General features: G+C 38.8%; 1 protein-coding gene across 1 annotated transcript; it reads right to left on the bottom strand.

Moving 5' to 3' along the window:
• Window positions 1-11,917: 11,917 nt before the first annotated feature.
• Window positions 11,918-39,426, bottom strand: TMEM41B (transmembrane protein 41B). The gene is made up of 7 exons (XM_061147882.1): window positions 39,103-39,426; window positions 26,355-26,472; window positions 24,095-24,223; window positions 17,850-17,943; window positions 17,121-17,225; window positions 15,855-15,993; window positions 11,918-14,277 (listed from the first exon to the last, which is right to left on the bottom strand). Exons 1-7 carry the CDS (start codon window positions 39,221-39,223, stop codon window positions 14,108-14,110), a joined length of 876 nt encoding a protein of 291 aa, XP_061003865.1. The 5' UTR covers window positions 39,224-39,426; the 3' UTR covers window positions 11,918-14,107.
• Window positions 39,427-67,238: the final 27,812 nt, after the last annotated feature.

Raw genomic sequence — 67,238 nt, 5'->3', positions numbered from 1 at the left:
ATTTTGAGCATTACTTTGCTAGCATGTGAGATGAGTGCAACTGTGCAGTAGTTTGAACATTCTCTAGCACTGCACTTCTTTGGGATTGGAACGAAAACTGACCTTTTCCAGTCCTGTGGCCACTGCTGAGTTTTCCAAATTTGCTGGCATATTGAGTGCAGCACTTTCACAGGATCATCTTTCAGGATTTGAAATAACTCAACTGGAATTCCATCACCTCCACTAGCTTTGTTCATAGTAATACTTCCTAAGGCCCACTTGACTTCACATTCCAGGATGTCTGGCTCTAGGTGAGTGATCATACCATCATGTGACTGTGTAGATCACAAACCATCGTTTGACTATGTAGATTACAACAAACTGGAAAATTCCTCAAGAGAGGGAAATACCAGACCACCTTACCTGCCTGCTGAGAAATCTGTGTTTGGGTCAAGAAGCAATAGTTAGAACTGGACACGGAACAACAGATTGGTTCCAAATCGGGAAAGGAGTACATCGAGGTTGTGTATTGTCAGCCTGCTTATTTAACTTATATGCACCATGCAAAATGCCAGGCTGGATGAAGCACAAGCTGGACTCAAGACTGACGGAGGAAATATCAATCAGCTCAGATATGCAGCTGACATCACCCTTATGGCAGAAAGTGAAGAGGAACTGAAGAGACTCTTGATGAAAGTGATAGACCAGAGTAAAAAAGCTGGTTTAAAACTTAACATTCAAAAACTTAGATCATGGCAACCTGTCCCATCACTTCATGGCAAATAGATGGGGAGACAACAGAAACAGCGAGAGACTATTTTTTGGGGCTCTAAAATCACTGCAGATGATGACTGCAGCCATGAAATTAAAAGGCACTTGCTCCCTGGAAGAAAAGTTATGACCAACCTAGACAGCATATTAAAAAGCAGAGACATTACTTTGCCAGCAAAGGTCCATCTAGCCAAAGCTATGGTTTTTCCAGTAGTCATGTACAGATATGAGAGTTGGACCATAAAGAAAGCTTGGTGCTGAAGAATTGATGCTTTTGAACTGTGGTGTTGGAGAAGACTCTTGAGAGTCCCTTGGACTGCAAGGAGATCCACCCAGTCAATTCTGAAGGAAATCAGTCCTGAATATTCATTGGAAGGACTTGATGCTGAAGCTGAAGCTCTAATACTTTGGCCACCTGATGTGAAAAACTGACTCATTGGAAAAGACCCTGATGCTGGGAAAGGTTGAAGGCAGGAGGGGAAGGGGATGACAGATGATTGGATGGCATCACCAACTCGATGGACATGAGTATGAGCAAGCTCCGGGAGTTGGTGATGGACAGGGAAGCCTGGCATTCTGCAGTCCATGGGGTCGCAAACAGTTGGACATGACTGAGCTATTGAACCGAACTGATGATAGTTCCATATTTAAGAAACTCCAAAACTGTTTTCCAGATTAGTATACTATTTAACAGTTCCACCAGCAACGTATAAACAAACAATCTAGCTTCTCCACATCCTTGTCAATATTTAGTATCACCACTATTTTTTATTTAGTCACTCAGATAGTTGCGTAAGAATACCTCATTGTGGCTCAATTTGTAGTCTTCTAATGATTAATTATGTTGAATATCTTTTCATGTGCTTATTTGTCATCTGTATATTATTTCTGACCAAATATTAGTTCAGATCTTTCACCCATTTTCTAATTGCATTGCTGGGTTTGTTTTTTTTTTCACTGTTGAATTTTGAGATTTCTTCATACATTCTAGATATTAAGGCTATTTTGGATATGTGGCATGCAAATTTTTCTCCAATTCTGTAGCTCGTCTTGTCATGCTCATAGAAAGATCTTTTGTAAACATTTTAAACATTGAAGTACAATCTATCAGTTCTTTTTATGTATCATGTTTCTGCTGTCAAGTCTAAGAACCTTGCCTAGTTTTGGGTAACAAAGACTTTCTCTTACATTTTTTTCTAAGTTTTAATTTTACATTTTACATTCGAGTTATTTAATTATAGTTAATTTCCATTTTGGCATTTTTTTTTTGTTTGTTTTTTGTTTTTTGCCCATGAATGTCCAAATTGCTCCAGCATCATTTGTTTAAAAGGCTATCTTTCTTCCCTTGAGTTGATTTTTCACCTTTGTCAAAAATCAGTTGGGCATGTTTGTCTGGTTCTCCTCCTGTGTTCTCTATTCTGTTCCATTGATCTATGTATCTGTCCCTCTGCCAATATCACACTGTCTTGATTATTGTAGCTATATAATAAGTCTTGAAATGGGATAGCGTGATTCCTCCTACTTTATTCTACTTTTTTGAGATTGTGTTAGCTACTCTAGTTCCTTTGCCTTTCCATTTAAGTTGTAAAGTAATCTTATCTATACCTACAAAGTATCTTGCTGAGACATTAAGGACATCTTTATAATGTTGAGTCTCCCAGTCCATGGTGATGGTATGTCTCTTCTCCTTTCTCAACAGCATTGTGTTGTTTTCAGTGTACAAGTCCTGTATATATTTCGTCAGATTTAAACTTATTTAATTTTGAGTGATTATAAAGGGTATTATATTTTTAATTTCAATTTCCATGTGTTCAGTGCTAGTATATAGAAATGCAACCTTAAAAACAAAAAAAATTAAGAAGTGCAACCTTGCTGAACTCACTTAGTAATTCTATGCTTTTTTTGGAGGGGAGGGGCATCAATTCCCTTGTATTTTCTTTGAAAATTATCTTGTCATATACAAATAGGGACAGTTTTGTTTCTTCCTTTCTAATCTGTATGCTCTTTATCCTCTTTTCTACTTCATTTTACTAGCTAAAACTTCTAACACTGTTACATAAAGTGGTGAGAGTGAGCATCCTTGTCTTGTTCCTGATCTAGGGGAAAACGTTCAGTCTTTCACCAGAAAGTGTAATAGTAACTGTATTTTTTTAGTTTGCTGTTGTTTTCTGTAACTTAAAGTTCCTCTCTATTTTTATCTTTCTGACAGTTTTTGTCATGACATGCTGCTGAATTTTGCCAAATGCTTTTTCTGCATCAATTGAAATAATAAATGAATTTTCTTCTTCAGACTGTTAATAGAGTAGATTATGTTGATTTTTCAAATTTAATGTTGTTTTCTGATGTAATATTTAAGTGTGTTTAATCAATCTTACTTTGAATACTATGCTTGTTGTGTTCCACAAGTTTTAACATATTTGTTGTCATTCAAATGTTTCATAATATCCTTTATGGTTTCCTTTACTACACAAATTGGATTTTTAAGTTGTCTTTTTGTTATTAATTTCTATATTCACTGCAGTATAAAGACTGTCTGATACCAATCTTTTGACTTATTGAAACTTCCTCTGTGGCCTGTTTTTGAAAGATTTTGCTTGTGTTCAGAAAGAATATGTATTCTTTTTTGGGTGCGCAGTTCTACATATGTATCATACATATGCGCATGCATGCGTGCTGTCACTTCAGTCGTGTCTGATTCTTTGCAACCCCATGGACTGTAGCCTGCCAGGCTCCTCTGTCCATGGGATTCTCCAGGCAAGAATACTGGAGACGGTTGCCTAGCCCTCCTCCAGGGGATCTTCCCAACCCAGGGATCAAACAGGTTCTTTACCACCTAGCACCACCTGGGAGGTCCATCATACATATATATGCTTTAATTTATTAATTTCCTTTTCATATATTAAACGCTTGTTTATCAGTTTCTGAGAGGGATGTGTTAAAATCTCCAATCACAATTAATCTATCCATTTCCCCCACAGTTCTATAGGTGGTTGCTTTTTATGTTTTGAAACTATGATTGGTTTTTTTTTTGAACTTACGTTTTTAACGCATCTATGCTTAAAGATCAGTCCTGGGTGTTCATCGGAAGGACTGATGCTGAAGCTGAAACTCCAATACTTTGGCTACCTCATGCAAAGAGTTGACTCATGGGGAAAGACCCTGATGCTGGGAGGGATTGGGGGCAGGAGGAGAAGGGGATGACAGAGGAAGAGATGGCTGGATGGCATCACTGACTCGATTGACATGAGTTTGAGTAAACTCCGGGAGTTGTTGATGGACAGGGAGGCCTGGCATGCTGTGATTCATGGGGTCGCAAAGAGTCGGACATGACTGAGCGACTGAACTGAACTGAACTGAACCGATGCTTAAAATCGTTGTATCTTCCAATCTGTTCTTTTTTCCTAGTATATAATATGCTTATCAGCTATGGTATTTTTGCCTTTAAGTCTATTTCCTCAAATACTCCAGCTTTCTTTTTTTTTAAGTTATTTATTTTTAAATTGAAGGATAATAGCTTTATGGAATTGTATTGGTTTCTCCAAACATCAACATGAATCAGCCATAGGCATTCCAATTTTCTTTTGATTTAGAATTACATGGTATATCTTTCAATTCTTTCACTTAAAACTATTTTTAAGTATTCATCTATTATATTTTTATTTCAATTATTATATATCTATTTAATATTTTACCTAGTTCTTTATGATTTCTTGTTCCTACATCATATTAATAATACATTTACTATTTTGAATACATTGTTTAAAGTTTATCTGATCCAATAATTGTTTTAAGCTTTATATATTGTTCAATTTTTTGTCTTTCTTTCATAGTGATTTTTTTTCTTAGGTGATTTCTTAGTTATTTTTTTCTATCTTGGTTAATGATTCCATGTTCTCCTGGTATTAGTTACTTTTTCTGTTAATATCTACTGTGTAGGGACTGAAGGCCAAGTCTCAGGATCTCTTAGCGAATTTAAAGAGAGAGGATGGAATAATTTCCAGGGTAGAAAGGCTTAGATACCAGGTTCCTTTTACTGCCACTTTATTAGGCCACTTCTCAGGTCAGGGATTTACTGATAAACTGTTGAAAAGAAACTCCAGTGTAGCAGGTAGTCTCCTTGGTTTATGATTCCTCAGTCCTGGACTGGGGGTGGTGGGGGTGCATGGGTGGAGAGAAGTGAATGTTGAGAACTGTTAGGCCCTGTACTCTTCAATTCTTCACGCGGCAGCACTTATACACTATCCTCTTGTTGTCTCAGTGGTCCAGGGAATCTAGGCTATTATTTAATGCAAGAAAAGGAAAAATTTAACTTCAAAACTTTTAACCCAGGACTTCCCTGGCTGTCCAGTGGTTAAGACTGTTTCCACTTCACGGGGCATGGGTTCGGTTCCTGGTAGAAGAAATCTCACATGCCTTGTGTCATAGTCGAAAAAATAAATAGTTCTTTCTTTGGGGGTGGGGAGGAGGCTGTACTGGGTCTCCACTGTAGCACTTGGGCTTTCAGTTGTGGCGCATGGGCTCTATATTTGCAGCGTAAGGGCTCGCTAGCCCTGGGGCATGTGGGTTATTAGTTCCCTGGCCAGAGATCAAACCCGGGTTCCCTGCGTTGCAATGTGGATTCTTAACCACTGAAGCACCAGAGAAGTTCCTAAAATGGTTAGTTCTCTTTAAAAAAAAGTTTTAACCCATCATCTCATTGCTCTCCGGTCCTCCCCCATGGCTCTAGCTATTAATTAGTACTAGTGAGCACAAGTGTCCAGGCACATATACTGAGAGATTAATGCTTTCATTCACCCCAGAGATTACTCATGATGTTTGTGCCTCTTTCTTGCTTCTCTTATTTTTCCACGGGCTGATTTTGGACAGAATGCCAGCAGGCTATGCTATTCACAATCTCGATAGGTAACTTGAGTTTTTAAGAAGTCATGCTGGCTGCTGCATAGAAAATGGAGGTAGAGGAGTAGGCCTGGCAAAAGGCAGACAAATGAGAAGTTTATTGAAGTTCAGTATAATGATGAACTTGGACTAACTGCAATGCTAGCAATAAAGACAGAAGAAGTAGTTGGATTCAAGAGTTCTGGAGGTACAAGTGAAAAGTTGGGCTGATGGACTGAATTCGGGATGAAGAATAAAGAATAGCTACTAAATGACACAGAAAACTGAATGTATGAATGGAGCCGTTTTTAAGAGAAAGACTGACAGAAGAGCAAAATTGGGAGCTCTCAAACTTAGACATTTAGCAGTCTTTCTGGATAAAACAGCAAAACATCCAAATTGGGCGAGTTCCTAGGCAGGGTCTTCTGCCACTCTCTGCACCCTCAGAATCAGGTCCCATTTGTCTCTGTCCCACATCCTGATAGTGCATGTCATCAGATGGTCTTCCTGACTGCTTCAGTATCTCATTTCAGAGTTCCTATCACTGTTACGGGAGAGGATGTGTATATATCACCTTCAATCTTCCTGATCACAGGTATCAAGCAATCTAGCTCCTCTCCTTTCCAATTTTCCCTTTGTGGCTTTTTCCTTAAGTTAAATTGATTTCCCCTTCCTATCAGCATCCCAGTTTCCTTTAGTCTGGTGGCTAAGTGGTGAGTATGTGATCTCTAGAATGTAAATGCTGAGCAAATGCCTACAAGATACAGACAATTGTACTTTATTTGTTTCATTGACAGTAGCTCTACCTCTATCCTGTTTTGAGGCTATTCCAATGCTTTTGGGTCCTAGCCTCAAGAAGTATCAGTGAATACCCTTTTGCTCAAGCCAGAGTTGGATTTTGTGGCTTGCCATCGATGAACTCTAGTAACTAACAGGACATGAGTGCAGTTTACCCCCAACAGAGGGGCTTCCACAACAGTAACAAACGGGTTAGTGTTTCTGCTCCACCCACTCTCCTCCTCCATTCCCCTAATTAAGCAGCCCTTTGTTTTCTCAGAGCCTTCCACAAATATTCTACAACCTGCTAGGCCTGTTTAATTTGCAATCAAGCCTTCCCACACACACACAACTGAGCCAAATTGATGTCTAGGGCTTCCTTCAGTTCAGTTCAGTTGCTTGCTGGTGTCAGACTCTCTGCGATCCCATGGATCACAGCACGCTAGGCCTCCTTTTTCATCACCAACTCCTGGAGTCTACTCAAACTCATGTCCATTGAGTCGGTGATGCCATCCAACCATCTCATCCTCTGTTGTCCCCTTCTCCTCCAGCCTTCAATCTCTCCCACCATCAGGGTCTTTTCAATGAGTCAGCTCTTCACATCAGGTAGCCAAAGTATTGGAGTTTCAGTTTCAAATCAGTCCTTCCAATGAACACTCAGGACTGATCTCCTTTAGGATGGACTGATTGGATTTCCTCGCAGTCCAAGGGACCCTGAAGAATCTTTTCCAACACCACAATTCAAAAGCATCAATTCATCGGCGCTCAGCTTTCCTCATAGTCCAACTCTCACATCCATACATGACCACTGGAAAAGCCATGGCCTTGACAAGACGGACCATTGTTGGTAAAGGAATGTCTCTGCTTTTTAATATGCTGTCTAGGTTGGTCATAACTTTCCTTCCAAGGAGTAAGCGTCTTTTAATTTCATGGCTGCAGTCATCATCTGCAGTGATTTTGGAGGCCCCCAAAATAAAGTCAGCCACTGTTCCTACTGTTTCCCCATCTATTTGCCATCAAGTGATGGGAACGGATGCCATGATCTTAGTTTTCTGAATGTTGAACTTTAAGCCAAATTTTTCATGCTCCTCTTTCACTTTCATCAAGAGGCTCTTTAGTTCTTCTCCACATTCTGCCATAATGGGGGTGTCATCTCCACATCTGCGGTTATTGATATTTCTCCCAGCAATCTTGAGTCCAGCTTGTACTTCATCCAGCCCAGCATTTCTCATGATGTACTCTGCATCTAAGTTAAATAATATACAGCCTTGATGTACTCATTTTCCTATTTGGAACCAGTCTGTTGTTCTATGTCCAGTTCTAACTGTTGCTTCCTGACCTGCATACAGATTTCTCAAGAGGCAGGTCAGGTGGTCTGGTATTCCCATCTCTTTCAGAATTTTCCACAGTTTATTGTGATCCACACAGTCATGATCCAGATAACCACGATGGTGTGATCACTCACCTAGAGCCAGACATCCTGGAATGTGAAGTCAAGTGGGCCTTAGGAAGCATCACTATGAACAAAGCTAGCGGAGGTGATGGAATGCAGCTGAGCTATTTCAAATCCTAAAAGATGATGTAGTGAAAGTGCAAAACTCAACATGCCAGCAAATTTGGAACACTCAGCAGTGGCCACAGGACTGGAAAAGGTCAGTTTCTATTCCAGACCCAAAGAAAGGCAATGCCAAAGAATGTTCAAACTGCCACACAAAATTATACTCATCTCACGTGCTAGCAAAGTAATGCTCAAAATTCTCCAAGCTAGGCTTCAACAGTACATGAACTGAGAACTTTCAGATGTTCAAACTAGATTTAGAAAAGGTAGAGGAACCAGAGATCAAATTGCCAACATCCATTGAATCATAGAAAAAGCAACAGAATTCCAGAAAAAAACATCTACTTCTTGACTGTGCTAAAGCCTTTGACTGTGTGGATCACAACAAACTTGTGGAAAATTCTTCAAGAGATGGGAATATCAGACCACCTTACCTGCCTCCTGAGAAATCTGTATGTAGGTCAAGAAGCAATAGTTAGAACTGGACATGGAACAACAGACTGGTTCCAAATCGGGAAAGGAGTATGTCAAGGCTATATATTGTCACCCTACTTATTTAACTTACATGCAGAGTACATCATGGGAAATGCCAGGCTGGATGAAGCACAAGCTGGAATCAAGATCACTGGAAGAAATATCAATAACCTCAGATATGCAGATGATACCACCCTTATGACAGAAAGTGAAGAAGAACTAAAGAGCCTCTTGATGAAAGTGAAAGAGGACAATGAAAACTTTGGCTTAAAACTCAACATTCAGAAACCGAAGATCATAGCATCCGGTCCCATCACTTCATGGTGAATAGATGGGGAAACAATGGAAACAGTGACAGACTTTATTTTCTTGGGCTCCCAAATCACTGCAGATGGTGACTGCAGCCATGAAATTAAAAGATGCTGCTCCTTGGAAGAAAAGCTATGACCAACATAGACAGCATGTTAAAAAGCAGAGACATTACTTTGCCAGCAAAGGTCCATCTAGTCAAAGCTATGATTTTTCCAGTAGTCATGTATGGATGTGAGAGTTGGACCATGAAGAAAGCTGAGTGCCGAAGCACTGATGCTTTTGAACTGTGGTGTTGGAAAAGACTCTTCAGAGTCCCTTGGTTGCAAGGAGATCAAACCAGTCAATCCTAAAGGAAATTAGTCCTAAATATTCATTGGAAAGATTGATGCTGAAACTCCAATACTTTGGCCACCTGATGTGAAGGAGTGACTCTTTGGAAAAGACCCAGATTCTGGGAAAGATTGAAGGCAGGAGGAGAAGGGGATGACAGAGGATGAGATGGTTGGATGGCATCACCAACTCAATGGACATGAGTTTGAGCAAGCTCTGGGAGTTGGTGATAGGGAAGCCTGGAGTGCTGCAGTCCATTTGGTCACAGAGTCAGACAGGACTGAGCAACTGAACTGAACTGAACGTGACTAACAGATAAGGAATGTATTTATTTCCATTGCCCAGAACTTTACTCATCGGATCTGTAAACTCAATTCCAGCTCAAATTTGAACTGATCCCTCTTTTCCCAACAAAGCTGGCTAGAATTGTTATCTAAAGATAACAAGTGTGACATCCTGCTTCTCCACCCAAATTTGAGACCTAAGAAAGATAATTCAAGTGTCTCCCAAGCCTCAGGTTGAATGTTAAGTTTCCACATTTAAATGTCACTAAAAATGGATCCTATAATGTTTGACTCCAGCTAGGCCTGATGTCCCAAAATGCATTTGATAGCACCTTTATCACATGACTCAAGGCAAAAGTCTCCCAAGTCTTACTTATAGGTAGAGATTTTTCCTATTTTTGTGTAGTAGCCACAAACTATAGACATAAAATCTGACAATTACCCACATTACCAAATATCTTACTTAAGGACACATGCTTACCACAACCTTGACATAGACATGTGCACCTTTGAGACCACATATAATTTCTTGATGACCATGTATAATTCTAATTGTTTTTCCATCAATCACTATTGTTTCATCATTTCCAAATTCTATCAGGAATTCCAATTTTTCTCTGCAATACCTGTCACTATTTCTTTTCAAAATGTCTCCAGTTAACAGTAGGCATGTAGCCTCATAGCTCAGTTGGTAAAGAATCCGCCTGCAATGCAGGAGACCCCAGTTCAATTTCTGGGTTGGGAAGATCCACTGGAGGAGACAGGCTACCCACTCCAGTATTCTTGGACTTCCCTCGTGCTTCAGCTAGTAAAGAATCTGCCTCAAATGCAGGAGACCTGGGTTAGATCCCTGGGTTGGAAAGATCCCCTGGAGAAGGGAAAGGCTACTGACTCCAGTATTCTGGCCTGGGGAATTCCATGGACTGTATAGTCCACGGGGTCGCGGTCATACACGACTGAGCGACTTTCACTTTTTTAACAGTAGCCTATAACCTTGAATTAGGACTCTCCAAAGTAACAGAACCAAAACAAAACAAAAAAAAACCCAAAGTAACAGAACCAGTAAGAGACATGTATAAAGTATTGGCTCCTGTGATTATGGAGACTGAGAAATCTATGATCTGTTGTTTGCAAGTTGTAGACCCAGGAAAGTCGGTGGTATAGTTTGAAGGCCTGAGAACCAGGAGGACCCAGGGCAGACAAGTTGGCACATACAATTACACACAAACTTTGACTGCTGTTCTAACATGAATTCCAATGCAGGCCCCAGAGTGCTCATCTAGTCACCAGGAAACCCTGTCTCAAAGGTGAAAGTAAGGTAGGGGTCTTGACTCAGCACACTCATGTCTGCCTTGGACCTGTTAGCTTTCCAGGAAAGAGGTTTCTAGGAAAGAATCCATTGTCTTCAGGTGATGCTGGGCAAGAGACCATCTTCCATACTATAATTTTGTGATGAAGATTTTCACAGATTCACTCTAGAGAGACAATGCTATAATGTGAGCTGTTTTCCATTCAAAATATAGTGTATTTCCCTCTCTCAGCTTCCAGTTTTATAATATTGATCTCAAGAGTAGTTTTCAAAAATCCCATTAGACTTTCAGGTGGTATTCCAGAGCTATCAGAGGCTAACACTGGATCAATTTCTACTCCCCAGCACTCTTTATCTAACAGTTCAGTCATGATGATGAGTGCCCACTTGGCAGATCTCCAAATGCTAGATGATACTGAACTTTACATTAAAGCCTCCCAAATGTAATATAGGAGTTCAGTGAGTTCCCCCACATTTTATTCTCAAAGTACCATCCCTGCTAACTTGAAGTGGTCATCAAACTTGAGATTATCGTTTCTCTTTTTAATACCAAGTCTTTGCTAGGATGAAGACTCTTCAGAAGAGTCCTTTTAGTTCCTGTAACAATGACTATTTTACCCTGCTCTATACTACTAGTAAAGCAACCAAATGGGAATAGCTTTTGCTTTGTTTTCTCAAGTATTTCATTACAAATGGTTAATTTATCTAAATGTGATGATGTGAAAGCACACGTCAGCTATAAAACAAGCTAGACAAGGGATTGCTTAATTTAGTATTTTTAGTTAGAAGGGCCTATTAACATATCTCGTTAATTTCAGAAAATCCTATCATGTCTGACCTGTAAAGAACCTGGAGTTCACTTAGTCCAGATGAGAAAAATGAGGCCTAGAGCTTAAACAATATCCCTTAAGTCACCCAGCTTAGCAAGTTTTTCCCAGGAAAGGAAGAAAAAAGGGAAAAGGCAAAAATCAGAATAGAGCATTGAAACTGCAATAAGACCCACCTTCAAACACCTGAACTACAATCAATGAACGATTATTTAAATACCAGGAAGTTTCAGCCCTTTTGACTTGTTCTACTCATTTTCAAAAAGCCAAAGAGAACTTTAAGATTCTCCAAAGCCAAATATAAAAATTAAAGGTTTAATATTTTTTTTCTTTGTTCTTATAGGTGAAAATGTGCATCAGAATTTCAAAAGAATATTTTTGTTCAATACAAACTTCCATGAAAGAAATCCCAAGTGCTATATTTGAGGTTTTTTCAGTACAATTTATTCTTCTTACATTTTAATTTACATTTGTTAAATACCTTAGAAATATTACACTCAAAGTAACAGACTTCCAGACAGAGACCATTAACTAAGAAGGAGCAGTCTCACTAAGTCAGCTTCCCTAGTTAGTTTGCTGGCCTCCTCACTATTCACATACTCTCTGGTGCTTATTACTATGTAACTGTCTTCAAGATATGGCTGAAGCTTGAATCTACACCTGGCATCAGACCAAGTCTGTGAATCCATGAATACAGGCCATCAACTGCATTTAGGGTACAGCCTGCAGAAGGCTCTTTCTTGACAGTCAATGATGATGAATGTGGAAAGACTGGATATTCTCTTGGGAGAAGAAAGCATACCCCACCTTAAGTGACAGCTACAGTTTTCTAACAGAAAAAACAATTAGGAAAGGGAAAAGATCAATGATACGAATAGGGAAAATACTCTGAGAATAGAGTAAGTACAATATATACATAATGGAGTAAACAGGCTGCTCCTGAGTCCATACTCTTACTTTTATTTTTAAAAGTCTGATAAAAATTTACTCAATTACATTTTATACAGTAATATTTAGTGAGCTTTGTCCAAAAAGGCTATGTTTTAAGTTTGCTTGTAAAAATAATGAAAGCTTTATCAGTCTCTGGTCGATAAGAAAGGAAGAAAACCTTGCTAGAAATAACAATAAATAATTTCACACAAAAGGCCAGGTGACATAAGAATAGTATATTAATGAATATATTTTCTTTGTATTTACAATAAATCCATTTGTTAATACTGTGATAGAAAAAATAATCAGTCCACATTATACAGTAGAAACAGGCTTTGAGGCTGATCATACCTCTCACAATAAAAACATACAAGGATTTCTTCCACAGCTAAAGTACTTTTCAACATGACAGTCTTGGGTGAAGGTAAAACTGACAGAGCACTTCATGTCCTAGAATCAAGGAATCGAGGGTATTACCATTAAGGAAGTGGCAAAAAGCTGTTTGGTTTTTTCAGGACTACTTAAATATAGTAGTTACCATATGAGAATTTAATTTTACTTTGAGATATAAAAAGTAAAAACCCTCAATAGGGAAACTGCATTAATCAAAAGCAGCCCCAAACAATAAAGCCATCAATAGAGAAATGAATAAGGCATTCTTATGTATCATGCATAAAAAGGATAATTACATAATACATACTTTAATGACCAGACTAATAAATAAATGTGATAAATTTTACAGTCATTGGAACAAATAAACTATGTTCAACCACTTAAGTGTTATACTGCCACTGCTTTTGTTTCAAAATATTAAGTAATATAATTAATCTAACATCTAAAAACTGCATACTTTGAATGTTTGCTTTTTTGATCCCCTTTTGAGATAGTAAAGGGGAACCATGTAATAAAATATTATCTGAATATAAATTATCAACACCAATATGATACAATTGGAATTGTGTATATGCACAGTGTAAATATTTTGAAAACTAGAAAAAAGATGAAAAGAGACTGGTCAGAATTTTAAATTTCAGACTAATCCATGATAATCTAGAACAGAAGATAAAAATAAAGTTCACCAAATAGATATAACTTGATATCTTTTCCAAATTCAGTAGTCCACTGAAGATGCAACTTTTAAACAAGTTTATTATCTCAAAGATAAAAAGAGGAAGAAAATGTAAATCTCTTTTGAGCTTTAGTTTTCAAGTTTATGCTCTCAGAAAAGGCTTGACATTAGTCAGAACAGCAATACTATATCTTTGCTTTTGAACTTTGTATTTGCTTTTCCTATTTTAGCTATAGTACTAAACAGAGAGAAAAACATTAAATTATCAAATCAAGGGTAACTATTTACGGCAAGCTCATGAAATATATTAAATTGAATTAATCAGCTGGGTCAAGAATTTCCTACTATCCTGCTATGCTTAATACCTATAGTCTTGGAATAGTAATTTAGGAGATGTCTATCACAACTACTGACAGCACTTTTCATAGTATACCAATTTCCACTTTTACTTTCTTCTCTCCTTTGCCACTTAAACCCATTATTTTAACCATCTGATAAGAAATTTTATTTTACAAACTCCTGTTACAATTACTGAAGAGGTGATTGTAACACATAAACCTGCCAATCCTGAGATGATGATGATGATGGGAAAACTAAAACCCAGAGGATTATTCACTCAAATTTCTGCTTTAGTTTTTTCTGGAAGATGGCTGGCAGAATAGAAAGAAGAGCCAAAATCATTAGAACAAATACTGAGTTCCAGGAAACAGCTTCCCCTGCTGTTGTAAGCTGGTATAGTGTTGTTCCTGCCTTAATTGCTACAAAAGAGGGAGGTGCAACACCTAAAATAAAAAGTAAAAACATACATTAAAAAAACAATCAATTCTTGTTAAAAATTAAAATTCTGCATGTATAAAATTTCTTTAAGAATACAGTGACTTACAGTTTTTAAACTTTTAATTTAATTTAAAGCTCCTCAAGTTTATTTCCATATAAAGAATTCAATTTTTCATAATCACCTCTTAAGGATATTGAATTAAAAAACCCAAGGAGAGTTTCCAGGAAATAATTTTACAAAATTTATCAACAGCCTTAAAAAAAGAACGTGCTATGATCCGCCAATTTCAACTTTAGGAGATACTAATGTATATAAGCAAAGATCTGGTCTCAAGGATGTTCATCTAAGAATTATAATTCAAAAATCTGGGGAAAAACCTCCATCTTTGAAAATAAGATTGAGTAAATTTTCATTCACTCTTGACATTTAAAATAAATGTCAAGTATATTTAAAATAAAAATGAATGGTAGGAGATACTCAGAAATAGAAAGATACTCAAAATATATGAGTAAAAAGGGCACTTTATACAAAAGAATGGTGAAACCACCATTTTTATTGAAAATCAGAACTGGAAAAATTACTTTAGCCAAAGCTGAAGTTAATTTTATCTCTAGGTATTTCATCTGTAAAATAAAGAGACAGTACAAAAATTCTCTCTTCTGATCCCATAAATGTAATATTATTTTACAAAATCCAAAAGTAACCCCACTAAGATATTTTTTCCACTTTTATGGAGAATCTGCTAAGACTTTCAGCTTTGTCTATGAATTCTTCTAAAAGTAGCAATAAGTATTAACTTAAAGGTTTAATGTAATACACACTCAACACTTGAGGAACATGCTCATTTTGTTGATATCTAAACAATTCAACTTAAATTTAAAAGAAACGCAGAATATTCTTAGTAAAAGAACTACCAGAATTCACAAAATATACAAATGAATCTTTAAGTCCACTGATTAATTTCAAAATTAAGTGTTAGCTCCTCGAAAGCAAGAATCTTTTTGTTGATCCTTATTTCCCCTATACTTTTGGTAATGCCCATAATGAGTACTATGTCAAAAAAAAAAAAGAAAGATAGGATCAATTATTTATTGAAAATTAAAGTTCATTATTTAAGTACCTCATTAGAAGACAAAGGAGAAAGTACTCAAAAGAGGCACTTTCATTTTTTTTTTCTCTCCACTGAGGGAGAGAACGGAGTTAAGAAGTCCTGCATTAAAAAAAAAAAAAAAAAAAGAAGTCCTGCATAATTCTGTATGACCAAAAGAATATCCAGAAGACAGTGCTCTTATTTTATAAAAGTAACAAAAAAATATTTAAATCAACACGATCCAACAAACATTTCTGAACATCAATTTACATAGACCAGGCTCTGTGACCACCAGTTATATAAACCTACCCCAGTTGGACACGGCCAGACATGTAAACAATGAGTTCTGTAACATGCATGAATTCATAAACAAAGATAAAAGTCTTGGCAGATTCTCCATAAAAGTGGGAAAAAAATCTTAGTGGGGTACTTTTGGATTTTGTAAAATAATATTACATTTATGGGATCAGAACGAGAGGCCTTGGCCTTACCTAGAAAAGTGCCAATAAAGAAAACTTTCAAGGGCACATTTATCACAGGAGATGTAATATTAATAAACCAATTAGGCAGAAATGGTGTTATTCTCAAAAATATAATGTAGTTAATGAGATGTTCTCTGTGACGTTCAACCTGTGACAAGAAAGAAACAAATTAGGATGAAGACAAAGCCAATCCTGAAAATAAACTGCTTATTATAAAATACCTTATTTCAAATTCTTATCCCTGAAAGCTCAGCATTTACCCAACAGAAATGATCAAAAAAGGAGTTTGAAAATGACAATGAACTACTCATCAAATGTTCATTATCAGAGCTAAATAACATCAGATGAAAATTTTTATGATTGTGTTTACAGCATAATGTTACATACACTATTAAAGATGGTTTTATATCAGCCTAGATAATATGGCTCAACAACATTTTAAACCAAAAGGCAAAATTAAATTTATAACTATATATAAGATATCCAGCGGTCAACTTTTTAAAGCTTTTAACTTCCTATAAAGGAAGGGCTAGTATAGTACATCAATAAACCTAGCCTCCACTTTTAAAAAAAATTCAGATAATCTTTGTTATTACAATTTACTTCACATGAGTGAATTCATCACTGATAAATGAGCAAACGGAAACATTCAGCTGATGAAATAAAAGCACTGATTGCAGTTTATGCTAGATCTTGCCATATAAATAATCATTTTGATTTTGGGCAAAATGCTTAATTTCTCTTAATTTCCTAACCTATAAAACAAAGGGATAAATATATAATAAAATTTCTCTGATTTAATCATCTGTTTCTTCTGCTTTTTTCTTAGAAATACTATGTTACACTTTCCTGTGTAGTAGTGTTTATATCAATATTTATCAGTGGTAGTATTTGCAGAGGTCCTAACAGAAGATAACAGTTCTTCCCACTAATGAAATGCATTAAAGGAGCTGGCTGATACAAGCTGTTCAGAGACCCACTGACAGCATCCTGCATCAACACAAGCGAGGTGTTTAAATACATGGATGCCTTTACATTGACACTTTGATTTTTCTGCTGACTAAACTTACTAGGAATAAAGAATTTACTGTTATAGACACAAAAAGCTCATATCTGAAATTATTAACATTCATTATTTGCCTACTGCTTAATTTTACTTTGGCCAAAAGATCATTTTTATCAAAGTTGAGTCTGAGTTCATTTATGTAGATATTATACACTGACCTCCCAAGTAGCCAAAGGATTACATCAAATAATTTAAAAATATATGTTTACCTGTTGTGACCATTTTACTGCTTTCTCTGTTAGGTATTTATATACAACTGGCCTCCCAACTAAATAGGAGAGCATATAGCAGAATGAGGCACCGAGTCCAGAACACTAGAAAATAACAAAAACTCATAAGCATTTTGTACTTTTCCATCTTACTCACATGGATATATTCATCTAAGGCAAAACTCAACTAGTTTCTTTCTTGTGGCGTACAGGGAGGTTACTCTGCATAACACCTCTTATGCAGAGAGCAAGAACCCATCTAATTCAGCCCTTTCTCTCACCAAATTATAACTAAAATGAGACAACTGGAACTTGTGATTAAACTTAAGAGACTATATCCAAATAGTTCACGTTAGCCATTAACCTATGAATAAAACCTCAAGAGCCAATATTTTTTCAATTGCTATGCTTGAAAGTACCACCCCCAGCCCTGGGACTTAACTTCTTGTGCCCACCAACAACATTCTTGGACTGTTTGAATTACAAAACAGTATTGGAAGCATAGGCTAGAACAGAGCCTATAAATGCAATTAAGTCTGTGATATCCCTCTTCTAAAAAGAGACAAACTCTAACATCTCCTATGGAGGGACTCAACAAATACTACTTTAATACTAAACACCTCTTAAAACTAAGTTTATGCTTCCAGAGACTAGGATGCCATCATCATTCCAATCATTCTATTTAAAGTTATTTTTTTCTAGCCTCCCAATTTCATTTTAAATACTTACCAAACAAACAAGAAATAAGGCTAGTGGAAAGGGATAAAGAAACCCTGAGAGTATACTGAGAAATATAGAGCCCGGAATAGCAAATGTTTGCAAGCTGTTAACTTCTAAGTTAAGGATTAAAACATAATTAAATGGATTTTTCAACCACAAATCCAACAACCTAGAAAAAAAGTATCAATGCAGCAGTTACATGTTAATAAGATTATATCCATATTTCAGTATTAAAAAATTAAGTGAAATTACACCCAAAGTTTAAAATGTACACAATTACTCAGCTGTAATACCTGTAACCTGAAGCTTACAATTTACTAACATTATCAGAAATCAATGCTAATTAGAGTGTGTTACTAAGAGAAAACCAAGACAAATGCCAAATGTGTACCAGACAGAGAAGAACTAGGCACTTTAGGGGAACAGGGACACAGAAAAAAAGAAAAAGAGAACAGAAAAGGTCTTCAGTAACCTTGTAAGTAATACACTTCTCTAATACATTGGATTTTTACTCTCAAATACTTTTAGGAAACATGATTTCTGTAGACACACAGGTACACAGAAGATTTACTATGCCTAATTCAATGTGTGGACATTTACCTCAACTTACTACTCATTAAAAAAAGGACAAGGGTTACAAAAGATAGTAAAGTCACAAACAAATCTTACTTTTAAATAGGATCTTTTTTCTACTTCTCTGGTTCCTAGTTTGGGCCTGGACCTCTGCATCAACCATAACATGATTTACTTACAAGTCAGACGGAGTGAATTCCTTCAACATCTCTGTACTTTAAAATTTCTATCTTCACTCCACCTGTTTGTTCCCTCTAGTTTGCACTTTACTCTTGCTTTTGTTTCAATCTCCTTCTTCCTGGGTTCTTTATCTTTAACTTCTTGCTCTTTGACAGATTCCTCCTGCATAAAACCACTCAGATGCCTATAAACTAAAGAAAACCTGGGCTTTTTCCTTGAGCAAGGTATCCTATCCAGTTATTGCCTCTCTCATCTTCACTGCCTTAGATTCTTTCCATGTCCCTTGCCACCTGGCTTACCCATCCGCCACTCTACTGAAACCTCCTTCTGGCTGAAAGTAATGACTTTTTCTCAGTAAGAATTTCTTAGTAATCCCTGCATAAGATTAGATATCCTTTAATGTGAAACTCACCTCCAGTGAACTGTATTTTTCGATATTACAGATCATTCCTTCTCTAGCTTTTTTCTTCTCCTTACCCTCAAATCTGGAGATTGTTAGCCAATCTCCTCTCACTTTTGATAAATTCAGTTATTTCCATGTATATGGACGCACACATGGCTTCAAGTATATGGTCATATGTATCTATAATGTTGAATTTTCTTACCAATCTCAAATTTCCCTGCTATCTATTGGACGGCTCCACTAAAAAGTTTAAAAATTACACTTATTTATTTCAGGGCTCTTTAGAATCTTTTAATGGAAAGTCTCAAACACATATGAAAGATGAGAAACTAGTACTATGATGCCCTATATATCCATACACAGTTTTAACAATTAACATACAACCAATCTCGCTTTCTCTAGATCCCTTACACGCAATTAGATTGAAGCAAATCCCAGACATACCATTACAAGTACAACTACTTTAATACCTTTAAAAGATAAGGATTCCTTTTCTTAACACAACTATAATACTATTGTCAAAAATTAACTATAACTTCCAATTGATCTAAGTAGCCATTTAGCGTGTTCACAATTCCCACATGCCTTTTTTTTTTGACAGCTGGTTTGTTCAAATAGGGAATGAAAGGGGTTCACACATGGTATTTGCTCACTACTAGCAAATAAAGACAGATTTTTTTTCCCCCTTGCAATTTACTTATTGAAGAAATTGGGTCATTTGTAGAATTTACCACTTTTTGAATTTTGCCTATTGTACCTCTTAGGGTGGTTTAATATGTTCCTTTGTCATTTTTAAAAATTAATTTTTGTTGGCATACACCTGATTTACAACAGGGGCTTCCCTGGTGGCTCAGTAGGAAAGAATCTGCATGTCAATGCAGGAAACATGGGTTTGATCCCTGGGTCTATAAGATCCCTTGGAGGAGGAAGTGGCAACCCACTGCAGTATTCTTGCTTGGACATCCAATGGACGGGGAGCCTGACGGGTTACAGTCCATGGGGTCTCAAAGAGTTGGACACGATTAAGCGACTGAGCACGCATGCATGCAGTTCATTTACAATGCTGCATTAGTTTCTGCTGCACTGTAAAGTGAATCAGCTATACATACATATGTTTATATATATTGTCCCTCTGTCATTTATCTTGTAGTAACAAAGCCATTTTCTCTGCACAGGGATATAATTTGACCTTAACTTCCCAGCTCTGTATAGACTGTGTATGTTTTTCTCTGACACTGAAAAATCTTGGTTCTTAATACCATAGCATAATTAGCTATTTCCTTACATATTAATATATATACACATATATATGTATGTGTGCATATATATGGGCTTTCCTGGTGGCTCAGACACTAAAGAATTCGCCTGCAATGCAGGAAACCATTAGTATTACGTATTTTAAAATTTCAAAACAATACAACTGAAAAGAACTTAAGATTTCTTTCAAACTTTTTTTGTCCTTAAGATTTACCCCAGAAGGGACACAAAACCAAATTAGTTTTTTCAAGGAAATAACTAATTCCTCTTGATAGCCAAATCTGTATCAACTCAATATATTGTTAAACTTAAAAAAAAAAAAAAATTGTTAAACTTCATTTTGCTTTAGATTTTTAAATTTTGTTAAAATATACTGAACATAAAATTTACCATCTTAACCATTTTTTAATGTATGGTTCAGTAGCATTATGTACTTTCACACTGTTGTGAAAGCAGTCTACAGAACTCATCCTGCAAAACTGAAATTCTATATCCACTAAATAACATTCCCCATTCCTTCCTCCCCCATCCCCCTGACAATCATCCTTTTCCTTTCAGTCTCTATGAACTGGGCTACTCTTATGTGTATGCCTAGTCACTCAGTTGTGTCCAACTCTGCAACCCCACGGACTGCAGCCCACCAGGATCCTGTCCATGGGGATTCTCCAGGCAAGAATACTGCAGTGGGTTGCCATGCCCTCCTCCAGGGGATCTTCCCAACCCAGGGATTGAACCCAGGTCTCCCACACTGTAGGTGGACTCTTTACTATCTGAGCCACCAAGGAAGCCCACTTTTCATGTGAGTGGAATCATACAGCATGTCTTTGTGATTGGTTTATTTCACTCAGCATAATGTCCTTAAAGTTCATCTATGTTGTAACATGTTTCAAAACTTCCCTCCTTTTTAAAGCTGATAATATTCCATTGCATGTGTATAGCAAACTTTGTTTATCCATTCATTGGTTAAAAGACACTTGAGTCGCTTCCATTTTTTGGCTATTATGAATAATGCTGCTATGAACATGAGTGTACAAATATCTCTTGAGACCCTGCTTTCAATTTTTCAGGTATATACTCAGAAATAGGACTGCTAAATCTTGCTTTTAATTTTCTGAGGTAACATCATATTGTTTTCCATAGTATCCACACTGTTTTACACTCCCATCAACAGTGCACAGGGGTTTCAATTTCTTCATATCCTCACCAACACTTGTGACTTCCTGGGATTTTTGTTTTTTTTTTTGATTAGTAGCCATCTTAACGGGTGTGAGGGTACTTTAGATTTTTAAGATTCTTGTTTCTTTTTTCATTTTGATTTAGTTGGTTTTATACCTGTGTGAAATTATTTACTTGGTTCTAAAGTCAAATCTACGCAATGAAGTACACTTGGGAGGTTCCACTTCCATCACTGATTCATCTCTCTCTCCCCCCTCAGGTAAACATTTTTATTAGTTTTTAAAGATATCCTTTCTATTGTTATCCACAGCTCAAAAGTCCTCAATGACTATCCAATACCAAATAATATTCTAAATTCCTTAGCCTAGTACTCAAAGTCCTCTACAATCTGAGTACAACGTCCAGCCTATCTTCCTAAACTTATTTCTCAAATCCTCCCCTTCTCACTTCCTACACACCAACAAAACTGGATTACTGATCACTTCCTTACCATGCCCTGAGCTTATAAGCTCTGCTCTAGACTTTCTGTGTCTAGAATGACTGTACTGTATCTCTACCCATAATTCTCATTATTCCAGATGGAAACAGTTGTTTTGCTTTTTGAACACTTAAACTAGACTGTACTTAGCATATAATTAGTACTTAAAAAAAAACTGGCTAAATGGACAAATCTAAGTTAAAATTAGTGATTGTAACATAAAAAGTAACAGATATATGAGTTTGAATTAGGTAATACCAATGAAAGTACCAGTACTGCACTGCTGAATACAATGGCTACTAGCCACACGTGCTGTGGAGACGAGACATTAAAGTGTGCCTGGTCTGAACTGAGATGTGCTATGAGTGTGAAATACACACATTTCAAAGACTTGGTTCAAAAAAAATGTGAAATATTAATAATTTTTATGTGGTTACATTTTGAAATTATATTTTTGACATTTCAGTTCAAATAAAATATACTAAGATGATTTTATTGGGGACTTCTCTGGGGGTCCACTGATTAAGATACTGTGCTTCCAATGCAGGGGACACAGATTCGATCCCTGGTTGGGAAACTAAGATTCCCACATGCTATCTGGCCAAAAAAAAGAATATGCCAATATCATTATAATAAATATTTTTTAAAAATTGTTACTTTTTCTAATGTGCTAACTAGAAAATTTTAAAACTGCAGGTGGCTCACATTATACTTCTATTAATCAGCACTGTACTATTAATTATATGCCTTAAATACCCTAAGATAAGTCTTTTCTTGTACACTGAATTTTATAAAGTAACTTTTTAACACTCAGAACTTAAAGATTCCAAAGTGTAAAATAAATAGAAAATTATAAGAAAATATGGAATTAACACATTATCCTATTAAAAAAATCTAAAACAATGCAGAATCATTACAATTAATTAAGCAAATAGTTAACCATATGCTATAAAACCTGAACTGACAATATTAACCAATGATTTATTTTTATCAAATGTATTTACAGTAACAAACCTATTCCTATACTTCCAATTCACTTTCTACTAGGCACTTTATTCTTTTCTACTAATTTGCATATGAATATTAAAGACAACTAGGCTATAACATTTGTTCTCCCATAGATGGTCAAGATTCACTTATGCTAACTGGCTGACTTGCCATATGGGTGGGGATCCCTTTTATTCTTCAGCCATGAATCCTTCCCAAAGCTAGGGGGCAAACTGGACAGAACAGATGATTTTCCAAAGTAAATAGAAACTATATGTCTTGTTCACAAAATGTTCACAAAAACCTTATAAAAGGCAAATGAAAGGGATGAATCATATTTGTTTCTTCTTTGGGGAAAATATTTTATTTTATGGCTAAAGTTTATAAATGTAAAATAACCTCCAAGCCTAACACTCTGGTTTTCAAAAATAAGTGATGAAATGGAAAGCATGTGTGTGTGCACATCAAGAGTTAATGTCTTTCATTACCCAAGAAGATATGGAAAATACACGGGACTAGAATAAAAGCTATAAAAATTAGAAACTGACATCCACAAATTGGAAGGTTAATCACCAGTTGCACAGGCAGTTTGAAAATATGTAGAAGGAATAAAGCTATTTTCCTGCCTAGTTAAATTATAACATATATTTCTATATAAAACAAAGGAATACATACTGAGAACTGTAAAAAAATATCATATCTTTTACAAGACTAATGATCCTGTTAGGATTTTTTTTACAAAAAGAACCATTAAATGGAAGAAGAAAATCATGAACAAATGATTCATAGCATAGTATCTACAAAAGCAAAAAATACAAACTATAACTTCAAACCTAAGAGAATTTTAAAAAATTATGGTATGGTAACTATTAATTCAAAGTTATTATTTAAATTAAGACCATCGATTAACTAATAATCCTAAATAAAGTAACTATCTTAAATAATACAAAGGAAAGAAAAAAGTTTATGATAAGTGAAATAAGCAAAAAACAGAAAACAGGTAATAAATATTTAGAAATGACAACTGAGTTGAAGAGACAGGATTAAAATGAGAATTTTTTCATTCTCATTTTTCAATATTTTAATGTTAACTGCGTTAGCAATTTTTAAAACGAAAAAGTTATGTATAACTGAGCAGCAGATCTTTCAAAACCTTTTTCTTAAACAAAACTAAAAAACATTTTTCAGTTAAAAGGATACAAAATATATGTAGCAAAATAAGCTACAAGTACTTGTACATAAAAGGTGTCCTTATATTTGGATAAAACTTTTCCTAGAGCCTTGGCATCATCCATATCTCTGGGAACCTTCATATTCACTCTTTCTTCTCTAAAGAAATAAAATTAAAGTGAAAAAAATTTTAAACAGAAATTTGCCAAGATAATTCATATCAAAGTCAAGTAAGTTCAAAACATGAAGTTTTATCCAAAATGATTTTGATGCCTTGATCTGCAATATGCTAAGTATAAATTCACAAAATTTAACTTCAAAGTCTATATGTCATTTGCTTTTTAATGCTTTAATATAGTTTTATAAGACATATAATTCATATGAAAATTCAGGATGACCCAAATTAAAGGTTAAAAGCATTTGCTCAAACACTGGAGTAAATTTTGAACGTCAGAAATGAATCACTGACGTTAGCATATTTAAAACACACTAAACATCATTTTGGGTAATTCTCATGATAAGCTACAGTAAATAATTAATTACAACCAAAATTAAATATAAATTTCAATGAATTTACAGTTCATATCTTTTCTTTAAGTATCCCAGCTTAAAGTTCAGATAAAAACTTAAACACTTGTTACTTTCTATTACTTTTACTTTACATTTGGTGCCTTGTTTGGAACTGAATGTTCTATTTATAAAAGCCCCAAATAATCACCTTTGTGTTTAACATATATTGTGCCCATTTGTTTACATGATAAAATTTAATCTTGCAGAACAATGATAGAAAGCTCTTAAAAGTCCTATAAAAATAGCAGGTAGACTAAATAGGGTTTTCTCTGTAAGTTTAAAACCTAAAAAAGTTCTTTGTGGGGAGATGCATACATCTCATACATATACACACACAGAAAGAATAAGCAGAATATAGAAGATTTATAACAGCACATTATTATATAAAAGTGTTATAATTCTTAGAGCAGACTAGAAGCAAACAATCTTAAATTACACTCGATATTCTTTCCCTCTTTCAGTCAGTTATTTCTTACTCCTTTGATAAAAACGAGAAAGGATCTAAAACTGAATGATACTAGTATTAATGAAATGACATGCTATCCTCCCAAAGGCATTTTCATTCATGTAAGAAATTAAAAGTATTAAAAATAAACACATTTAACTATAAAATTTCAAATATAAGGAAGTGTTAATGAAAGAAATTAAGAGGAAACAAGAACTTCCTGATACCCTGAAATCACATTTCAGTTATCCATTACCACACCAAGCTGGCCCTGGTTTAAAGTCTAACCATTTACATTTTAGTAGTCTCTCACATAATCTATGATTACCCAAGGGTGTTATCATTGTGGTTAAATAACCCAGGGGTATTTCACCCTCATAAAATATGCCTCAGGTCTATAAACTTTTCCCTGAAATTCAAAAAGCTCTGAAAACCAAAAGTTCTTTGTAGCTTGTCAGCAAAAATTGATCCACATGTATATAAAGTTATTTATAGTCTTTTATGATACAAGTTTTTCTATGTATTTGATTATGGGGTACTGCCCCAGATCCTGCTGGAGACACTACATAATATATAGTATTTATTCCATGTTATCATTCCAAAATAGAAAAGCTCTAAATTCTGAAATACATCTCACTCCCAAGGTTTCTGCTAAGGAATTGTGGCTGTATACTAATAGACAAGTCTTTTTACAAGGTGCATTTCACAGCAAAAAGTACTTATTCAAGCCATACCATTTCTATAAAACAAGGAACAGAAAAAGAGCCAGTAGACAGAGATGTGGTAGGGAGGTAAATGGACTAAATAGAGGCAGACAGAAGCTGATCACAAGGAAAAGTAGGAAGGGAGAAAAGAGTGGAAAAAGGGAAAAAGCAGAGAAAAAGAACATCAGTATTTCTCAAACTGCAGGTCAATTTCTATTCTAGACTGCAAGATAAATTTACCTGGTCACTACTAGCATTAAAAAAAAAATAAAATGCAATAAATTAATGTGGTTTATTTTCCAAAATTGCTTGAAAGCCATTAGAAAGATGCTTAGAGGAGAAGAGCTAGAAAAACCAGACACAGAAAATCAAGAGACATACTTGGAAAGAAGTATTTAAAGACAGTGTCAATATGAACTTGCTACAAACCATGAGAGTTGATACACAATCATCATGACAGGTCTGTTGCTTAAAAGTAGTTAAACTTTTAATACACTTTCATCTCTATAAGACATTTTGCAGACATCTCTACAGACATTTTCTATTTTTTTTTTTTTTTTAGTATACTTACTCACTAAGCTGAGGAAAATTTTTATATACCAAAAACATAACAAAAGCTGCAGACAGGAAAATGGACACCAGTATAAGAAGTGACATTCGTGCTGAGCCAGCTTCTGCACAGGCTTTCTCTGAAAGGGGAAAAAAAAAGTTGTAATTAAGATAAATATAAAGGAAGAGAGTATTTCGAGCCAGTAAATAATTTCCTGAAAGAGTTTCCTCTCGAGAAACTGTTCACACTTTTGCCCAAAACACTGTAACATAAAATTTTAAGTACTACCATATTTGATGTTTTATGAACTGGCTATAGTTCTTCTGATATACGCATTTCAAAAGCATGAAAAAACAGAACAGCAGAATTTGTAGCACTGATTTGTGGATAAGCTAAAGGGGAAAAAACAGCATTGCTCTAAATGCTATCACTGACTTGGAATTTTATGTATCTACATTGGGAGCTGACAGCATAGGCAGAATGGCTTCATAGGAAAAATGAGCTAATGTGGCAGTTACTTCAACTGTCATAAGAAAGAACCTGGAGATTGACCAATGCAACTGGTGAATGTTACACTTTCTGTTTATATCAAGGGCATCAGAATAGAGCTGAAGCCTAGATGTTTGGGGCGACTCTGCCTGTGATTCCAAGAATGGGAGAATATGTTTGTGTTCTCCAATAAGGTAATCTTAGTGTTATCTTAAAAAAAAAATCTTATGGAAGATGACCGTATGAAATGAGAGCCAGGATACTGCAAGCAGAAGAATGAGCAGGGTGTTTTTACTGCAAGCAATCGACAGTGAGGAGGCGGGGATACCTTCCTCACTGGGGAAGAGGCAGGAGAGGGTGGCTCAATTTGTATTACCTACTTTTACCATAATCCCATGTATATACTGATGACATTCAGGGGACTAAGAGACAAACATGTATACTATAGTTGGGATTTATTATTTTTAGTTCTCTGAGGATGGATCTACCACTATGCCCCTCCCTCCCCTAGCTACTGCCCATATAACTTTCATTCATGCTTTTACAAAGCACCCTAAACAAAAGTACAGGACTACCTGTACTCAATTCATTAATTTAACAAATTATCCTTCAGGAACATTTATAAAGGTGCATTAGGTGTCACTGCCTACTCCACTAATGCTCCCTTCTCCGAGGCCTAGCATCTTCCTCAAGTCTCCCCCACTCTTCAAAGGGGCTAATCTCACTGGCCCTATTCTTATCACTGATGCCAACACTCTACCCACCCAACACATAAGGCTGACTGGCCCATGGCTGGATACCTGACCCAAGTACTGGGATTGCCAAAATGTCGTATGGGTTTTTCTTAAGATGGTATGGAGAAACCCAAAAAAACTTTTTGGCCAACCCAAGAAAAACAATTCATTATTGGCTGACCACATTTTCTCTTGAGAATATGAACTAAGAAAAAGAGATACACTATTGTCAAGGTGTGGTGGATCTTGAGGTCAAAATGTCAAACAGCAAAAGGACACAATCAAAAGACCTGGCAAGCCAAAGATGTGTACCAGAAAATCCAAGAGGACAGGTTCAAACAGAAACCCAGAGAGTAGAGACAGGAAAGGAAGCTAACCCTCTTGTTGATTTCTACCTTTCCATTTCCCTTGAAGCCTGGTGAGAATTCATTTCTTGCTCCTGGATACCAGAGAGACTCTCTCATTCTTAGAGAGCAACCTCACTTTTTATTTCTGTTGGTTTAAACTGACTTCTGTTCCTTTCAAAGGAAAAAGTTTTAACTTTTTACACTCAGTTTATCCCTTAGCTCATTATGCTGGTTTTATATATGTTACATCTGAATTAGTAGAATTTTACTATATTCAATGTTGAACACAGAGCAACAGAAAACCATCTAGTCTCTTGGTATTCAGTGTGTTCTGTGAACTACATGAATAAACACTATCAATGAGTTTGTTAGAAATATAGATTCTCAGGCTAATATCCCAGACCTACTAAATTAGAAGCTGTATTCTAATAAAATGCTCAGGTGATGGTATATTAAAGAAGCAAAAATCTGGCCCATCCTTCCTATTTTTTGCTAAGTAACAGAGGCCCAGAGGAGACTGCACTATTTTTTAAAAGTCTTAAGCAATGAGATAGTGTGTAGTATTAAATATATTCCCAAAGCACTTTAATATCCATTTATAATCAACTCATAACTTCTGCTGAAATAAACTGCTTAGGTTAGTGCTTTAATATACTAAATATATTCTTATTGGTTCATTAAAGTATGTTTTCTAAAAGACAATATTAGGTTTACTGAGTTCTACTATGTGGACAATAAGTTAATTTTTTTTAAAATCTTTTCCAATTTTCTATAGTCTAAATGTATCACTAATCAGCTCAGCCTCCCAACTGGGCCCTATCATTTTAACTTTGTTTCATTTTAATCTCAAAAAGGACTTTACTTCAAAAACCAAGTCACAGATAGAAACTTATCTGTTTACATCACACTGATAAAATTTTTTGCAGGAAAGAAAGGGATGATAAAACAATACAAAAGATGTCTTGAATGGAGTAATAAAGCAGTCACGTGTATGTGTGTGTTAGTTGTTCAGTCATGTCCAACTCTTTGCGACCCCATGGACTGTAGCCCACAAGGCTCCTATGTGCCTGGGATTCTCCAGGCAAGAATACTGGAGTAGGTTGACATGCCCTTTTCCAGGGGATCTTCCTGACCCAGGGATCAAACCCGGGTCTCCCACATTGCAGGCAGACTCTTTACTGTTTGAGCTACCTGGGAAGCAATAAATAATAAAGCAGTCATGCTTGCCTCTTAATACTCTGTTTCATTAACCCACTTACATATTTATATGCATGCTTTGTTGTGACACAGAGAATTAAACAAAGACTTTAAACATCTGAGGTGGGTCAAAAGTGAAAAGGTCTCTTCAGAATCTTATGATAACAAACATGTAATTTCCCATTACTTTTTTGCCCTGATTATGATACCTAATTCAATGCACACCTTGAAGACTCCTAATAAATCAGATCTACTCAATCTAAAAAAAAGAGTAATTAGCCAAAAGGTACAAAAATATCAGTGCACTAAAACCAATTATATGAAAAATGTGGTTTTAGTTTCTAAGTAGGAACCCTATTGAAATATAGACTACTCTTAAGGCTAAAATGGTTAGTTTCTTACTTTATAAAATAAAGAATTACTCTACTAGAAAAGAAATAAGGGTAATATATAGGTACTGAGTCTGGGGGCATAGTTTTCTATAGGCTGACATCAAAGCAAAGACATGATAACATAAATGGTCTGTATAATTTTTCCAGAGTCCTTTTACTTCTTAAAGATAGGATATTAACTTGCCCCAGTCCTCACTTTTCACTTACTTTCCTGCTAGAATCAGGTCTAGAGTACAGAAAGGACTGATATAAATAATTTAATATTATGGGCATCTTTTAGAATCTTTAAAACCATTAGTTTCTGTTTTGTTTTTCATCCTGTAGATACCTGTGGACACAAGAATCACAGCTAAGACTAAATGGCTGATTTCCCCTCCTTTCTGGGAACATCTCTTTAGGATCTCTATTATGCAAGGAATGAACACAACGGTAAAGCTGCATAGGACTATCTGCTGAGCATCTATATTGTACAAAATGTTTGGTCAATCCATGCTAAGAAGCTGGTAACATCATTAGCTAGATTCCCAAGGAATGAGACAAATGGGGTTTGAGATTATAGGAAAGCAAGATTACTAGGCTGGAGGAAGGCAAGATTCACAGAACAGGTGGAAATATAGTTGATTAAAAGATAAGTTTACAGTCTTCTAACCTGTCCTGGAGCTAAAAGTATATTTAAAGAATCCAATAGGTGACAGTCCTCCTTAAATTACACAAGACATTTTGCACAGTAACTCTAAAATTTAACTATAATATTTTTCTCCCCATCATCAATTCACCAGTCCTAAGTGAGAGGTCTGAATGGAGAAAGGTGTGAGACATTGAAGTGGACTACAGAACACTCTGGCCTCCTGATTTCACTAGAAGAGACCCTGATGCTGGGAAAGATTGAAGGCAAAAGCAGAAGAGGGCAGCAGATGATGAGATGGTTAGATGCATCACCAACTCAATGGACATGAATCTGAGCAAACTCCAGGAGAGAGGATGGGAGCCTGGCGAGCCATGGTCCATGGGGTGGCAAAGAGTTGGGCATGACTTAATAACTGAACAATAAAAACAAAATACTACCCTGAGTCTTCCTTGAATACACATTTCTCTGACCGCTACTTATTGCCTTACAAGTAGGATGATGCCTTACAGTTGGATGATGAAATATGTAAGACATTTGTTGAACAAAATTAACCTCCAGGTTTAATTCAATACCTACTCACTCTCTAAAATGAAATGCTTTTTCAAGCATTGTACTCAACACAATGTAAACACAAGAAAACAGTTGATAATGCAATAAAACTAAGTGACAGTCAACCTTAAAGCTCTCCATCCTTTCACACAAAACCTGCAAGTAGGGAATGTTGCCTATTACAATTCAATAATTCTTTCTGAGTACAGTTCTAATAATTCCAGAACCTAGCATGCAATTCATTTAGTTCTGAACCTAGATTAAAGTCATAAACTTGGGAATTCCCTGGCAATCCAGTGGTTAGGACTCTGCACTTTCACAGCCGGGGGCCTGGGTTTGATCCCTGGTAAGGGAACTAAGATCCCACAAGCCTTGTTGCACAGTCAAAAAAAAGAGTCATAAACCTTGTTTTAATGGTGATTCAACATCTAAATGTGTAGCATACATAATTATAATGCCTCCTCCTTCTGGTTGCATTAGACACATGTTATCTAGCATTTAGAGCTTCCGACAACAGTGCTCTATACATTCATTAACCTCCAAATCTTCCATTATACTAATTCCCATTCTCAATTATCCCATTACCTGTTTGCCAACCTCTTTCCAGGGCCAAAGGTACTGTGAGAGAAAGATCACTGTGCTCTCTTGGCCAACAAGTTCATAGGTTTCAAGCTTTTCTGTCTTCAATTAAGGTTATCACCAGCAAACAATAACGATTTTACAGTAACCCCAAAAAAGACTACTTCAAGTCTCTTCAAGCCTTTAATTCTACTTCCTCCTATTCTCAACCAGCAAGGCTGCCTCCACAGCTTCCCAATCTCCATCTCAAGATCTGTTCTTGTATTATTTCCCCTGGCCTCTTTCCTCTTTGCATTAAATGCCAGCACACTTCCTTCCAGATCTTGCTCTCAGAACTAACTCTTCACTGAATATATTCAACTCTTCCCACTAACAAGCAACTTTTCTCTAACTTCAAATATGCTTATATTCACCCTGAAAAACCAAAACTTAACCTTAATGCCCCTGTAGTAGCTCTCTATTTCTTATTACTTTCATATCAATACTTTTTGAAGAGCAAAAAGGATTATGTCTACAAGATCTCAGGAATCACTCTACTGCTCTTCTAGTACTCTAATTCTTGACATTCAGCATTTTCTAGATCTACATGATCCTACCATGCAGGAAGCAAAGACCCATCTCTCCTGAAGACATAGTTTACAGGGACACTAGCAAAAGTTTTTTTATGGTTACAAGAACCTATTATAACACTGTTGGAAGTAAATTTTATTTCAAGAGCTTAAAATTCTTTAAAATTATGTATTAATAATCAAAAATGGTACTTTCATCTAGTATAAATTTAAACAACTAAAATAACTTTTTTACAAAATACAAAGAATTAACAACTTCAAAAACACATACAGAGAAAGCATGTTTGCAGGTAGCAGAAGAAATAGCACCACCTATTTTGTATGAAGGGGCTTCCCTGTTGGCTCAGAGGGTAAAGTGTCTGCCTATAATGCGGGAAACCTGGGTTCGATCCCTGGGTCGGGAAGATCCCCTGGAGAAGGAAATGGCAACCCACTCCAGTACTCTTGTCTGGAAAATCCCATGGACGGAGAAGCCTGGTAGGCTACAGTCCATGGGGTCGCAAAGAGTCAGACACGACTGAGTGACTTCACTTTATTGTAGGAAAGCTCATTCTCTGATGTTTGTGCCCTGCATATCTGCTACCATTCAACCCACAATGCTCATTCACGATCATCAACCACTTTCAGGCACTTCCCCTTAAGAGGATAATAGGCAGGAAGACCAGGGGTCTCCAAAAGGAGGAAATAGGCTGCAAGTATCAGACATTTTTTTCTCTCTCCCTTAAGCAGCAGGAGGAAACACTCTCCATGGAAATGTTTTTCTTAAGCTATGTTAATGAAACTATGTATTTGCTTTGGAATTTGCCTTTCTTCAAAATGGTTCCACCTAAGACTAACTTTTTCCTTTTCTCAAACCTTGGGCTGATAATAGCTCAACAAACCAGCATTCATATCGATTGTTTTACGGCTGGGGGATAACACACCCTGCACCATCCTATCTCAAAAATGCATATTGTGGAGAGGGGCCCGGTGAAGCTCTGTCAGGTCTCTCTTACCTGACTAAGAGCTTTCTAACAGACATAAAACAGCTTGTTAAGACTAGCGGGAGGAGCACTCTCCATGCCCCTTCTGTTGTCTATGTCAGAAGCTTTCTCTGTCCACTTTTACACTTTAATAAAACTCTGCTACACAAAAGCCCTTGAGTGATCAAGCCTGGTCCCTCGTCCGGAAGTTAAATCTTCGGAAATCACAAATCGGACACCGTTCACCATAAGCTATAACCCTATTCGGCAAAGACCAAGCTTCAAGTAAACTTCAAACTAAAAGATACCTCCATTTAAAAGATTTACTCAGCCAAAAAAATTTTAAGACTTTCATTTCTATTCAACTTTAGTCACCCACTTTCAGAGACAAAGTTCTCACACCACCTGAGACTGCTCTACCTTCAACATTTTAAGCTTCAACATACCATTCTTTGATCACCTCTGTTCTTTCATGAGCTTAACACCTCTATTTTCTCCCTTCTGTTGGGCTCCTCGCTTCTCTTCCTTCTATGCCCAGCCTGTGTATCCAACACCTTTCCTTATAGCTAATCTAACCTGAAATCAGTGTTTCAAAGCTCACTTTTTTCACTCCCATACCAAGATGGCTGAAAACAAATATAGAAAAATCACTGGAGAAGGAAATGGCAACCCACTCCAGTATTCTTGCCTGGAAAATCCCATGGACAGAGGAGCCTGGCAGGCTATAGTCCATGAGATCTCGAAAGAGTTGGACACGACTTAGCCACTAAACAACAACCATCCATCCATAGTCCAACCATAGTTAGAGGTAATTTGTGTTACTCTTTTGGAGTGATGCTAAATAACCTGTTTGTTAACATGTGAATTTAAAGCACTAACTGATTTGCTCTTGGAGCATCTGAAGCTTCCAGTCTGAGGAATTCTCAGGTTTCTCTAGGAAGAGGCATGACATATGAATCTGGAATGACAACAGCCAAGTCAAGAAGTCCCCCAAGGGCCAAGGTCAGAGGGGTCAGAACCACGAGAGGGTGATCCTTGAGCAGATGCCCAGGATGGAGACAGAGCCAAAGGGTGGACAGCACCCCTCCCCCAGCTGTGGCCACTGCAGGAAGGTTCCTGAGAGTCACAGGTCCACTAGCCTCCTCCCCATCCAAATGACTGCTCTTCAACTGCCTTCTGTGAGAACAGTCTTAAATGGAGTCTCTGTTTCATAAACGATGGAACTCTGGTAAAAAAAAAAAAAAAAAAAAACCATGAGTGACCCATCACAGAGATCCATGTCTTTGGGAGAACTGACTTAGCCTCATTCCTACTTCCTTGTTTAGGTGTTGAATACACATCAGGCTGAGCCAATTAGGTTATTCTTCAGTTCAGTTCAGTTCAGTCGCTCAGTCGTGTCCAACTCTTTGCGACCCCATGAATCGCAGCACGCCAGGCCTCCCTGTCCATCACCAACTCCCAGAGTTTACTCAAACTCATGTCCATCGAATCGGTGATGCCACCCAAACATCTCATCCTCTGTCATCCTCTTCTCCTCCTGCCCCCAATCCCTCTCAGCATCAGGGTCTTTTCCAATGAGTCAACTGTTCACATGAGGTGGCCAAAGTATTGGAGTTTCAGCTTTAGCATCAGTCCTTCCAATGAACACCCAGAACTGATGTCCTTTATGATGGACTGGTTGGATCTCCTTGCAGTCCAAGGGACTCTCAAGAGTCTTCTCCAACACCACAGTTCAAAAGCATCAATTCTTCAGCACTCATCTTTCTTCACAGTCCAACTCTCACATCCATACATGACCACTGGAAAAGCCATAGCCTTGACTAGACAGACCTTTGTTGGCAAAGTAATGTCTCTGCTTTTTAATATGCTGCCTAGATTGGTCGTAACTTTCCTTCCAAGGAGTAAGCATCTTTTAATTTCATGGCTGCAATCACCATCTGCAGTGATTTTGGAGCCCCAAAAAATAAAGTCTGACACTGTTTCCACTGTTTCCCCATCTATCTCCCATGAAGTGATGGGACCAGATGCCCTGATCTTAGTTTTCTGAATGTTGAGCTTTAAGCCAACTTTTTCACTCTCCTCTTTCACTTTCATCCAAGAGGCTTTTTAGTTCCTCTTCACTTTCTGCCATAAGGGTGGTGTCATCTGCCTATCTGAGCTTATTGATATTTCTCCCAGCAATCTTGATTCCAGCTTGTGCTTCTTCCAGCCCAGCATTATTCTTACCCTCTGACAACAGTAATAAGCTCAGGGACAAGCATTTTATCTGAGGCAATCTAATCAGAGTGACTAGACTTTTATTGATAGCACTACGAAAAATAGGTTTAAAATTATCAAGGAAGCATTTAGCTTTACCTGGACCTTCAAGAGAAATCAACCTTAAGAAAAGCTGATATCAAGTAAGCAAAACAAGGTATGAAAGAAATCTGATCCTGATGATATTACTGAGCCCCTGGTTCCAGACTAAAGTCAGTGAATCCCACTTAATCTCTCTACTTTTTAGTTATATGAACCAATAAACTTCCTTTCAGCAAAGGTTTCAATTGCGTACTCTACTGATTATAAGCAAAAGAATCCTGAAAATAATATCTGGGTTGAGTCTGACATCAACACATCATACTAATATACCTTGGTTGATGTCTAGTTGCCAATTTTACTCTTAGTTCTCAGTTATCAGTAATCAGAGCTTCCTTCTTCTTCCTCTAAGCTAGTACTCAGCTCACAGCAGATGCTCAAAGGATATTTGTTGAACCATATAAGCAAGGCAGAACCTAAAACAGGCATCTAAGAAGGATTTATTATCCAAGTTCAAACAATACTGTCTTCTAAGAGCAGTAAAACCAACTTCAGGACAGTGTTTCTCAAACATTTTTGGCTGCATTCCACAATAAGCAATGTATTTTATACCATGATTTCATACACACAAAACTATATGACTGAAAAATAAAATTAAAAGAATACTTACCCCCTACTACATGCAAAGAACTCTATTTTTCCTTCAATTTTTTAAAATGATTCATGATTACCTATCAAATTCATTTCACACTGCTTACAAGGGGATGACCTATATATTGAAAAATGTGGCCTTAGGAGTTCTCTTAAATCAAAATGGGGAACTTCGATAACTTGCTAGTAAAAAGATCAGCCAGGGCAAACAAAAGAAAATAAAACAACTTGTCCAGGTATTCTTGCACAAAGAGTAGGTCAAGAGCCTCTTAAGTATTATTACCTCTTGTGTCTCACTTTTTCTAATCAAGCAAGAATTAGACTTTCAGTGTTATTGCCCTGCTCAAATCCTCACAGTGGTCTTCAGTGTATAAGACTCAAATGTCAGGCTGAAGTCAAGGTGAAAGTGAAAGTCACTCAGTCCTGTCAGACTCTTTGCGACACCATGGACTATACAGTCCATGGAATTCTCCAGACCAGAATACTGGAGTGGGTAGCCTTTCCCTTCTCCAGGGGATCTTCCCAACCCAGGGACTGAACTCAGGTCTCCCGCATTGCAGGTGGATTCTTTACCAGCTGAGCCACAAGGGGGCCCAAGTCAAGGTGAGGAATCCACTAAATGTACCAAATACTGCATGTGAAGTGTAAAATGTTTCTTTTTTAATTTGGCCGCTCCAGGTCTTAGTTGTGGCATATGGGACCTAGTTCCCTGACAAGGAATGAAACCTGTGCCCCCTGAAGGAATGAAACCTGTGCAGAGTCATAACCACTGGACCACCAGAGAAGTTCCTAAAATATTTTAAATATACACACTATGACAACTACTATTCGCCAAAGTGTTATGTAGATGTATCAGTTAATAAAAACACAAACTTATTTAAAGTGTCATGGAATTTACAGAAATATTCAATTACTATGCATTCAAGAGTTACTGCATTTTTTTCCTCCAAAACTTTTCCTTTCTGAATACCAAGTTGCCACCTACAATTAACAAAAATTGTTTTTCATAATAACTTGGAAAATCTGTTGCTAAGTTGTTACTACTGACATCACATCACCAGCTAATTAGCCATGCCCTACTCCAGGGATCTTCCTTACCCAGGGATCGAACCCACATCTCCCACATTGTAGGCAGATTCTTTACCATCTGAGCCACCAGGGAAGCCCAAAAATACTCGAGTGGGTTGTCTATACCTTCTCCAGGGGATCTTCCCAACACAGGAATCGAACCAGGGTCTCCTGCATTGTAGGCAAATTCTTTACCAGCTGAGCTACAAGGGAAGTCCAGCTAATTACCACCAGCAAGGAACTTACACCCTATCATGTAAGGGGTCCACAAAATCTTGTACACAAAAAGAGAATTCCTAACACCAATTAACAAGAAAGAAAGAGGCAGAGGAAAAGAAAAACCTGAGAATCATTAATAAGCAGATAGATCAAAAAAACATCCTTTGCCTAGGACTTAAAGCCCTTTATACTAATATCATTTTGACCACGGCCAACATTATCTCCTACTACCAACCAACAGAACTAGTCCACTCCTGACAATTTTATCTCTTTATAAACATACATGAATGGTTCACACTAACTTTCAAGCCTAATTTCTCCTCTGCTCAGAACCCCTCTCGGGTTTACTAATCCAAACCCTACTTCTCTATGAAGGCATACCTTCACATCTCTACCCTGACTTCCTAAAGATTTATAGTTTCTTGACAGCATCACAAAAATAACTGGTGGATGTGTTTTTCTAATGTGTTTTTATAAAATAAGATAAACAATTGTAAAAGCCCTTTGGAGGTTTCAAGGTCTTATTTTCCGAACAGCTTTAAGTTTAAAAAAAAAAAAAGTAATAAAGCAATTGATTGCTATTCCAAACCAAATGATAATCTTTAGGGATGACTTATCTGGTAAATACTTTTTCAAAATACCCTTGGATTACTGTCACTCTCAATCACAGCATCTTCAAAAGAAGATTCCTGTCATTTACAGTGTATTTATACTTTGACAACAATTCATTTCTGGGTGTTTGAAGTTATTTGGCTCTATGTCTATGAGGTGGAAAAATATCCAAATATATAAAGCTGAAAGACCCAAATCAGACTGGAGGCATCTTAAAATATTTTAAAGTAAAATACCATTTTCTGCAAGACGCTTTCTAAATTTTCCATATATTTTAAATTTGATTCAAAAAATTCAGCTGAATGTTAAACATTATCTCCATTAAAGTGTGCAATACTTTATAGTTGACTGTAGTTAACAATGTTGCTAGACACTCTTAAAAGATCCTCTCTTCACCCATCACTGGTGGTGGAACACATCAGTGTGAGGTGGAGACAACTAAACTAACAACTAAATGGAGACATCCATTTGCTACAATCACTCCAAGTTTACTGGACAGAGGAGCCTGGTGAGCTACAGTCCATGGGGTCCCAAAAGAGTCAGACACCACTTAGCGACTAAACAACAACTCCAAGTGAATGGGCTTTAAAAGCATTTAAAGAGTTTAATCACTTCAACTGCTGAAAATTCTAGCTCAGAGGGCATCAAAGTATTTAGTTTCTGGGTATACTTTTTTCCTTAAAATAATATTTAAAGCCCTGAGAAGTTCCAAGATGGAGTAGTGCAAAAAAAAACTTCAGAATAAGAGATCTTAGCCGTAATAGTAATTACTAACATTTATTCAGCCTTCACCTCAAATAAGCCAAACATCACTCTAAATCCTTTACATGAATTATTCTATTTAATCCACGCACCAACTGTAAGTAGATATTGTTACTATCATCAGCCCCCACTGTACAGTTCAGATACTTAACTTTTAAAGGATAACAAGTCCAAAGTCATAAGTGGTAGAGTAGGGACTCAAACTCAAGTGTTCTTGCCACCTGGAAGAGGCATCTGGACGTATTAATAGTTAACTCCTTGCTTTTAGCCCCTACTTCACTAATCTGGCTTTGTGATTTTGTGTAAGTTATATATCCACTCTGGACCTCAGTTTCCTCATCTGTAAAAAATAAAGCAACGAATGCTAACGTTCCTTCCAGTTCTGCCTGGCTTTAATATTATCAACATTACAATGTCCCTGAGCGTCAACAAGCCAGCGTTTCATTCCTTTTTTTAGTTGAATTCAACTGGAAAAAAAAAAAAAAAATCAACCATTTAGGAACCCACCACATTTTGGTGTCTGGCCTTATGGACAGTGGGCACAAGGTGGGCAGTGGCCGTAGCCGAGGTCTTCCAATATCTCTGCTCCCGCTCCCGATGCCCCCTTTTCACCCGCAAATCCCCGGTACCCGCGGGGGCCCTTTCTCCTCCGAAACCCCTCCCGGCACACCTCCGCCTCTGGGCCAGGCCCCGCGCTGGTTCCCAGGTCTACTCACCTTTCAGGTGGTCTCTGCTGCCCGGCGTCGAGGGACCCCGCGTCCCCGCTGCCTTGTCCCCCGGAGGGGTCGAATGGAGTGCCGCCGTTTGCGATCTTTCGACCGCTCTGCCTTTCGTCATGGTTGTTTCAGGGTAGGTGGAGGAAGCGGGGTGAGGCCGCTCCCCCTTGACAACAACTCCGCTGCAGGATCCTAACGACACCCAAGGGCCACAGCACAGCCACTTCCGGGTCGACCACCTCACCTGAGCCGACCTCAGCTCCGCGAGCAGTGACGCTGAGCTGAGATCTGCAGCGCCTACTCGGGCTAGGCTCCGCCCCGCACCGCCCCCTAAGGCTCGCGCGCTCGCGCCCGCCCAGTAACCGCGAGACAAGTCAAGGTCCCCGCCCTCCCCATTTGCTGCCCTACCCGGCTTCGTGACTGCGCGGAGCATGCGCATTCATGGCACCGGCGTTAGCCGGTGTGACTCACGGGCTCAGGCTTGTAACGCGCATCTCTAATTATCCGGAAGTGCGGTCCCAGACGCTTAAATCCCTTTGTCCCGGCAGCCGGAAGTGGCCAGGAGTGATTAGTTGGCGTTTCACGGCAGATGTTGATTCCAATCTACACCAATTAGACAACCTGTCTTGAATCTGGAGAAGCTAGACAGTGCTTGTCTGGAGATGTTGGAAAACAAAAAGGCTAAGCCGAACCCACCGAATTTCAGGAAATTAAGACTCAACTGGCAGCTATAACCTGTGAAGGTCACAGGGTGGCAGAAATGGGTTTAGAGGGACTTCGCTGGCGGTCCAGTGGTTGAGACTCCGCGCTTCCACTGCAGGGGGCATGGTTGGATCCCTTATCTGGAACTAAGATCGCGCATGCCCCACAGCAGGGCCAAAAAAAAAAGGAAATGGGTTTTGAATCCTGTTCCCAAGCAAATGCTTTCCCACGTCATTGACCTGTCACCCTTCACTTGTAAATCCAGGACGGCTCATTTATCTTTTCCCTTTCTTGCCCCAAAGGTACATATTTCTTGATGGTTACATTTTCCACTCTTACCTCCCAGAGCGGTATTGAGTTTACTGGTGAGTGTATTGGAAGGTCCTCTTGAAAGCAACTTGGCAATGTGTGTAAAAATACTGATTCTTCCTATCCTGTAATTCAATTGCTAAGAAACTATTCTGTGGGAATAAGCATACAGAGGGCATTATTCCTGATGGAATTATTTTTTTAGTATGATAATAAATGCAGAAGCAGTCTGGAAACCAATAGGAGATCCACTGAGTGGAACTGTTTTATGTACACATCCTCTGGCTACATATATTAAGACCTTCAATGACCTCTGTTAGGAGGTAGTGAAAACAGGAGGGAAGGGGGCAGGGCACAACCTTTGAAAGAATGACAGAGCCTGAGAAAAGAACATAAACTGATTAGATTCAAATGGGTCCACAATGTCAGACAAGTCACCTTTGACTAGCCTTTGAGCCTCAATCAGCAAGCTAAAATGACACACCCAAAGGTACTATGACAGTTCCAAGTCAACCATCAAAGATCAAAGTGTGGGCAGTGGCCCAATCCCTGGAAACCCCCACCCATTTCCCAAAACAGTTGGAATAATACTCCCACTCATTAGCCTGTGAAATTACCCAACCCATAAAAGCTAACCACACACTCTGAGGCTGCTGCACTCACCCTCTGAGATGGCCCACACTCTTCTGGGGAGTGTGTTTCTCTCTGAAGAATCCATGTCTTACCTATCACTTTGTCTCTCACTGAATTCTTTCTACGATGAGACATCAAAAACCTGAGCTTCGTTTGGTGTTGAAACCAGATCTGTGATCTCAGTTGGAAGACTGTGGGTTTTGGCTGGTTTAGAGTCCCAGAGGGCTTCCCTGGTGGTTGAGACAGTAAAGAATTGGCCTGCAATGCAGGAAACCTTGGTTCCATCCCTGGGTTGGGAGAATCCCCTGGAGGAGGGCGTGCCAACCCACTCCAGTATTCTTGTCTGGAGAATCCCCATGGACAGAAGAGCCTGGCCAGCTGGTTGAAAAGAGCCAGGCATGACTGGGCAACTAAGCACGGAGTCCCAAAATGGGTTTTGGCTGTTCAAGTCCCCAGCCACATGGGTTCAAGTGCCAAGCAGGGTTTTGGCTGGGTTCAAGTCCCATTCTGAGGTAACTAATTTCAGCAGCTTCCCATTCAATTAATTCATGGTCATTATTAAAAGCAATATTTATTTAGATTATTTGTTTACTGTCTGCCTCCACCTCTAAAATGTAAGCTCCATTAAGATAAGGGGCTTTGCCTTCATGTCCGTTTGTATGCCCCAGTACCTGACAGTGCCAACACCTAAGTTGGTGTTCAATAAATATATTAAATAGATTTTCTTTTTCTTTTTGGCAACACTGGGTAAATAGTTCCCTATTATATAATATAATAATAATAATTGTTCCCTATTCTATTATTATTTTATAGTTCTGGGATCTTAGTTCCCTGACCAAGGATTGAACCTTGAGAGCTCAGCATGAAAGCACAGAGTTATAACCACTGGACAACCTCGGAATTCTATAGATTTTTCAACCATAGAAAATTACAAAGAGACCAATAATATGGACAATGCTTCTTTAGAAACAAATGCCAAGAGGTAAGTATAAAAAATAAAACAAATATCAAAAGAAATACATAAACAAGTAAATTTATATCTTTAGTATAGAGGTCTTCTTGAGCAAGATGCAAAACCATTTTTAAAACACTTGATATATTTTACTAAAAAAAAAAAAAAAAAAACTTTTTTAGCCACAACTTGTGGGATCTCAGTCCCCTGACCAGGGATTGAACCTAGGCCATGGCAATGAAAGCCCAGAATCCTGACTGCTAGCCACCAGTTCAGTTCAGTTCAGCCTCTCAGTCGTGTCCGACTCTTTGCTACCCCATGGACTGCAAAACGCCAGGCTTCCCTGTTCATCACCAACTCCTGGAGCTTACTCAAACTCATGTCCATTGAGTCAGTGATGCCATCCAACCATCGCATCCTCTGTCATTCCCTTCTCTTCCCACCTTCAATCTTTGCCAGCATCAGGATCTTTTCCAATGAGTCAGTTCTTCACATCAGGTGGCCAAAGTATTGGAGTTTCAGCTTCAGCATCAGTCCTTCCAATAAATATTCAGGACTGATTTCATTTAGGATGGACTGGTTAGATCGCCTTGCAGTCCAAGTGACTCTCAAGAGTCTTCTCCAACATCACAGTTCAAAAGCCTCAATTCTTCGGTGCTCTGCTTTCTTTATAGTCCAACTCTCACATCCATACGTGACTACTCTAAAAACCATAACTTTGACCAGATGGACCTTTGTTGGTAAAGTAATGTCTCTGCTTTTTAATATGCTGTCTAGGTTGGTCATAGCTTTTCTTCCAAGGAGCAAGGGTCTTTTAATTTCATGGCTGCAGTCACCATCTGCCGTGATTTTGGAGCCTAAGAAAATAAAGTCTGTCACTGTTTCCATTGTTTCTCCATCTATTTGCCATGAAGTGATGAGAACGGATGCCATGATCTTAGCTTTCTGAATGTTGAGTTTTAAGCCAACTTCTTCACTATCCTCTTTCACTTTCATCAAGAGGCTCTTTAGTTCTTCTTCGCTTTCTGCCATAAGAGTGGTGTCATCTGCATATCTGAGATTATTGATATTTCTTCCAGTGATCTTGATTCCAGCTTGTGCTTCATCCAGCCCAGCCTTTCTCATGATGTACTCTGCATATAAGTTAAATAAGCAGGGTGACAATATACAGCCTTGAGGTACTCCTTTTCCTATTTGGAACCAGTCTGTTGTTCCATGTCCAGTTCTAACTTGTTTCTTGACCTGCATACAGATTTCTCAGGAGGTAAATAAGGTGGTCTGTTATTCCCCACTCTTGAAGAATTTTCCAGTTTGTTGTGGTCCACACAATCAGTTATGAGGGCTTCCCTCATAGCTCAGTTGGTAAAGAATCTGCCTGCAATGCAGGAGAACCAGATTCTATTCCTGGGTCAGAAAGGTCCCCTGGAGAAGGAAATGGCAATCCAAAATCCCATGGACAGAGGAGCCTGGCAGACTACAGTCCATGGGGTTGCAAGAGTCGGACACGACTTAGCAACTAAACCACCACCACACAGTCAAAGGCTTTGGCATAGTCAATAATGCAGAAATAGATGTTTTTCTGGAACTCTGTTGCTTTTTCAGTTTCCAGCTTGAACATCTGGAAGTTCACAATTCACATACTGTTGAAGTCTGGCTTGGAGAATTTTGAGCATTACTTTGCTAGTGTGTGAGATGAAGGCAATTGTGCAGTAGTTTGAACATTCTTTGGCATTGCCTTTCTTTGGGATTGGAATGAAAACTAGCCACCAGGGAACTCCCTAAAAAAAAAATTTTTTTTTTAATACCAAACCATAAACTTTAAAACCTAGGAATAGACTGAGAAAAAATATTTGCAACATAAATAAGAATTACCACAAATCAATAAGAAAAGTACAACTCAACAGAAAAGTGGACAAAAGATGTGAATAGTAAATTTACCGAGGGAAAATTAAATAGCCAACAAATTAGAAAAAGACGAACAAGCTTATTAACACTGTGAGATGACACTCATTGAGAGGTGCCTAGATTGCAGAAGAGAGGAATGTCTGAATTAGAATGGAGCTGCAGTGAAGGTCTCCTAGGAAGAGTGATTTTTAAACTGGCTTAAAGGATGAGAGGGAATTAACAAAGGAAAGGAGGAGAAAACAGTTTTTACTGCTTATCTTTGAATGGGAGCTTTAAGAAAAGAATAGGAGAATGGGGAAAAGTGAGATAAGACAAGGGCATTATCACAAAGTGCTAGAAGTTTGAAGTTAATCCTCAAAGATATCTGAAGGCATTGAAGAACTTTTAACTGGAGAGAACTGTATTAAGATTTGTATTCAGGAAGCTTATTCTGACTGCCCAGTGACAGAATTAAAGGAGTTCCATACTATCTGCAGGAAGAGAAGGTAAGAAATTATGGTAGTAAACCTGGCTAGACCCCTGGTAGCAGACTGGAAACAAAGAAATGATGTCAGATATAAGATATGTGAGAAAAAGTATTTTAAAAGTTTTACTTAATTATATGAGTAAATACATATTAGTTATTCCAGAAAAATACTGAAAAAGCAAACTATCAGACAGAAAACTATAAAAAAGCATCTCTAATACCACAATCCATAGATTATCATGATGTTTGGGATTTATCCTTCTGCTGGGAGGGATTGGGGGCAGGAGGAGAAGGGGACGACCGAGGATGAGATGGCTGGATGGCATCACCGACTCGATGGACATGAGTTTGAGTAAACTCCGGGAGTTGGTGATGGACAGGGAGGCCTGGCGTGCTGTGATTCATGGGGTCGCAAAGAGTCGGACACAACTGAGTGACTGAACTGAACTGAATATTAGAAGTATTAATTAAGGAAGTCAAATTAGAGGTGTAATGCCATAATTAGACAAGGATAATAAGTGAGAATGAAGGGGTTAGGTGTTTAGGGAATTTTTGTCTTAGGAGGCTGAGGGGAATATTTGTGTCTAAGGTTGCAGGAAGAGGAGTCACACTGGACAAAAAGATGCTGAATTTTGTTTTGGATACTTCCTGTCTATACTTCCTTGCTTCCTGATTTCTACATCTTTTCTCACCTGAAATTCCTCTCCTTATAGTCACTAGTGAGCTTTTCATTGGATTCAGTTTTTAGTCCTTTGCTACCTCTCTCCATTGCTTAATACATTAACTCCTTCCTTCATGGTTTCCATGACAATTCTCTGACCACTTAGTAAACTCTTTTTGAAGGAAATGTTTTTACTTTACCTTAAATGCTGGCATCTCCCCTAGATATCCACTCTCTTCTCAGTCTACAGACTTTTTCTCAGCAATCTTGGCCATGACTTCAACAACCACATATAGATATATAGATGATAGATTTTTATTTCAAACACCAGAATTACACAAATAACTTATTAGACATTTATACCAGGGTGTACCACAAGCACCTCAAACTCAAATATCCAAATCTGAAATCAACTTTATTCTTCCAGGGACTTCCCTGGTGGTATAGTCATTAAGAATCTGCCCTCCAATGCAGGGGATGCAGGTTCAATCACTGGTCAGGGAACTAAGATCTCCCCCGTGTGTGTGTGTGTGTGCGCGCGTGTGTGTGTTCTAAGTTGCTGAGTTGTGTCCAATTCTTTGTGACTCCATGGACTGTAGCCCGCCAGACTCCTCTGTCCATGGAATTTTCCAGGCAAGAATACTGGGATGGATTGCTATTTCCTACTCCAGGGGATCTTACTGACTCAGGGATTGAAACTTCATCTCCTATGTCTCTTATATTGGCAGGTAGATTCTTTACCACTGCACCACCTGGGAAGCCCCAAGATCCCACATGCCAAGGGTCAACTAAACTTATGAGCCACAACTAGCTCTGGAGCCTGGATGCCACAACTAGGGACCCTGTGAGCCACAACAAAGACCCAACAAAAAACTTTATCCTTCCAAACTTTAAACACTTTCTGTATTCATGATCTTGTGGGATGGCACCATCAGTTCCTATTTTGTTCAAGTCAGAAACCTAAGAACTCTCATTTCAGTTCAGTTCAGTCACTCAGTCGTCTCTGACTCTTTGCAACCCCATGGACTGCAGCACGCCAGGCCTCCCTGTCCGTAACCAACTCCAAGAGTTTACTCATTTAACTCAAGAACTCTCATCTAATATTCACTAATTTCAACTTGTTAAATGAATAATGAATGAATGTGAATTCCACTTGTTTTTTACTCTCCATTGAAACACTGGTCTGGTCACACCTCCATCTCCTCTTCCTTACCTTCCTCATTCAGATCTCATTATCTCTCTTCTTACTCTCCTTTAAGCAATTTTCCATATTACCACTAGATTGGTGTCTAAGAGACCATCTCGAAGCCCTTCATGGTCTGACACAAGCTTAAATAGCTGACTGTGAATCCAACATGAATAAACAAATAAATGAATAAAAGGAACCATTCTGGGGGATTTCCCTGGTGGTTCAGTGGTTAAGAATCCACCCGCCAATGCAGGGACACAGTTCGGTCCCTGGTACAGGAAGATCCCACATGCTGTGAGGCAATTAGAGCCCATGCTCTGCGATAGGAGAAGCCACCACAATGAGAAGCCTGGGAGCCGCAACTAGAGAGTAGCCCCCACTCACTGAAACTAGAGAAAGCACACAAGAAGCAATAAAGATTCAGTGCAGCCAGAAACAAATAAATAAAATAAAATTTTAAAAAAGAAACCATTCCAACCACACATAGTACCCTGAACATGCCATACTCAGTTGTGCTGCTATGCCCTTGCAATAGTTGTCCTTCTGCCTTTAAACGTCTTCTCCCCAGTGTTTTCCTATGATCAATTACTGCTTATCTTTGAAGAGTTCTTCTAAAGTTAGCTACCAGCCATGACAGGGAGTCCCTCCCCTGGATTGACTCTATTTTAGTAATTATCTAATTATATTTGTTTACTCTTGTTGGGGGTGCACACAGCACAACATATGCGATCTTAGTTCACCAACCAGGGATTGAACCCACCTCATTGGAATTGAGGAGTCTTAACCACTGGACCGCCAGCGACGTCCCCTAATTGTTTACTCATTGTCTACCACATAGACTACAAACCCCTTTGGTGATCCAGCATGATGCCTTTCTCAATATGTTTTTTACAGTGAATGCCTTTGAGGCACATGAAAGCTCTCCAAATACATATAATTTATTGTTTTTGTTCAGTCGCCTAGTTGTCTCTGACTCTTTGTGACCCCATGAACTGCAGCATGCCATGCTTTTATATATATATATATATATATATATATATATATACACACACATACATGCATAGTTAGTTAAATGGGTAAATGAAAAAAGAAGACTGAAGGGGTAGACCTATACCAGCAAATATAAAAGATATTATAAAGTAATTAAAACAGGCATGTACAGGGTCAGGAAAAATGTAGGCAAATACATGAGATCAAATAGATTCACATAATCATAAGGATTTGTATATAATAAAGGAGGAATTTTAAATTAGAAGGAAAAAAAGGATTATTTAATAAATGTTCTAGGATAATTATCTAACCAATTTTTAAAAATCAGATAACTATCACATCAGTTCAGCTCAGTCACTCAGCTGCGTCCGACTCTTTGCAACCCCATGGACTGCAGCATTCCAGGCTTCCCTGTCCATCACCAACTCCTGGAGCTTGTTCAGGCTCATGTCCATCAAGTCGGTGATGCCATCCAACCATCTCATCCTCTGTCGTCCCCTTCTCTTCCCACCTTCAATCTTTCCCAGCATCAGGGTCTTTTCCAATGACCAGTTCTTCACATCAGGTGGCCAAAGTATTGGAGTTTCAGCTTCAGCATCAGTCCTTCCAATGAGTATTCAGGACTGATTTCCTTTAGGATGGACTGGTTAGATCTCCTTTCGGTCCATGGGACCCTCAAGAGTCTTCTCCAACACCACAGTTCAAAGGCATCAATTCTTCAGTGCTCAGCTTTCTTTACAGTCCAACTCTCACATCCATACATGACTGCTGGAAAAACCATAGCTTTGACTAGACGGACCTTTGTTGGTAAAGTAATGTCTCTGCTTTTTAATATGCTGGTTAATATGCTTTTTAATATGTTGGTCATAGCTTTCCTTCCAAGGAGCAAGGGTCTTTTAATTTCATGGCTGCAGTCACCATCTGCAGTTATTTTGAAGCCCCCAGAAATAAAGTCTGTCACTGTTTCCACTGTTTCCCCATCTATTTGCCATGAAGTGATGAGAACGGATGCCATGATCTTAGTTTTCTGAATGTTGAGTTTTAAACCAAATTTTTCCACTGTCTTCTTTCACTTTCCTCAAGAGGCTCTTTAGTTCTTCTTTGCTTTCTGCCATAAGGGTGGTATCATCTGCATATCTGAGGTTATTGATATTTCTCCCGGCAATCTTGATTCCAGCTTGTACTTCATACGGCCCAGCATTTCGCATGATGTACTCTGCATATACGGTAAATAAGCAGGGTGACAATATACAGCCTTGACATACTCCTTCCCCTATTTGGAACCAGTCTGCTGTTCCATGTCCAGTTCTAACTATTGCTTCTTGACCTGCATATGGATTTCTCAGGAGGCAGGTCAGGTGGTCTGGTATTCCCAGCTTTTGAAGAATTTTCCACAGTTTGTTGTGATCCACACAGTCAAAAGCTTTGGTGTACTCAATAAAGCAAACGTAGATATTTTTTCTGGAACTCTCTTACTTTTTTGATGATCCAGCGGATGTTGGCAATTTGATCTCTGGTGTCTCTGCCTTTCCTAAAACCAGCTTGAACATCTGGAAGTTCACGATTCACATATTGCTGAAGCCTGGCTTGGAGAATTTTGAGCATTACTTTACTAGAGTGTGAGATGAGTGCAATTGTGTGGTAGTTTGAGCATTCTTTGGCATTGCCTTTCTTTGGGATTGGAATGAAAACTGACCTTTTCCAATCCTGTGGCCACTGCTGAGTTTTCCAAATTTGCTGGCATATTGAGTGCAGCACTTTCACAGCATCATCTTTTAGGAATTGAAATAGCTCAATTGGAATTCTGTCACCTCCACTAACTTTGTTCATAGTGATGCTTCCTAAGGCCCACTTGACTTTACATTCCAGGATATCTGGCTCTAGGTAAGTGATCACACCATTGTGGTTATCTGGGCCATGAAGGTGTTTTTTGTATAGTTCTTCTGTGTATTCTTGCCACCTCTTCTTAATATCTTCTGCTTCTGTTAGGTCCATACCATTTCTGTCCTTTATTGAGCCCATCTTTGCATGAAATGTTCCCTTGGTATCTCTAATTTTCTTGAAGAGATCTCTAGTCTTTCCCAATCTACTGTTTTCCTCTATTTCTTTGCATTGATCGCTGAGGAAGGCTTTCTTAACTCTCCTTGCTATTCTTCGGAACTCTGCATTCAAATGGGTATATCTTTCCTTTTCTCCTTTGCCTTTAGCTTCTCTTTTCTCAGCTATTTGTAAGGCCTAGTCAGACAACTATTTGGCCTTTTTGCATTTCTTTTTCTTAGGGATGGTCTTGATCACTGCCTCCTGTGCAATGTCACAAACCTCCGTCCATAGTGTAGGCACTCTGTCTATCAGATCTAATCCCTTGAATCTATTTGTCAACCTTCACTGTATTTTGTAAGGGATTTGATTTAGGTCATACCTGAATGGTCTAGTGGTTTTCCTTACTTTCTTCAATTCACCTATCACATACTATATACAAAATTAATTATAGATTACATTAAAGCTTTAAATTTAATAGGAACTATGAAAGTACAGAAAGATAAAATAGAAAAAATGTTTTTATTACCCTGAGCAAAAAGACCTTTCTTAGTATAACCTATAAGAAAGCCTCTGATTTTACCCCTGTGAAAACTAACAGAATTTAGCACTTTGAGTGATAGTTGCTCAGTCATGTCTGACTCTTTGCAACCCCATGGACTGTAGCCTCCCAGGCTCCTCTGTCCATGGAATTATTCAACAAGAATACTGGAGTGAATTGCCATTTCCTTCTGCAGGATTTAGTACTTTATCCCACACTCAGAGGAAAATCCACTCCACAAAACAATAATGAACAATGTAGACATTATTGAATTGTTTGAAGAGAAATAGAGAGACAGTTAGTAAATTCTTTTAGACATTATTGTTCCTCCCTCTCATTGTGAGCACCTCCCTTTTTCTTCCCTCTCCTAATCTCTAGAGCAAACACAATCCTTTTCCAGGTTTAATCTTGACTCATAGGCCCTGGAGGTCTAGCCTCTGTGCAGGCATTCCAAATATTTATCTAATAAAAGTTGAAGAGCTTTTTTGAGAATCTAAAACTAATATTGGAATAAGGAAGAAACTGAAGTTTTTATTATAAAGAAATGTGGGCATAATTTAAGTTTGCAATTGGCTGAATATTCGGACTCAACAGGGGAGTCTCTAAGAGACAAAATAGTACCAACACCCAGAAAACCCTATATTTCTTTCCAAGTCACTATTCACCCTCCCAAAGAGACACTGGAGAAGCCTCTTAAGCAAAACCCAAAGCCAGTTTCACATTTCTCTATCAAACCGTGACAAAGGAATTGGGGACCTCTCTGGAAGTCCAGTGGTTAAGAATCTGCCTGCACGTGCAGGGGCATGGGGTCTAACTCTGTTCCAGGAAGATCCCACATGCCACAGAGCAACTAAGCCTCCTCGCCACAACTCCTGATCCTGTTCTCTAGAGCCACAGCTACTGAGCTCACGAACTTTAACGATTGAAGCCCCAGTGCCCCAGAACCTGTGCTCCTCAACAAGAGAAGTCACCGAAATGAGAAGACCCAGCAGCACAACTAGAAGTACGGAGGCTTCCGGAGCAGAGCCGGAAGCCCTGCTCACTGCAGCTAGGGAGAGCCTACACAGAGCCATAAGTAAGTAAACAAAATACTGGTGAAAGTCACTTTACACCTTAAGGAGCTAGAAAAAGGAGCAAATTAAAGCAATAGCTAGCAGTAGGAAGGGAATAGTAGAGAGGAAAATGGAGACTAATACAATACAGAATGGAAAAACAATAGAGAAAATAGAGAAAAATCAATAAAACCAAGAGCTTGTTTTCTAAAAGAAAAAAAACTAACAAAATTCACAAATATTTAGCTAAAGTAAGATACAAAGCAAGAAAAATCAAAGTATTAAAATCAGAAAATAAATTGCTACAGAACAAAGTTCGTGTGCCCAACTCACAGTGAGGTCAAATAAACTGAAACATCGGAGCCTGGAGCACAGAAAGGTTTATTGAAGTAGGACATTTCTACAGATTTTACAGAAATGAAAAGGATTATAAAAGCATACTATGGCTTTTCATGAAGATGGCACCTAAAGCAGAGAAGGAAGTCCCTGGCCCTACCCAAACTGAAGCCAAAGCAAAGCGTTTGAAGACCAAGAAAGCAGTGCTAAAAGGGATCCACAGTCACAGAAAAAAGATCCAAAAGTCACCCACCTTCCAACAACCCAAAACCCTGAGGCTTAGAAGGCAGTCCAAATATGCTCAGAAGAGTACCCCTAGGAGAAACAAGCTTGACCACTATGCCACCATCAAATTCCCCTTCACCACCAAGTCAGCCAGAAAACAGAAGACAACACACTGGTATTCTCTGTGGATGTCAAGGCTGAAAAGCCCCAGATCAGACCAGCTGTGAAGAAGTTCTATGACACTAACATGGCCAAGGTAAACACCCTGATTAGTCCCAATGGGGAGAAGAAGGCATATGATCAACTGGCTCCTGACTATGATACTTTGGATATTGTCAACACAGTTGGGATCATCTAAACTGAGTCCAGCTGACTAACTTTTCATGTAAAAGTTTTCACTAAAAAAGATGGAGAAGGAAATGACAACCTACTCCAGTGTTCTTGCCTGGAAAAGTCCATGGACAGAGGAGCCTGGCAGGCTGCAGTCCATGGGGTTACATGACTGAGCATGTGTGCATGAGGATGGAGGGAGATGGGTTGGTAGCAATAAAGTGGTAGAACTGAAAAAAAAGAGAGGGCAAGAAGATACTATAAATAATTCTCTTCAGGGAGAAGAACTGGGTGGCAGGGGAACAGTGAGATTTTACTTTTTGAATTTTGTCCTGTATGCATGAATAATTGACCAATAACAACAATAAACATATGAGCCCAAGAACAGATAAAAATAATTCTTTAAAGTGTAAATTATTTTTACTGTATTTTCTAAAGTATTTGCAACAGGTTTATGTTATCGTCACAATTTGAAATAAAAACAAAAAAGATTTTCTCGGTGTTTGTAGTGTTAATGTGCATACAATTTTTATTGTGTATCGTTAATATCAGGTCTTACCTCTTCTTTGACTAAGGGACTTTTAGTGAAAACAGCATATTCTTCTTGGCTGTGAGCAGGAACTGGAACCCCTAAGTTTTGCATTCCCCGATGAGGAGACATCAGCCTGAACTGGGAATGGAAACAGTTTAGAAACAGAAAAAGAAGAGTAGTTTCTCAGGAAGTCAAAGAAGGAGGATGTTATCCTAAAAATAGGTTGGAATGCAGTGGCTGGACTCAGGCATTTAGAACTCATTTTTAAGTCCCAGTGTTCAGGCAGCTGTCAGACAAGGCCGGCCGGAAGCCAGTGAAAAACAGCTGGTAAAGCTGGAAGGAAGTAGCAGGCTGTGCCTGTGGGGTAGGCAGGGTTGGCACCTTCACATACTGGCACAGCAGTGAGTTCTGTCCCCAAACTGAGTGGAAAAGGCCTGGGCTCCAGTCAAGAGCAACCAGCCAGGTCCAACTCTCTGGATTGACATCACTCTTGTGCCAAAAGAATGCAGGGAGCTCAGATTGCCTTTTCATTTGTGCTGGGTGGAGAGAGTGTTGGCAAAAGTCCAGATGGTTCAAGGCTTTGAGGCTTGGCCCTCTGGCCTGTTTCTCTTAGTGCTGCTATTTGCCCAGGCCAGTAAAGAACCCTGGTCTCTACAGAGTCAAGATTATCTGAACAAATCAGAATAGAATAACTTTTAAAAATGAAAACTTTTTTTCTGGCTACGCTGGGTCTTCGTTGCTGCCCACGGGCTGTCTCTAGTTTCAGCAAGCAGGGACTACTCTTCCTTGTGGTGCATGGGCTTCTCACTGTGGCGGCTTCCGTTGCTGCAGAGCACAGGCTCTAGGGCTTCAGTAGTTGTGGGGCACAGGCTGAGTTGCCCTGTGGCATGTGGGGTCTTCCCAGACCAGGGATTGAATCCATGTCCCCAGCATTGGCAGGAAGATTCTTAACCACTAGACCACCAGTTCAGTTCAGTCGCTCAGTCATGTCCGACTCTTTGCAACCCCATGAATTGCAGCACGCCAGGCCTCCCTGTCCATCACAAACTCCCGGAGTCTGCTCAAACTCATGCCCATCGAGCCGGTGATGCCATCCAGCCATCTCATCCTCTGTCATCCCCTTCTCCTACTGCCCCCAATCCCTCCCAGCATCAGGGTATTTTCCAACGAGTCAACTTTTCGCATGAGGTGGCCAAAGTATTGGAGTTTCAGCTTCAGCATCAGTCCTTCCAATGAACACCCAGGACTGATCTTTAGACCACCAGGGAAGTCCCTAAAAATGAACACTTTTATTTTTAAAAAATATTTTTTCCATGGGCCATGTCATCAATTATCATTTTATAATAGCACATTTGTATAATTTTATATTGCCCCCCAGTTGGAATGTAAGCTTCATGAGGACATTGGATTTTTCTGTTTCATTCACCACTGTCTTCTCAAAGCTCAGAAGGATGCCTGGCACAAACTGTTGCTCAGCAGATTTTAGTTTAGTTACCAAAAAAAAAAAAAATTACTGCCAAAAAATTGTTAGAAAAAATTCAAATAGTAAAGTTCAAAAAGTGAAAATTAAGAGTCTTTGTCCATACCTCTAATTCTACCCACCCCCTACATAACCATTATAACATTTTTGTGTGTACAATATTAATCCTAGAACAATCTATCTTTTTATTTCTGTATATCTTAAGCAGAGCACAATGCCTGGCATAGAAGAAAGTACTTGATAAAACTAGTTGAAAAGTCACCGAAAGCGTGGTAAGCAGTCTTGGAGTTGGGGCGGAGTGGCTAAAAAAAGGGTTGGCTGCTATAGGCCAATAGCTATAGGCTATTTCCTCAACAAGTTAGGGTGAGTTCCTTGAGTTAAGCATTCATCTATGTATCACACATATCTCAGGAAGAGTGCCTAAACAGGACCAATTATTATTTTTTTGTTTGTCTTTGAATTAATTTTTGTTGGAGTATAGTTGCCTTACAATGTTGTGTTAGTTTCTACCGTACAGCAAAGTGAATTGGCTGTACAGATACTCACATCTCCTCTTTTTGGATTCCCCTCCCATTCAGCTCCCCACAGAGCACTGGATAGAGTTCCCTGTGCTACAAAATAGGTTCTCGTTGTTGTTGTTCAGTCACTCAGTTGTGTCCGACTCTGCAACCCCATGGGCTGCAGCACACCAGGCTTCCCTGTCCTTCACTATCTCCCTGAACTTGCTCAAACTCATGTCCATTGAGTCGGTGATACCATCCAACCATCTCATCCTCTGTCAACCCCTTCTCCTCCTGCCCTCAATCTTTCCCAGCATCAGGGTCTTTTCCTGTGAAGCAGCTCTTCACATCAGGTGGCCAAAGTATTGGAGTTTCAGCTTCAGCATCAGTCCTTCCAATGAATATTCAGGACTGATTTCCTTTAAGATTGAATGATTTGATCTCCTTGCAGTCCAAGGGACTCTTGAGAGTCTTCTCCAACACCACAGCTCAAAAGCATCAATTCTCATTAGTTATTTATTTTATACATAGTATCAGTAGTGTGTATATATGTCAATCCCAGCCTCCCCATTCATCCCACCCCGAGGACCGATTATTTATTAAGCACTTCCTCTATGACCCAAGCATACAATGAGGAGAAAGGTTTGATTCCCCAGCCTGCTGCATTACATCTGGCTTCCTTGAATAAGACTCTTTGCCCTGTTAAACTGGCTCAGTGCCTTTCTACCTGAGCATGCTGGCTCCAAGGCAGAACTCCCATCCCAAGGGGCTCTCCAAGCCTTCTGGCTGCTGGCAAGATGGAATGAGAGGACTCTTCCACAGGCCAACAGACACGGACACCCATGCTCATGCCCAGCACGTCTGGATGGAAAGTTGCCCAGTTAGGACCTCTGAGAGACAGACATCTGTCAGCATTTCTTTGTGAGGGTGTCTCGGGGGATTTGTCTGAGTGCCAGCTTTTCTATGGAAAAGGCAGTCAAAGCCAGAAAAAGCCAGCCATTCAGTCACACTGAAAATACAATATTGAAGCATTCAGCTGGAATGCGGCGATTTACAGCTGTCACACCACACTCTCTAAGTGAAATCACATTTCATGCCAGACTTCCAAAGACATAATCACATGAAAACTATTTTTATTGCCTTAATGCATGGTTACAAGTAGTTTACCACAAATGTAAGAAAATCTACTATGGGATCTCTGTTGAGAAACAAATACAGGGAGCAAAGTGGTGTTTTCTATTTCACTTCAGGAAACATTTAGTTATAAATAGAGTGATGCACTAAGTACAGAAGAGTGACTTAGGGTGGATTCCTTGCTGGTCAGTAACTTAATAAAGTCAATAGAGTCAATAGAGTCAATGAAACTAAATTTCCTAGAATTCACCTTAATGATCTTAATGAAGATCTTCTTAGTAGGTCTTTTAGGTTCCAATTCAGCTTCATTTTCTTCATGACTTCTGCTTATTTCCTTACCAGATCGTTCACCTTCTAAAAGTTAAATAAAATATTCCAGTCTTACACTACACTTACCACTGCGTTCTCACATGGGAGGGGCAGGGGTGAGAGGTGGGTGTTGGAGAGAGAGCCTGCATTCTTAGTAACCAAAATGTTAAAAGTTGCCACATATGGGACTTCACTGACCTTCCAGTGAGGAAGGTCTGAAGGAATAATAATATTCCAATAATACACTTCACCTTCCAATAATACACTTTCACTTTCCAGTGCAAGGGGTATGAGTTCCATCCCTGGTCGGGGAATTAAGGTCCCACATGCGTTGGGGTGAAGCCAAAGGAAATAAAGTTGCCACACATTCCCTCAAGCCCCTGCATCGGCTTGTTTTTTGGTTTGAGAGGAGGCTCTTTTCCAAGTCTTTGAATGGCTGCCTCCTCATTATTTCAGTCAAATGTCAGTCCTTCCTGACTATCCTATTTAATATTACACTCCTCCCATGACTCCGTCTCATGACATTTAATCTTATATTCCTCACACTACAGCATCTGAAATTTTACTTATTGGATTACTGTCTGTCTACCTAGGTTAGACTGAAGCATCATGAAAGCAAGTAACTTGTCTGCCTTTGTTACCATTGTACGCCAGCACATCTACTAGTGCTTGGTACAGAGCAGGCTTCATGTACATGCTTATTCATAATTGAATAGATGGAAGCTGATAGATGGTAGTGATTAAGTATAAAAGCTTCAGAAGAGTGATTTGTTTAAGGATTTAAAAAGAGAATTTTAAATTTCCAGTCAATTACTGTCTTACCAAAAAGAAAAATGAATTGGGATTATTGTGTCCATTGTCAACTTCTGATCATGACCTTAGCGCCGGTTTCTGTAGCTGGTATGAGTGTATCACACACACAGTGCTGGTCTTACCACTTGGATCTGGGATCAAAGGAAACCAGAAGACATTAGCAAATCCTAGATTAACCACAACACATGTTTTTCTTAATAGCTCTTGGGAGAGTCACCCTAAAACACATTGTTGCTCAATGGAATATGTAAATAAGTAATGAAAAAGTTCATTCAATTAAGGTGAAGCGATACATGTGTATAGAGAAGACACATTTTAAAGGGATAGAAAAAGTGCCTCTTGAACTTAGCAATAATAAGATCATTCTTTTCTTTAGTTCTCTGTAGTGAAAAAACTGTAAGGATGGCAAAAAAAAAATGACATTTTATGGCTCTTATACTTGTGAATTGATACAAAGTAAAGGAATATATTTGCATCAGAAAAAAATTAACATTAGCAATCAGAGCTATATCCTAAGTGTCCAAAATATGACTTTGTTGGAAAAGGAAATGGCAACCCACTCCAGTATTCTTGCCTAGAGAATTCTGTGGACAGAGGAGCCTGGTGGGCTGCTGTCCATGGGGTCGCACAGAGTCGGACACGACTGAAGCAACTTAGCTAGCTATGACTTTGTTAATATTACCTCTCTGAAATCTTAACTAGTTATTTGCAGGGGGCCACTATAGAAATTAGGTAAGAAACAGGGCTCTCTTTGCTATAAAGCACAGGAAGCTCAGCTCAGTGCTCTGTGATGACCTAGAGGGGTGGGATGTGGGTAGGGTGGGAGATCCAAAAGGGAGAGGATATATGTATGCATATGGCTGATTCACTTCACTGTACAGCAGAAACTAACACAACATTATAAGGCAATTATTTTTTTTTTTTTTTTAAAGAATGGGAAGCAAGAGAAAAAAACAGGGCCCTAAAATAATGGCAATTGATTTAATTCCTCTTACTTTCACTATCCTCATCTGTAAAATGGAGCTAATAATCCTTCTCACATAGAATGTATAGTTTGTACTAAGTGCCTGAATTCAGTATATATGCAATAAATATTATTTTGGGTTGTTGCTCTATTTAAAGTGCTTGAAATCCAGAAGCCCTTTGAACAGCATCTGGTCTGCGGTCGCTAACCTGCTTCAGCCATCCTGACCTCTATTATATATCCTCCCTGGGAAGTTACTCAGCGGGCACTGTAGGAAATAAGAGTTTGTTCTGATTGTAATCTGCCCCTATCTGTCAGAACAATAACAACAATAAAAAAATCAAGCCTCATTTCCAATTTCCTCTCTAGTACCAACTGTGCTTCAGTAATCTAACACTGGGCTTCCCTGGTGGCTCAGTGGTAAAGAATCTGTCTGCCAATGCAGGAGACACTAGAGACATAGGTACCATCCCTGGGTGGGGAAGATCCCCTGGAATAGGAAATAGCAATCCACTCCAGTATTCTTGCCTGAGAAATCCCATGGACAGAGGAGCCTGGCGGGTTACAGTCCATGGGGTTGCAAAGAGTTGGATACAACTGAGCACGCACACTCACACCAAGGTAACACTAAAGAGGTACCTGAGGTCAAACTGAACATATGCCTAAAGAGATTGTGTACCCATTCAGGTGAGACTACCCGTCCACAGAGGCCACAGCAGTAGCAGGACAAAACTGAACCAGAGCAGTAATTTCAGGGCTGCCTCCCCAACAAGAGTAAACTAGCTACTAAAAGGAGCTCCAAAGGCTGCCTCCCTCTCCCTGACCTCTTCCTGAGAACAGGGAAGGGGACGAGGTGTCCCAGGGTGTGACTCAGCTTCCACCTGTCCTCCAAGGCACTGGAGTGGGAGGAGGATTTAAAAAGTCCAGGGATCTCCTCTGCCATAAGTCCAGCTTGTACCAGGGGAAGTGGAGAGCTTTGAACCAATCTTGAGATGGACATTTTAAACCAGACTGAACTGAGTTTTAGTTGTCATATTACAGAATCTGTCCAGGATGACATTAAGGTACAGATGAGGGGGATTTGCCACATCATACTTGAAAGTGGTAATCAAAAATAATAATACCTAAAAATTACCAAGAACTTACTATGTGTTAGCCTGTTCAAGAACTCTACATATATTGTCTAATCCTCATAATAACCTTGTGAAGTAGATCCATTACAATCTCCACTGGACATGAGAGGAAACTGAGGCACAGAGGAGTTAACCTGATGAATACAGACTCCAGCAGTCCTGCTCCAGGGTACTGCCCTAGACCATCATGTTCCACCTCTTCTTATGCCCTGATAGGGTGAGATATCTTCATAAGCCTGTGCTCAGGAATGTGGGCTCCATCATTTATCAAGACCATATAAGCTGTCAGTGCAGAGTTCTCTCTTTTGTTTACTTAAAGAACAAAACCTCTCAAGACATCTTAACTAATGCAACCAGACCTTTTCGTTTTTGTTGTTTTGTTTGTTTTGACTGCGCCACACAGCTTGCAGGATCTTAGTTCCCTGACCAAGGACTGAACCCTGGGCTGCGGCAGTGGAAGTGATGAGTCCTAACCAGTGGACCACCAGGGAACTCCCCAAGTAGATGTTTTAAAGGCAAGGCTACACATGGCCATGCTACAGCTTCTGAGAAAGTACCTCCTCCACTCAAGCAACATGCAAATACTGAAGAAGAATTTCTCAAATTCAATCATAGTTTCTGATGGAACACATATTCTTGAAGCCAACTCCGACTTCATCAGACTTTAGAAGAATGAAACAATAACCTTCTTTTTTTCACCTGGTCTGAATTGAGTTTCTGTTATATGCACTTGAAAGAGTTCAGAATTTCTGATGGTAAAAATTATAAAGCTCCAGAATGCATTCCAAGAAAGGTTTCATTTCTAAAGAAACTCTCTCCAAGAATTGTCTAGAAAGGAAGTTGTCCTTTCTAGACAATTCTTTCTTTCAAAGGGCCTTAAGTCTAGATTTTTCCCTCTAGATTTCAAAAGCAAATAAATAAGAAGAAATAAATCAATCTTCTCAACATCTTCCTGGAGAGACAGACAGGTATTATTATCCCAATTTGATAGGTTCAAATGGGCACAAAAATACTGAATTATTTTTTGTTGTTATCCACCATGTCAAGAGCCCTGCTAGGAATGGAAAATACTTTTTAGCCTCAGGACAACACTTCTCCTATTAAAAAGAAAACATATAGAATCCAAATCTAAAAGAATCTAAAAAAGAGAGGATATATGTATGTGTATAACCAATTTACTTTAGTGTACACCTGAAACTAACACAACATTGTAAATCAACTATACTCCAATAAATTTTTTTTTAAAAAAGGAAGAAAGAAATTTGCAACAATGAACACTTAACCAAGAATAAAGGTTAACTTCTAAAGCTCATTTATTCCACCAAAATAAACTTTAGCCACTCCCTTAGTCAAGTACCAGACATAGTTCAGGCAAATGAATGCGTGAGCAGAAAATATGACTGGGAATTAGATCCTTTAGCTTATCACCTTTTTGCCCAGTTATTTCTGTATACATTTTCTGCTTTGAATACTCGTTCATCATTTGCTCTTCAGGGAATCTGATCATTTCGTTCCCTTTTGAGATCTAGTTGTGGGGCATCTGGAATTCATGGTGAGAACAAGATTTCCAACTGTGAGAAAGGTATTTTCCTAATAACAGCTGTTACCTCTGTGGGGGGTGGGATTGTACAGAACTTTTTTCCTAAATTAAATATTTCTGAAATGTTTGAAATTTTTCAATGAGTATGGCTTGCTTTTGTAATCAGAAAAAAGTAAACACATATTTCTTTAAATGTTCATTGCTAAAAATAAAAAAGCAGCCCCACAAAAAAGAAAGATATTTTACCTATAGAGTTCTCCAAGGGTATTTCTCTATCAGTTCAGTTCGGTTGCTCAGTCATGTCCAACTCTTTGGGACCCCATGGAGTGCAGTACGCCAGGCTTCCCTGTCTATCACCAACTCCCGGAGCTTACTCAAACTCATGTCCATTGAGTCAGTGGTACCATCCAACCATCTCATCCTCTGTCATCCCCTTCTCCTCCCACCTTCAATTTTTCCCAACATCAGGGTCTTTTCAAATTTCTCTATCAGCTAGTGCATTTTGTCCTTTTTATCTTCTAATGATAAAATCCTATGTTCTTAAATTTTGTGATGTCTTAACAGAATTATAAGAATCCCAGGTCTCTGCTTCTAGTCATCCTTTTCAAATCATTCCCCACACTGTTACCAGAGGGAGCTTTCTAAAACAGATCTGAAGAAGTTACATTCCTGTTTCAAATTTGTCTGAAGCTCCTCCTCGTCTGCAGGGCTCAGGGGGCTCAGTGAACCAGTCTCTACCCACCTGCTGCTTCTCAGCTGCATTGCCCTTTGCTTGTCACCTTGCTCTCTAAGGCTCTCCAATCCCAGATAAGTTTTAGGGACACCATCTCAAGGCCCCGTTGAACCATTTCTGTCTCTGTCTAAATGAGAATGCACAAAGATCTCTCCAAAAAGCTTGACTTGCTGGGGCTGCACTCAGAGGTGCTCCTGTGAGTAGGATTGAGGTCATAGAGATTGAGACACAAGAGCTGGCACTACAGTGGGTGGAGTGTCTTGCAACAACATGGACAGACATAGAAGGCATTATGCTTAGAGCAGTAAGTCAGACAGAGAAAGACAAATACTCTATGTTGTCACTTATTTGTAGAATCTAAAAAAATAACAAATGAATGTATATAATGAAACAGAATCACAGACATGGAGAACAAACTAGTGGTTACCAGTAGGGAGAGTGAAAGGAAGAGGGGCAAGACAGGAGCGGATTAAGAGATACAAACTACTATCTATAAAATAGATAAGCTACAAGGATACACTGTACAGAATAAGGAAATGTAGCCATTGTTTTGTAATAATTTTGAATAGAGTATATTCTATAAAAATATTAAATCACTATGCTGTACACCTGAAATAATAAAACATTGTAAATCAACTAGAATTCAATTTTTTAAAAAGGTGGGTGGAGAGCCATCACTTTGCTGATCCTCTGTGACCTATCACTCCTGTCTTAACAACAGAAGGATCACCAGCATATCTCTACATTGCTTGATTTTGGTTTTCTCTGTGACTTTAGAGGTTTAACATAACTCTCTGGTGGCTGCTGTGATGTCTGCTAAATGGATCACTTGGTATTTCTAGCCCAGAACCAAGCTCATAGTGAGTGCCATGTAGACCAGAGGCTACTCTGCTGTACCGGACCTCCTGAGTTCCTGTTGTTGCTGAAGCATCAGGAAGGAGACTTAAGAAGGAAGAGAGGCCACACCAGAGTAGTTCAAAGGCCAGCTTGTTCCTTGCCTGCTCTTATTATGCAATAATTGGAAGCACCCCAAGCTGTGACTTGTCTTGATCATGTGTGGGCTGTGAACTGGGGCTTGTAATGACACAAAAAGCATGTGATAGTGACTGCAACTGGAGCAAATATGCAGATGGGTGGTCAAGATCTGGAAAGGAATTAGCCAAAATATAATTAGTAATGTGTCAGGTTAGTGGTATTATGGATTACTATTTCTTTTTAAAATTTTAAATAATTTAACTTTAAAAAAAATAATTTTTGTTTATTTAACTTTTTGGCTTTCCTGGGTCTTCGTTGCTATGAGGGCTTTTTTCTAGATGTGGCGAGCAGGGTCTACTGTTACTGCAAAGAATGGGCTTCTCATTCTGGTGACTTCTCTTGGAGCACGGGCTCTAGGATGTATAGTTTTCAGTAGCTGCAGTTCCTGGGGTCTAGAGCACAGGTTCAGTAGTTGTGGCCCACAGGCTTAGTTGCATGTGGGATCTTCCCGGACAAGGGATCAAACTTGTGTCTCCTGCATTGGCATGGGCTTCCCAAGTGATGCCTCTTCACCACTGAGCCACCAGGGAAGCCCTAAATAATTTATCTTTTATGTACTTGTTAAGAGAAGAGGGAGTAAGGGAAGAAAAGAATGCTGCACCCTTGAGACCTGAATTTCTAGGGCTTTAGGGCTTAGTGTAATGGGATACGTGTGTGTGTGTGTGTGTGTGTATAATAATCCATCCCACAAGTCACCATAGAGCTCAGTCGAATCCACCCGTAGAATTAGAAAGTCATTGAAGGTACATGTGGGGCACCTTAAATACAGTCTAGTCCAATTCTTCCTTTTATAGAAGAGAAAACTGAGTTTCAGAGAGATCAAGCAGTTTTCTACACTAGCACAGCTAATCTGTGGTAGAGCTAAAAGGAGAACTCAGGCTCACCTTTCCACCAATGAAAGGAAAACTTTTATTCTTTCTTATTACTGCCTTTCAAACATATTCTGTCAATTCTGTCAATTCTCCCTTCCCAGCCACTTAACCTACCGTCTTTGGTTCTCCAGCCAGCCTCAGCTATGTGAGCTCTCAGGTGAGAAGAAAACATCAGTCTCTCTCCACAAGTCAGGGAACTCTGGTCAGATGGTCCCAAGAACTCTCACCACACTCCGCTCCAGGTCTCGGCTGCCTCGGGGCAGGTCTTCCGTTCAGTACACATCCACCTGGGTGTCTGTCAGTCTCTCCGCTTGATAGGTCCCTATTGTTTCCTTTCCCTTGACCAGAGAGAGAGAAAACCACAGTGCTTTTTAGTTATTTTCAAAGTAATCCTCTTTTTTTTTCCTTTTTTTCATATTTTAAGTGTTAAAGCCATCCTCATTTTCTAAACCTCTTCCCTTGATCCTCTTTTCTCAAACCGAAAGTGGGAGTGCCAGGTTACAGATGTCAGAACCAATGTGGGGGCCACCCCTTGAGCAAGTTGAGCATAAACAACCTGACAGGTCTCCTTATAATATGAGGGTACTCGCCACCTACTAGCCTAAGCTCTGAAATAAAGAAAAGAAGGACATCTCACTTAACATCTTGGGGAGGCGGGTTGAATTGGGAGATTGGGATTGACATATATACACTACTATATGCAAAATTAGATGACTAATGGGAATCTACTGTACAGCACAGGGAACTCTACTCAATGATCTGTGATGACCTAAACGGGCAAGAAATGTGTAGCAGATTCATTTTGTTGAAGCGGGAACTAACACAAAATTGTAAAGCGATGATACTCTAATAAAAAATTTTTAAAAACACAAAAAACAAACAAATATGATTGCCTCTATTTCTTTCCTGGTGTCTTTGTTTCAGCTGAATCTTTTTTCAATTTTATTTTTATTACATTAGGCATTCAAATGAGAGATGCATGTTTCTGGTTTTTTTCAGTTGGTTGGACCCTATTGTGGGACCAACTTCTGTCTCTCTCCTTCCCCTCAGCTGAGACTCTCAATAGCATCTGCAGAACCCTGCACAGAGACAAGAGGAATTTACAGTATGTCCATCCCTCACTCTTGGGTTTCCTATCAAGGCTGTCGATCATCTAAACTTAGGTCCCGGTCCTATCTGTTATCTGAACTTCAGTCTTATTCTTGAGACTCAGCCCTCCTGGCCCTGCCATGGACACTCCAGACCTAGTCCATGGATTTCAGCCTAGTCTAGTGACTTAGCTCCAATCCTGACTCCCTGCCCAATCTCAATCCCCCTGCAACTGGCACATGACTACCCCTTTCAATTTCTTAAGATTGTACTGGCCCTGAACTTTAGTTCAGTGGCTAGGGTCCTGCTACCTGCCGACCAGACTTATCTGTTTATCTGCAATCCTGAGTATTTCCTACCTCAGAATTTTCTGTCTCGCATTGAGACGTGTCTTGTTCTGTTTGGTCCCGGGAACTAACTGCTTGCCCATGCTACTGCTTGCTCTTTGCCTCTGTGTCCTCCCAGTGGTGGAGCTGGCCTGCCTAGGACTATTTCAGGTGACACTGTGTTCCCTGGTGGTGTCAGATCCCAGTCTCTTCTCAGTTGGCTGTAGACTATCACAGGACTCCAGCCAGGCATAAACCATTTCCCGAGAGTAGAATGTTTTGTTATATAACTGCTCTGAAGAACAGCACGACCCTTGGGACTAAACCAGGAAAACACTTATGCAGTGAGTCATTTGAGGGCAGACCATGGGCTTCCCAAGTGGTGCTAATGATAAAGAACCTGCCTGCCAATGCAGGAGACATAAGAGACATGGGTTCGACCCCTGGGTTGGAAAGATCCCCTGGAGGAGGGCATGGCAACCCATTCCAATATTCTTGCCTGGAGAATCCCATGGATGGAGAAGCCTGGCAGGCTACAGTCTGTAGGGTCACAAAGAGTCAGACAAGACTGAAGGGACTTAGCACGCACATGTGGAGTCACCTACTGTCTCTACTCAGGCACAGTCAACATGGATCACAGACTGTTGAGTCCTAGCTCAGTGAATGTATGTATAACGGACATTTATCTTGCCTGTCCAGCATCCTTTCTAGTCTGGTACCATAATTTTTCCTTTCCCATTCTCAATCCATAGAGTTCTAGTAGGGTTGACCCAAACCTCAGGCTTACCCCTGGCCAATCAGAGCAACACAACACTCCTCAAACAGTGATTATTTCAGAGATATGCATGTGACCCAAGCTGAGCCAAGGACAGTCTTACTTGGGAATGTTACAGGACCTATCAGAAAAGAGGTGCTTTCTTCTGGGGTTGTTAAATTGGTAGAATGTAACCTGGAACTACTGGGAGCCATCTTTTATATCATACAGGGAGAGACTGCCCGGTTATGAAATCAATTTAGAGGAAAACAAAACAGAAAGCCAAAGGCAAACTTGTTACAACATTGATGCAATCCTAACACCTGCAATCCACCAATGGACTCCCTGATTTATAAACCAATAGATTTTCTTCTATTGTATAAGTCAGTAGGAGCTGGTTTCCTATTCAATTCAGTTCAGTTTAGTCACTCAGTCATGTCTGACTCTGCAACTCCATGGACTGCAGCACGCCAGGCTTCCCTGTCCATCACCAAACCCCAGAGCTTGCTCAAACTCATGTTCATCGAGTCGGTGATGCCATCCAATCATCTCATCCTCTGTCATCCCCTTCTCCTCCTTCCATCATCATTTCCTAGCCTCAGGGTCTTTTCCAATGAGTCAGTTGTTCACATCAGTTGGCCAAAGTATTGGAGTTTCAGCTTCAGCATCAATCCTTCCAGTGAATATTCAGGACTGATTTCCTTTAGGATTGACTGGTTTGATCTCCTTGTTGTCTAAGGGACTCTAAAGAGTCTTCTCCAACACCACAGTTCAAAGGCATCAATTCTTCAGCACTCAGCTTTCTTCATATACCAGCTCTCACATCCATACATGACTACTGGAAAAACCATAGCTTTGACTAGACGGATCTTTGTTGGCAAAGTAATATCTCTGCTTTTTAATATGCTGTCTATGTTGGTCATAGCTTTTCTTCCAAGGAGCAAGCATCTTTTAATTTCATGGCTGCAGTCACCATCTGCAGTGGTTTCCTATTACTTGAAACTAATACAGCTGGTAAGAAAGACTGATTGGTATTTCCTTCTGCTTTACCAGCTCAGTAAACCTCCAGGAAGGAAATATGACAAAGAAAAGTCAGTTGAAAAAGTGTTCAAAAATGTATTCTTCATTTATTCAACTATTCAGTTTAAGAAAGCAACATTATACAATGAAAACAAAACAAGAGCCTGTCAGAGCCTGTCAGAACCCTACTCAAATCTTATTTTTCTTTTTCTTCCAGTTTTATTGAGATATAATTAGCATACAGCACCATATAAGTTTAAGGTATACAGTATGATGATTTGAATTACATACATCATGAAGTGATTATCACAATAAGTTTCCTGAATATCTATCATCTCATATAGATACAAAATTAAAGAAAGAAAAAAAGTCTTTCTCTGTAATGAGAACTCTTAGGATGTACTCTTTTAACAACTTTCATATATAACATACAACAGTGTTAGTTATATTTATTATGGTGTACTTTAAATCCCTATTACTTATTTATCTTGTAACTAGAAGTTTGTACCTTTCAACTGCTTTCATCCAGTTTCTCCTTCCCCAACCCCTCCCCCTCAGGTAACCACAAATCTGATCTCTTTTTCTATGAGTTTGTTCATTTTTGAAGCATAATTAACCTACAACAGGATATTAGTTCCTGTTATACAACATAGTGACTTGGTATTTTTATACATTTCAAAATGATCACCAGGATAAGTTTGGTTATAATCTGTCAGCATACAAGATATTACATAATTATTGACTATATTCTCCACATTGTACATTTTGTACCCATGACTCATTTATTCTGCAGTTGGAAGTTTGTACCTCTTAATCTCCCTCACCTATATATTGGGCAGGTTAATTAATACCTCTGAGCCTCTATTTCTTCTTTTATAAAAAGGGAATAACAGTACCTTCATCCTAGGGTTATTATGGGGAATAGACATCCTGTATATGGTGCCTAAAAAAGGTTTTCAATACTTGGTAGCTATTTTAATTATCATACACCTTGACCTGCAAAGTGCTTTGGCCTAGTTATTTTAGAGGGATTTACAAAACAAAAACAAAAGGGAAAAAACTTGGTCACTACCTCCAGAGATTCAAAATCTAACTAGAGGAAGCGGTGTTAGAGAAAGAGAGAAAAGAAGCTGTCACGTGACTGGTAGAAACCTTGATAACTGAGAGGAAGGAGATAATTTCCTCTGGGGTGAACACAAAAGTCTTCGTGGAAGGAATGGAATTTGGACCCTAGAATGAACAGTATTTTTCATAAGCAGAGATTGGGAGGAAGGGCATCCCAGAAAAACAAAGAGTGGGGGGAGTGAGAAAATGCATGGCTATGTCTATGGGAGTACAGAGCATGTCAGCATGGTTGGATCTCCTTGCAGTCCAAGGGACTCTTAAGAGTCTTCTCCAACACCACAGTTCAAAATCATCAATTTTTCGGCACTCTGCTTTCTTCACAGTCCAACTCTCACATCCATACATGACCACTGGAAAAACCATAGCCTTGACTAGACGGACCTTTGTTGGCAAAGTAATGTCTCTGCTTAATATGCTATCTAGGTTGGTCATAACTTTCCTTCCAAGGA

This window comes from Dama dama, chromosome 1 (genome assembly GCF_033118175.1).
Source record: "Dama dama isolate Ldn47 chromosome 1, ASM3311817v1, whole genome shotgun sequence".
NCBI lineage: Eukaryota > Metazoa > Chordata > Mammalia > Artiodactyla > Cervidae > Dama > Dama dama.
The sequence above is the reverse complement of the archived record's forward strand: the minus strand, read 5'-3'. Positions and strand labels throughout refer to the sequence as shown.

What these genes read in the sequence shown, in the direction of transcription:
- TMEM41B (XM_061147882.1), bottom strand. Translation starts at nt 39,223, where the DNA reads ATGACGAAAGGCAGAGCGGTCGAAAGATCGCAAACGGCGGCACTCCAT. An exon ending in CAGCAGAGACCACCTGAAAG is followed by an intron (nt 26,473 to 39,102) that starts GTGAGTAGACCT and finishes TTCCCCTTTCAG; the next exon opens with AGAAAGCCTGTGCAGAAGCT. An exon ending in CCTTATTTCTTGTTTGTTTG is followed by an intron (nt 17,226 to 17,849) that starts GTAAGTATTTAA and finishes GTTATTTTCTAG; the next exon opens with TGTTCTGGACTCGGTGCCTC.